Below are 72,089 nucleotides of genomic sequence, written 5' to 3' on the forward strand. Positions count from 1 at the left end.
GCTCAGTTATTGAGCTCAGGACGGCTTAAGCATAAGCCGGTATAGCATTGCTTATATATATGTTATGCATATCTTACTGAGTCTGTTGACTCATCAGTTTGCTACCTTGTGTAGGTAAGGGAAAAGCTAAGCTGGAGGAGCAGTGAGTTGGAGCTTGACAGTGATTGTACATATCGCGGCAGTGCAGCCTAGAAGGTTTCAGTCTTTCAACATTGTGAGTTGTATTTTATAGTTGCCTGTCGTTTGTAAAAAAAAAAAAAAATACTACGAGATTTTGTATTAGTAAATGTAATTTCAACTCTGTTTTAAAGCTCGGGATCCCGACCCATAAGACTATATAAATATAATATAATAAGATTAATTTTTGGTTTAGCAAGTTTTTCAAATACGGGCGTTACATAATTAGACCTTACAAAGTCTCTTAATTAATAAATAAATCCTAAAATTTCTTTTCTTCACAATTAAGCCCTTACTTAGTGAAAATTCATAAATAAGACAGTCTAATTTTAGAATTATAATTGATCTTCTTAAGCTCCACCAGCTTTGATACCATTTATTGTAGATTAAACTTATCAAGAATACCATAACAAAGAACTCAAGCAATCAATAGCATCGTGACAACAATTCAACAATAATCAATAAACAAAAAAGAAAATGAAAGAATGAATCTTTATTTCATAACAGTTTGGTAAGAAATTTAGGAGTATAATATACAAGTGGGATCACCAATACACTAGTTACTAGATTACAAATCACAGCTCACAATGAGAGAAGTCACTTCTAGAGTGAACAATCTATATTTACAGCCCTCAACGCTCACAAACACAAGCTGAAACCATAAACTTCAACAATGGTGATCCCTCTTTTCTCTCTTTTCTTTCTCCTCTGTAGAACTCTTTCCCATTTAGACTTTTTCTAATAATGCAAAGAGAGAAAAAGGCAAAATGAAAATTGTATTATTGAATGAATGGAAAAGAACTATTTTACAGGCTATATATACAGGGCAGATCAGGGGTGACACATCAACCCAGTTTAACATGTGCAAAACACTAGGACAAGAACCAACCGACTCAACAAAATAACTAACCTATCTGACATATCTAAACTGAAATAACGATTGAGGATAAATAGGAGAAGCAGTTAGGATTAGTAAAAAACAGCTGACTTAGTAATTCTGATAGCCCCCCCTCAAGAGGGACGGTAAATGTCATGGACGAACATCTTGGCAATGTGAGAAGAGAGTGTAGTAGAAGGCAGCGGTTTTGTAAAAGCATCAGCAAGTTGGAGGAAACTGTTGACAGGATGAGTCGTATGGAGGAATTCTTGATTTTGTCACGGATGAAGTGGCAATCAAGTTCTATGTGTTTGGTGCGTTCATGGAACGTTGGGTTGTTGGCGATGTGAATGGCGGAGCGGTTGTCGCAGTAGATAAAAGCAGGACCATTGTGTAGGATGTGAAAGTCTCGAAGTAGATATTGAAACCATGTAATCTCACTACCAGTTGCAGGGAGAGCACGATATTCAGCTTCGGTGGAGCTTTTGGATATAGTAGGTTGCTTCTTGGTGCGCCAAGAGATTAGGCAATCACCTAAGAAGACACAAAAACTCGTTGTAGAGCGTTTAGTAGTTGGGCAAGAGGCCTAGTCTGAATCTGAAAAAGCTCTGAGATGCAAGGTGGAGTTTGTGCTATATAGGAGTCCCTGGCCTGGATTGCCTTTTAGATACCGAATTAAATGATGGACAGCTTGTAGATGTGGTTTGCGCGTCTTGGACATGAATTGGCTACTACAAGAAAAATATCTTTTAGCTACCATGCTTTTAGCTACCAAATTTTATTGGTAGCAAAATGTAGCTTATTGCTACCAAATTTTAGTAGTAAAATTTCTTAGTAGCCAATACCAAACAAATAAGACCAAATATTTCTACTGCCAAATTATTTAGTAGGCAATTGTGATTTTTAGCTACCAATAAATTTTGGTAGCAAAATTTTTGTGTTTAGCTACCAATTTAACTACCATATTTCTTAATAGCAAAAGATCTTTGTATTTTTTGCTACCAATTTTACTACCAATTGTGTTTAGTAGCAAAATAATATTTTCAGCTACTAATTTTTGCTACCATATGCATTTTTTAGTAGAAACATATTTCTTCTCGCAATCAATACTCAGCAATTATTTTTTCTTGTATAAAAATATTATTTACCACTTTTGTATTTTATATTTAATAAAATATAATATTTTGTACCTACTAATTCATTTATTAGAGTAAAAATATAATTATTATTTATAAAATTGTTATACTAAATATTAGAAAATACAGTAAATAATTGATTTTTTTACGAAAATATAAATATTATTTTTAATGTTTCTCCAAACGTAAATTATTTATGTAATTTTTTTTATTAATTTTAGTGAAATTATTTTATTTTTTTTATCCTTTATTGCATTTATTACCTAAATTATTAATTTGGTAAATATATACAATTTGCATGTATTTTTTAAAAAAATTAAAATTAATTATAATTAGGTTCGCACCTAATACAAACAGTATTACTAAATATTATTTTAAAAATAAAAAATTTTAAAGAGTAGAATTATAATTTTCTCACAAAATAAAAACTTATATCGTTGCTTTATTGAAACTTCTAAAGAGTGTTGAAAAATAGAAGAGAAAAAAGATAAACTAAAATATTAATAAAAACAAATAAAATAAAATGATAATATAGTATGATTCATTTGTTCAATAAAAATGAATAAAAACATAATAAAATATTAAATCAATTCTATGAATGCATCGGCCCACTCTATTCGAATTTCATCAATTTCTTCATTTGTGTAATAATTCTCCATTCTATTGTTGCACTGAAAAAAAAAATATTAATAAATATTAGTGAACTTAAATATTATTTATATATATATATATTGAAAAAGATGTATATTTCATATACATTAGTATTTAACCAATTGAGAGGTCTTGAATCCATGCATAAATCCCGCATGTATTTCATAACATAATATCCACATTCAAAGTGTTTGGGTTGTCGAGGACACTGCACATTTATATAGATGTGTAAGAATCTCTTAAAATAAATAATTAAAAGTAATATTTTGTTGTAAAATCATTAAATATTTGTGAAATACAAAATTTTTTTATATATTTTGAGAGATAAAGACTACTCACTTTTATAATTTTCCATATAATACCAGCTGGTCTTGGAGTTTTCTTTTTTGAAGCATTGTAATAGTCAAAAATCCTAAATAATAAACAAATTAACATCAACACTATTACATATAAATTTTAATTTGATGCTTATTATACTAATGATAAATATTATTCACTTACATTGCGATAAAATTCTTAATGGTATCACTTGGTAGTTCTCCAGTTGGATTGAGCCAGAAACACATCTCACGTGATGGATCAATTATTATTAGCACCCAATGATAACTAGTGATGGAAGAAAAAATTTTAATATATAAATATATTACTATATAGCTAAAATAATAATTTAAGTTAATCTTACCCTAAATTAATAGGGATCAATGAAAGTTGCATCTCCCCCGCGCTTGCTAATCGATCTGCTATTGATTCTACATTTTGCTGCAAATAGGATCCCACTATAGAAGCCCAACTTGGATGAATAAAACGAAAATACTTCTCTCTTTTTGAATTTTTTAACCTTTCATGTAAGATCCTAAACATTATAACAATACCAAATTAAATAATGTTATTAAGTGTGCGATTAAAAAATATGATAAAAAAATCTCTTACCTTATATAAAATGCGATACACTCAGCTCCAATCTCAACATTTGTGCCAAGATGAACTATATCTTTAGGTTCAATATACAAATCTTGATCGTACCCAAAAATATTTGGATCCATTTCAATACGATACTCTTCTCTACTTTTGCGATATTGAACACTTAACAATATAGCTTTGACGCTCCTTGGGATGATTTTGGGCATAACAAATGGAACAGGAGAGTCTTTCACATTCATCGAACTTGTTGAAGCTTTCTGAGTTGGCATGTGTGGAGATAAATGTTCATTTTTCTCCATAGTTTTTAATGCCTAAAATATTATTAAACAATAAATAATTATAATAGAAAGGCTAAATACAAATCAAACTATTTTCTTTTACCTCAGAATCACCAAAGATGATTAAGTGTTCCGGCCATGCAACAAAGCTTTGGACTGCATCTTTTACGAAGATTAAATCATCACGAACATGGACAGGAAGACGAGCATTTTCATTCAAACATTCAATTATGCGTACTCGTACATTGCCTTTTTCCAAATCTTTCCCATGAACTTGTTTTCCCGGAAAAATTTCACCAATAGCAACTACATCACCGTCTCCCAAAGTTAATCTATAAGTTTTATCCTACAAACAACATAGAAGAATTAGTTATAATAGTAGTAAAATCAATATTATTTTAAATAAAAAAAAAAAAGGAAAAACCATTGTTGGTGGAGTTGGGCACTGTTGTGGTGGATTTGTCTCTTTATTTGATGATGATTGAAATTTATGTCCTTCCAAGAATTTTCTTTCCAATGATTCAACCCGCTTGTCCACTTTTTCTTGAAGATATTTTTCAAAAACACCATCTTTTTCACTGGTAAAATCTTTGATGATTTTTTCTAATTTTTCAATGCGTTGTTCTTGAAGCTCCTTGGATTTAGATGATAACTCTATTGATAATTTTTTTCCTATTACAGGTCCAGTCCCTCTTAGCCACCCATACTTAGCATCACCTAAAACTTGTCTATAGATAGCAGCATCGTCTACCATTATTAATGTACCAGCTTCGAGTTGATTAAGTTGATCTTCACGTAACTCAATCATCTCTTTCTACAAAGATAAAAAAAATTGTGTAATATATTTATATAAAATGTAAATAGTGGAGAAAATGTTATTAACTTATAGTGAATGTGTTGCATACATATTTTTCCTCAGCAATTTGGTTGATCCATCCATTTTTTCTCGTGTAGTGAGTTTTTTGAATGTTTCAATCTCTCCAGCTTTAATAGACTTTGATTGTCCTTCATCTACATCCATTACCGGTGTAGACTTCTGAAATAATTAAGTGAAATTTTTTTTAAAACTTATACATAGTAATTTAAAATTAATTATTAATAATAAATTATTTTTACCGTCTCATGTAAGTGTTGAGTAAATGATTTACTTCCACCCCTATGCATAAATTTTACTTTTGATCTATTTTTTGAGCTACCTACGGTACTTTTTCTGCAAAAAACAAGTAATTGACATTAATAATTTTTTAAGAAAATTAAAAATTTATATGATGAAATAGACATTATGATACCTTCCACTCTTCGCTGGAGAAACATGCAGTGCACATCCATTTCCAGTCAGCTTCTTTTATCACCAAACTCGTAGGTCGATGCTCTAATGGATTTTTTCCTTCCTCGATCATTTTTTTATAATGTCGGTGACAATTATGACGATGATTGCTGTATGCATTTTTGCAATATTCATCACAAATTACCTCAAGATATGGATCTTTTGCAAAGTCCAATTTGAATACATCCTGCATAAGTTTTGAATAAATAAATATAAAATTACCTAATTAAAAAAAATATTGAAAAATGAATATATTAACAAATGTACCTGTATACGAGCATATACGGCTTTTTTTTCATGGGTGGAACTTTGCTCCAACCACTATATTGCAATGGAGCATGATGGCGTACATTTACGCCAACATTAGTTGTAAAATCAGAAGCATTATCACCATAAACTCGAAGCTCGCCCTTATTATAGGTAATAGTTAGATTAGTTATTTTGTCATTCTTCAGTTCACGGCTTAAGCGATCTCCACGAGTAGGACCACGTACATTCTTTTGTATTTCTATTTTTTGTAAGAAAAATATATAATTAATAAGTATTTATAAATGTATTTTTTTCCAAAATAAGAGTGATGATAAAATTTTGTACCTTTTGAAGATTGACGTTGTTCATCATGTAATGGAACTGTTGAAGGGTCATCAGTAGAAGGTGTCAAGGATTGCGGTGAATCTGATGGTGATTGAGTATCATTGTGTGCCCGTTTAGAGCTAAATCTTCTCGTACTACTCAAGGGTTGATCTGAAGTATCAGTGCGTCCCCGTTTTGAACTACCTTTTCTCGTACTACTTGACATAATAAAATCTGAAATGATAAATTATTAGTAGCTAATATTAAATTATCACATTAACAAAATAAATTTATTTACACACCCTTTATATTAATCACTTTCATCACAAATCGGTTTCGGAATCCGAACCACTAAGTAGTGCTTCTTCATCAATATCATCAATGTTTAATTCGTGTTGAACTTGATTATTTTGATCTTTTGGGAGTCAATCAATAACTCATCGGTTTCAACTTCATCAATATCTTTTCGAATTAGAACGTCGTCCATGTTGTTTGAAGAATCCAATGTGAGATTAATGTTGTTTGAGGAATCTTCTTGATATGCTTCACGATTCTGGACAACTCGTTCTCCATCATCAACTTCAGGCTCTGATGGTATTTCCCAAATATGACGATGGTTTACCTTTTGCACCACTTTCCAATTTTCTCCTTTTTTAATGTCATCTAAATAGAATACTGGATTAACTTGATTTGCAAGAAGAAACGGGTCGTCTTCAAACCAATATGAGCTAATATTTATACTAGTCATATGATATTCCGTATAGATTCTACGTGGACTCTCACTGGTGTTATACCAAGAACATTTGAACAATATCACCTTATTGAAATAGATGTAATGTACTTCCCATATTTCATCGATGACACCATAAAAATCACAAAGGTTCCCATTATATTCGCCTCAACTCGAATTCCATAATTTTGAGTGACTCGTTTTTCATCTCGAGTTTTTGTGTGATATCTAACACCATTAACCATACAACCAAGATACTTGCAAATTAAAAAATTAGGCTGAATTGCAATGGCATATAAATCATCTTGGGCCGTAGAATATGAGCATTCATTCATTCTTTTAACCTGAGATAATAATTTGTATAGTTAAAATGAGAATAAATATGCATATTCCATTTGAAAGATATACAAATTTACGAACTTACTTTATTTTCAAACCAAGATGGAAATTTTTTTTTCTGCGATTCGTCAATATCCAAAACACCTTTAGATTGTAAAAACAATCGTGTTCTCTCGATTCAAAGTAAGTAACTCTCGTATAAGAATTATTTTATTTACGACAACATAAATTTTTTAGGATATATTTAAGATGAATTAAAGAAAACTTACTCCAAATATGGCTCCAATTCAGACAATTATTCGTAATGTACCAATGAACCATATTTCGTTCATCTTCACTTATTCTGATTGATGATTGTTTCCCAAATGGTCTAGTTGGTAAGTTGAATATGGATAATGTTGATTCTCTTCTTACTCCGACATCATCTGGATTTCGATCTGGACGATTGAAACGAGTTTCTATCCCATGAAGATACATAGAACAAAAATTTAATGCCTCACTAATTATATATCCTTTAGCAATGGAACCTTCAAGCCGAGCTTTGTTCTTTACATATTTTTTCAAATGACCCATTTCCCTATAAAAGGTTATATAATTAATATATACATTAGTGCACATTTTTAAAATTCATTATTTGTTAAGGTAACAAAAATTTTGTTACCTTTCAATTGAATACATCCATCGCATTTGGACAGGACCACCTAACTTGGCTTCCTTTGGCAAGTGGACCGCTAGATGAATCATCACATCGAAAAAGGCAGGGGGGAAAATACTTTCCATCTTACAAAGTGTGAACACGATGCCTTCTTCCAAATCATTTAAGTCTTTCACATACAATGTCTTCGCACATAGTTTTTGAAAAAATAAGGATAATTCAGCAATTACACTCATCACTTTTTTTTTCAAGTATGGCCTTACACAAATAGGTAGCAATATCTGTAATAATATATGACAATCGTGACTTTTTAAACCAGTAATCTTCCCATCTTTCATAATTATATTTCGAGACAAGTTTGCTGCATATCCATCTGGAAATTTAACAGACTCCAAGAACTTACAAATAGTTTGTCGTTCCTTCATCGATAATGTATAACAAGCCGTAGGTTTCACCCACTTGTTCCCCCGTTTCTTCATTTGCAATTGCTTACGAATTTTCAAATCTTGTAAGTCAAGTCGTGCCTTATCGGTATCCTTACACTTGCCGTCGATGCTAAACATTGTTCCAACCACACTATCACATATATTTTTCTCAATATGCATCACATCCAAATTATGCCTTAGTTTAAGTTTGGGCCAGTATGCTAACTCCCACAAAATACTTTTACGCCTCCAATTTGTTTTATTTTGATAGCTCGCATTCTTCATCTCGATTCGATCATCTTTTACAATATCAACATTTTTACGCGGCCTACATTTCCACATACCATCTAATTTAGTTAAAATTTCATCACTTGTTAACTCTTGAGGGGGATTTCGTGTTTCAATTGTACCATCGTATTCCTTATCATTGCGCCACTGATGTTCAGCACACAAATATCGACGATGTCCCATGTAAGAGATCTTACCCCTAACTCGAAATGAAGATGTGTCATCCTCACAAACTGGACATGCCTTATACCCTTGAGTGCTATAGCCGATTACGTACCATATGCGGGGAAATCATTAATTGTCCATAACACAAAGACGCATTGTAAAATATGTTTTATCAACAACATCAAAAGTTCTTACTCCTTTCTCCCATAATTCTTTTAGTTCTTCAATTAAGGGTTGTAAATAGACATCTATGTCCTTACCGGAGCACGACGTCCAGAATAAGTACCGCCATCATTAAAGATTCTCGTTTCATGCATATCCATGGTGGCATATTATATGGCATTAGTATTACTGGCCACATGCTGTATGAGTTTGATAAATCACCAAACGGATTAAACCCATCTGTTGCAAATCCCAACCTAATGTTTCGAGGCTCTTTGGCAAAATCAGGATATTGCTTATCGAAATCTTTCCAAGCCTCTCGCATCCGCCGGATGTCTAAGTACACCTTCGGCATCCACCCGTTTTTCTTTGTGCCACCTCATATCCGTCGCGGTGTGTCTTGACATAAAAAGTCGTTGTAAACGGGGAGTTATTGGAAAATAATGCATCTTTTTATGTGGTATTTTTTTTCCTTTAGTTCCTTGGTACTCATATCTTTCATGACCACATATAGGACAATTTGTAGCATCTTTATTATTTTTCCAGTACAAACAACAATCATCCTTACATACATCTATTGTTTCGCACTCTAAACCAAGACCACTCAATATTTTCTTAACCTCATAATAAGAATTTGGGATTTTGTTATCATCAGGAAATGCATCCTTAAGAAGCTCAAGAATCATGTCGAAGCCTTTAATACTCAAGCTAGTCAATACTTTTATATGCATTAGCTTAACCATGAAAGTCAAACTTGAAAACTTTGTACATCCAGGATACAATTCTTTTTCTACTTCATCAAATAAGTTATGGAAGTTTTTCCATTTCTCCTTATGACTTGAATCCTCAAAATTCTCAGAAGCATTATGTGTAGGAACTTCTTGAGCCAAGTCTTCAATTGCTGGGATCATATCATCATTGTCATCATGGTCAATGTCATTATTATTATCGCCAATATCACTGAAATCTTCGACATCAGTAGCATCATTATTATCATGATCACTTTCTTCTAAAATATCTTCCCCGTGATGTACCCAGTTAACATATCGAGTATAAAACCCTTTTACGTAGATATGACGCTCAATTGTCTGTAAGTCATGAAAGTATAAATTCATACACATAACACATGGGCACCGAATCTTATTCTCCTCATTCAGATGACTACTTGATAATCTAATGAATTTTTGCAATCCCTTATTGTACTTGCGTACAATCTATTGTTATTAGAAATCCAACTCTTATCCATAGCTTGTTTATTCCTTTTCAGAGGTGTGAGGATGATGTGTTACACTAGAAAAAAAAATCCAAAGAAACAATATGACCAAATTTAAAAAAAACAATAAAAAAATAATATTAATGAATATTTTTTAAAAGTAATTATATTATAAAAAAAATTATATTTTTTTTATTCAAATATTAACTACTAACACTTTTTAATTTTTAATTAAAATTAAAAAAAAAAGAATTTTCACTAGAATTATTTTTCAAAAATATATAAATAAATATTTTAAAAATATAAATTGGAAAAAAAAAATTAAAAAAACTTAAGTCTTTTTAAAAATATAAATTGAGAAAAAAAATTAAAAAAATTTAATACAATTAAATAAATAAATTTTATATAAAATAAAATATTAATAAAATTTTATTATTAAACACTATTTATTTTTTTTTAATTTTTTTTCAGTACCAATATAGGCAAAAACAATGTAATTTGGGTAAAAAAACCCTAATTTCATCACTCCCAGCTAAGCTTCTTCAACCGCAGCTTTGTGCGAATCTGATGATCAGTCGCTCTCTCTCTCGTTTCCTCTCCTTCTCGCACTCTCTCTCGTTTCCGATCTCCTGATCTCGCACTCTCTCTCGTTTCCTCTCCTGATCTCGCACTCTCTCTCAGGGATCAATAGAACAACCCCAGGTCCGACACTTACCACAATCAACTCTTTCTGCCTAAACAACAAAATCTCTCAGAAAAGAGTACTTTTTAGTCTCTTTAAGCTTCTTCTTCTTCTTCCCTGAAAACTCAAACAATTTATTCTTTTTCATTTTTTGTTTGGTTTTCAATCTCAACTCAAAATTTCAAACCCTTACTTTTCCCATCGGCAGTACTATTAAAGCTTTTTCTTTTTTAATCCTAACATAGGTTGTTTTCACGCCAACGCAAAACCCAGTTAGTATCATGAAACGAGGGTACACAGAATCGCCATCTACCTCTCTTGGGCCACCTCAATCCAGAATCAAACACAACCCAGATGGTAAATTTAATTGCTTTTTGAGGTTTTTTCTTGATGGCAGTGATATATTTGGTGCTATATGGATTGTGATGTTTTCTTTCTTTCACTTGGATTGGTACTCTCAAAGAAAAAAGATTGGTAGTTTCTGTCAAAGGAGCAAAGGAAGCTATTTGCTTAATTGAGAATTTCTAAGAAAGGTATTTTATTCACTTTCATAATTTGATTAATATCTAAATCTTAATTTGTATATAAATTAATTTGTTGATGCTGTCTGTTTTTTATTTTTCTGCTTGGGATTTTCTGGGTTAGAATCGGTTTAGAAAGGGGTGCTGCTGGGTTTTATTTTCTGGGTTTGTAAGAGGGTTGTTCTTCGTGTTCTTCAAAGAAGAACAACGAAGAAGGAGGCTCTGTTTGGGGTATTTCGAATTGGGCAGCAAGGATTAATTTCTGGGTTGATTTTGTTGATGTCTCTGTGTTCTTCAGAGAAGAACAAAGAAGGAGAACGGCTAGGGTTAATCTTTAGTGGCTGTGTTTATGTGTTTATAATACGACTTGTAGCTCTTTAATAAAAGGGCTGTCGTCTGAATTAAAGGCTGAGAGTAAAAAAAAAAAACAGTATCCATTTATCAAAACATTTAAATAAACAAACAATATACCTTATTGTGATCAAGTCCTCCAATTGCCTCGAATTGGAAATTTTCCTTCAAAAATGGCCTCACACACCTATTATAAAGAAATTTATGTTATTCATCATAAATTTCAATCAGTATCCACACATATCATACATACATTACTATATCTAATCTAGACATATAAATATACATTATACCTTTTTGTCTTTCAGTCCTTGTTTTTCAAAGCTCTTCAATCCAAAAATCTTTACTTTTCATAATAATATATAGATATAGATATTGAGGTTTTCGGATGAGTTCTATTTTTTTTGGCAGAAATATATTGACAGAAGGAAGAATAGATCGACAGAACTATATATGGGGAGATATTTAGGTTTTATTTAGGGTTTTATTATTTTTAAATATAAATATTTTAAATATTTTAATGATATATAATCTCTTTTTTATTCTTATTTTTTTTTCATCTGGCAATTTTATTGTTATTCAAATTCAAATTCATCCTAATATCTAGCTTTAAAATAGGTTAATTAGTTAGTTAGAAAATTAATCCTAATCGGAATCAGGTGGCACGTAATACTGGGAAGGGCATGTGTGCTATGATGTGCTTTTGGGTTCTGTACAGAGCCAAGCAAGATGGTCCTGTACTCTTGGGTTGGAGACATCCTTGGGAGGGCCATGGCCATGGACATGATGAGCATTAGGTAATATTGAATGAAGTGGGTGTGAAGTGAGATCTCTAAGGGCTCTGTTCATAGATGTCGTTTTGGCACTTCTTTGTTATATTCTGTTCAATAAAATGAATTTGTTTGTAAAGGCCTATGTACTCCTTTGAGATCGTCTGCTTGTTATGCCTTTTCTGAAATACTCTTGGTTGGACTTGAATTCGCAATGAAATCATTAACGCAACATGTGGCAATGCAACAGAGTTAATAATAGCATTATTTGCTCTTCAACAAAAGAAAATAGATGTAGTGAAGTACTCCCTTCTGGGTTCCATCATTTCAAACCTCCTCCTAGTTCTTGGTACCTCTCTTCTATGCGGAGGCTTGGCTAACCTGAAAAAGGAACAAAGATATGATAGAGTAATAAGACGTTATTATTATTATTGATTTCATTTTATAATATATATATATTTAATGATAATAAATATAATGGTTGGAACTGAGAGTAAGCATGATGCTTCCGTGGTTACTTCATCTTCACAGCCTTTAGGCCGGCTACAAATAAATCGCTCTACAGTTAATATGGAGAGTAATAAGCAGCAGCCAATGTCAGATTTTGGGAGGCCTATGGGAAGCCAAGGTCAATTAATTTCAGATTCTGGAAAGTTTCAGGGACATGCGGCAAGTCTGGGTTCTAGCACTTCAAGAATTCCCAAATCCCCTTGGATGCCTATCCCCATGCTGTTTACTGCTATCTCAAAAGAAGTTCTTCCAAAAGATATGAATCTCATAAATAAGCATTATGAACTTTTTAGGGCAAAGAAGATAGACCGTGATGAATTTGTTAAAAAGCTGAGATTGATAGTTGGAGATAATTTGTTGAGGTCCACCATAACGAAGCTTCAATGCAAGATTCCAGTGCAACCGAAGACCGAATTAGAAGCATTCGGGACAAAAGCTGAAGGTTGAGGATGCCTTTAATTGGTTGTTGGAGGAGTCGTACTGGTATGCTGCCTGCTCTGTTTGCGCTAGCTTGCTAGAAATGTGTCGACATAATCTTTTGTTATGGCTATCATGTATCTGGTTTGGATAACTTGGTAGGTTTTAGGTAATAAGAAACCTGTTCAATGTTCTATTTTCATGCTAGTTATTAATTACTTTGTTGAGTATGGTTTTATTATATGCTTAAAATACATATATATGTTTTAGTAGTTTAGAAGGAACATTCATTTGCTTTTAACTTTTGTATGGTACATTAAGCCAGGTTGAGTAGTGTTTTTTCAAATATTATAATTACTTCTTATCTTTTGCACATGATAATAAATATAATAATAAGTGCAGAAACAGGCAGATGTGAACTCACTTCTTCTGCTACTGGGATTGCTATGCCACATACTGCCATTGATGTTCAAATATGCAGCAGCGCCGGGGATTTATGTTGGAAACTATACGCTTCAGTTGTCTAGAGCAAGTAGCATTTTTATGCTTTTGGCCTATATAATATTGTGCTGTTTTTTTTTTCAAAAAAAAAAAAGAAAATAACGTATCAGTTTGTTTAAGTATTCGAATCGTATTGTTTAAGTGAACTCGTCCATTTGCTGTTCCTCAATTTTGTTATCTCATTTGCTTATTGTTTGGTACCCTAATATCGCTTCTTCAAAAAAAAAAAGAAAAAAGAGTAAAGTTAATCCGTGAACCCTGCACCCAATTTTGTTCTATAGAGTGACAGAGGAGTTTGGTTTATTATTGTACTTTTTTAAAGGAATACATCTCTTTTCTTGTGAATGCTTGTAGAGAGGTACAAAAATTTTGGTCATTCAGTGGATTTTTCTTAAAAATTGTCAATTTTGCCAATGTGAACTTTATCAAATTTAAACCAAACTGCAAGTTTTTCTGCTGCAATTTTTCTGAAGGATTAAGCTCTTTTGCAGGGAAAATTATATCTGTTGCTTCTTGGAACGACAGCTCTCAGTCTGGTAACAACGCCACTGCTCTTCAAGTTGATTCCTGCCGTTGTTCATCTTGGGGTCTTATTGCGGTGGTTTTCTCCAGATAGCCCGAGTGAGGTAACAATCTTGTCTTGTATACATATACATATATTATGCATGCATGAAACTGCCTCCACAGCAAATTACAAATTCGAGTTATCTAATCATTGAGTAAAGTAAGAGTTTTGAGGTACTTAGGAAGTTGTTTGTCCTACCAGATTGGATATATATAAAGGGGATAATCTTTGGTCAGACAGTGCTAAGCGTATTGCTATCTTGGTCCACGGCTCTCATGATTCATGATATTAAACATAAAAATATGAAATGGTATGTGAGAACAACTAAGCCATTCAAAACAGCTAATTTTTGCTTCCATTGTATGCTGCGTTTGATGACCAAATGTGTTTTGCTCTGTAGGTCAAGGAACGGACTGCGAATGCCAACGATTTCGTCAACGGTGGATCTCATGTGATGGAATATGGGAGTAGAAGTATAAGAGCAGAGAAGCTCTATCTCTACCAAAAGGTTTTGATCCTGCCACTGTTAACTACCCACCCAACAATAACAAACTACACATGGCTATGGAAGTTGTGAACCAAAGAGATGCAACTATACTTCTAGATTTTCTCATGTGTGCACTTAAAAATGTGACTCAATATTTATGAATTGATGCATGTACAAATTTAATAACTTTAACCATTTGTTGTTTTTTTTTAAAAAATAGTTTGTTGTACGTACTTAAAGATTGTACTATAATATATATTTCATTATATAAAGAAAAAAGAAATTATTACCATTATTAATTATATCATTATTAATTATATAATTATTTTATATAATTTACTACCAAAAACTGGTAATAAATAGTTGGACATTATAATTTATTAGTTTTGCTACTAATTTTTGGTAGCAAAATAATTATATTGAATATTAAAAGCTAATAATTTTGCTACTAGAATAAATATTATTTGCTACCAAAAAATTAGAAGCCAAAAAAATAGTATCAACTACCAAACATTTGGTAGCAAAATACTTTCAGCGACCGAGATACAACTACCAATTTGCTACCAAAAAATTTGGTAGCAAAAAAAGTATTAGCTACCAAATATAGATTATTTGCTACCAACTTTGTAGTAGCTAAAACTTATATTTCTTGTAGTAGGTAATGTCGGGTCTTGAGAGAGTTAAGTAGAGCAGCCTACCAATTAGTTGTCTATAAGGAGAGGGATCGACAAGGGGTTCTCCTTGTTCATCATCAAGTTTGAGGTGTGGATCCATGGGAGTCTTGGTGGGCTTGCTGCCTATATACCCAGTGTCTTCAAGTAGTTGGATAGTATATTTTCTTTGAGACAAGAAGAGGCCTTCTGTAGAGCGTGCTATTTCAAAACCAAGGAAGTATTTCAGAGGACCGAGAGCTTTGAGGCTGAATCTATTGTTGAGAGACTCTTGTAATTGATGAAGAAGAGAAAAGTTAGGTCCGGTTATGACAATGTCATCGATGTAGACAAGGAGGGCAATAAAAGTCTCATGTGACCCTTTTGTGAAGAGGGTAATCAGCAAGGGATTGTTGAAAGCCTTCTTCGAGAAGAGCATCTGAAAGTTTTCGATACCATTGTCTTGAAGACTGTTTAAGACCATATATTGACTTATGAAACTTGCAAACAAGAGGGGTGTTGGGTGGAGTGGCAGTGGACAAGTTAAGACCTTGTGGCAATGTCATATATACTTCTTCTTGTAAATCTCCATTGAGGAAGGCGTTGTTGATGTCAAGTTGAAGGATAGGCCATTGTTTGATGGTGGAGATGGCTAAGAGTAACTTGAAGGTGACCATTTTGGCAACTGGAGAGAAGGTGTCAAAAAAATCAAGCCCTTCTTGTTGTGTGTAGCCTTGTGCAACAAGGCGTGCTTTACATCTTTTGATGGATCCATCACTATTATATTTGATCTTGTAGACCCAACAACAACCTATGGCACGTTTGTTTGGAGGCAATGGAACCACAGTCCATGTCTTGTTTTTAATGAGGGCAAAGAGCTCAGTTTGCATAGCGTCGTTCCATATCTTACTATGCACGACTTGGTTGTATGATGTGGGTTCAAAGAGTGCCGTAACTGCAAGAATAAAAGCCCTGTAAGAATCAGAAAGTTTATGGTAAGATAAGAATTTATCAAGTGAGTGAGGTGTAGAGGATCTGTCATGAAGGACAGAATGACACTCGTAATCTCGAAGGTATCCAGGAGGCTTTGACACTCTGCTGGTGCGTCTCAGATGCTTAGGAGAAGTAGCAGCAGTAGTGATGTCAATGGCTGTTGGTGAAGTGTTTGATGGAACATTCTCGGGGCATTGATCCACATTTATTGGAGTAAAAAGACTTGAATCAGGTGCGCTGATGGTGATTGAAGGAATTGTTGCTGGTGTGTCTGAATTGACAACATCAGGAATGTGTGTTTGCATTGTTGCTGGTGCGGATTGTTGTATTGTTGCTGGTGTGTTGGGACAGTTTTCCTGCATTGTTTTATTAGTACTTGAAATGCTATTACCTGCTGTAGGGAAATCTTGGACAGGTGTTAGAGTAACACTAGATGAAGGTAAAACCATATGAGAAAAAGGATCTATGGTGTTAGTGTCAGAATTTAATTTGTGAAAAGGATAAACACTTTCATGGTAAATAACATTTCGTGAAACAAATATTTGTTTTGAGTTTATGTCATATAGTTTATACCCTTTAATTCCTTGGGGATAACCTATGAACACGCATGGTCTAGCCCTTGGTTCAAACTTGGTTCTATGAGCTGTAATAGTAGAAGCAAATACAAGACAACCGAAACTTCTCAAGTTAGTGTAATCAGGCATTTCATTAAAGAGCAATTCATAAGGAGTTTTATTTCCAAGATTTGGTGTGGGAGTTCGGTTAATGAGAAAAATCGAAGTTAACAAACAATCTGTCCAAAAGATTATAGGTAATTTACATTGAAAATATAGAGCACGAGCAACATTTAAGAGATGTTGATGTTTTCTTTCAGCAACAGTGTTTTGTTCGGGGGTTTCAACACAACTGAAATCGTGCATTATACCATGTACGAAGAGTTCTTTAAACACCAACTCCTGGGCATTGTCGGACCTGAATTTCTTAAAAACACAATTAAATTGAGTTTGAACATAAGTAAGAAACTGAGGGATAATATTAATAACATCAGATTTATTTTTGAGTAAATATATCCAAGTGAATCTAGAATGATCATCGACAAGACTAAGAAAATATTTATGATTTGAATGAGAAGGAATGTGATATGGACCCCAAATGTCACAATGAATCAAGTCAAATTTATTAGTAGAAAAATTGTTATTATTTGAGAAAGGTAATTTCTTTTGTTTGGCTAAGGGGCAAATATAACATGGCTGTTTTTTGTGCAAGGAATCAAAATTACAATTCAAAGTATTGCTAAGTAAAGAAAGGCAATTTTTAGAAGGGTGTCCCATCCTCGAATGCCATATGTCAGTAGTAACCGTGCATACACAGACATCTTTAGGTGTAGGATCCAACATGTAAAGGCCATTCTTAACTCTACCTTTGCCAATCATTCTCTTGTTGAGGGTTTCCTGGACATGAAAACCATTAGTATTGAAAATAACAATAGCATAGTTATCATTAATAAGACAACTCACAGATATTATATTGAACTTAAAATTAGGGACATAAACAACATTCTTAAGAGTTAAGGACTCATCAACCTTGACAGAACCACTTCGATTGACAACAATAGTTTCATTGTTGGGTAATATCAAGTTAGTATTACTCATGGGACATATGTATTGGAATAATTTGGCATTGTTGCAGATATGTCGCGTTGCACCAGAATCCAATATTTAATTTTGTTTAGAAACAGAAATATTATTGCAAGTTAAAACAATACCTGAGTTACCTGATGAGGAACTCGGATCGGGGGCTGTCACAGTTGGTTGTTGACTTGCTAATAGGTTGAGAAGTTGCTGATATTGAGCAGCATTTAGTTGAGGAAGAAGGGTGCTGCTATCATCAACTGTAGTGTTATTTTCATTGCTGGTTTGCACTTGATTGGCAGCAGCTTCTTTGCCTTTATTTTTGTTAAAACCAGGTGGATATCCATGAATCTTGTAACATTTTTTAATGGTGTGTCCAAGGATGTTACAATGTGTGCAAAAAGGTCTGTTTCTTTTAGGTGGATGAGTCTTGGTTCCTTGACTTTCTGATCTGCTAGCACCGCCTCTGTTGTTCTGAAAAGCAAATGCCATGTTCGAGTTGGAATCGGTCGCACCAGTAGCATTGTTTTTCTGGTTTTCTTCTTGTGTGACAAGGTGAAACACACGGCTGACTTCAGGGAGAGGGTCCATTAGGAGGATACTGCCACGGACATGGGAAAATTGATCAGACAATCCCATTAGGAAAGAGATGACATAATCCATGTGGTAGTGTTCCTGCAATTTTTTTTATTCCTCCACAGGTACAACAGTTACATGTACAAGTGGGTCTATAATTGGACAGCTCTTCCCAAATAGTTTTGAGCTTAGTAAATTACATACTAATATTTTGATTTTCTTGCCTTAGATTCATGAGAGCTTTTCTAAGGTTGTATATATGAGGTCCATTTCTTTGATGAAATCGAACCTTTAAATCTGCCCAAATAGCAGCAGCAGATTCATCGGAAAGAATGCAGAAGAACTGTCTTTAGAAACCGAATTTAGAATCCATGAAATCATTATGTTATTGTTTCTAACCCAGGCATTATAAAGGACATAATCGGAAGGAGGAGGTTTGGGAATACTACCATCAAGAAAACCCAATTTATTCTTGACAGAAATAGAGAGTTGCATAGCTCTACTCCAAGAAACGTAATTGTCTTGGCCAGTTAGTAATTGAGATACAAGAATGTTACCTGGATTATCTCCATAGTGAAGATAATATGGGTTTGTTGGATCCTCAAGGGGGTTCTTCACGCATCCAATTTGTAGAACTGGATTGGTCTGTAAGCTGGGATTTTGTGTTGCAGAGGGAGTGGAATCTCCGATTTCAGATCTGGTTGAGGTCTGGTCTTCATTCGACATAGTGAAACATCAACAGGGAAGAATTTCAGGATAGCAAGATTAGTTGCGCCGAGGGGACAACTCGGGGAAGAAGAGCAGAGTAGAGACAGCAACAATGGCGTCGCCGGAGGTTGCGGAAGGATAGGCTCAATCAAGGGAAAGCATTCCTTTCCCGCTTGGATACCATAATGCGAAAAGAGAAAAAGGCAGAATGAAAATTGTATTATTGAATGAATGGAAAAGAACTATTTTACAGGCTATATATACAGGGCAGATCAGGGGTGACACATCAACCCAATTTAACATGTGCAAAACACCAGGACAAGAACCAACCGACTCAACAAAATAACTAACCTATTTGACATATCTAAACTGAAATAACCGATTGAGGATAAATAGGAGAAGCAGTTAGGATTAGTAAAAAACAGCTGACTTAGTAATTCTGATATCTAACTTAATTTTGTTTGAATGGTTGTTCTCCAAGCCATGTGCGAGTCGAGTTATAGGTGTGTGTATATATAGGATGTTATGACAATTAAGAGATACACACTTAACCAACTTGTTGAACTGTTAAAACAGTTAGTTGGTTTCTTGAAAGTGGTCAAAACACCAACAAATTTGTTGAGTGGTAACCTATTTTTTCTTGAGTCAAATAAATTTAGATCTTAATCAGTCCTTATTCTCCTTAACAAAGAAAATTGACAAATTTAATAATGTATATAACATTCACTAAATGTTTTTTTATTTAAAATTGTAATAATAATAATTTTATTGTAATATTTAGCAATTACACGCGTTACAACAACATATAAGGTCGGCTCTAGGCATAGGTGGACTAGGGCCTGGGCCTAGGACCCACTCATTTTAGGGGTCTAAATAAAAAAATACCTTTTAAAAATTATACATATATTTTTTAATAATTTTTAAAAATATCATTTATCTTTATATTAAGGGCCAAAAAAAATTATTTTGTTACACTATATGAATTTAAAAGTTAAATTGATTTTGTAAAATAATAAAAGATTAAAATTGATTGATTTTTTCATATTATTCAAACAATATGTGCGTCTGTCCTTTATTTTTCAACACATATGTTCAATAAATCATATTTTAATTTAAATCATCTAAAAAAATCATGTGTCATTAATATAGAAAAACAGAAAACCATGGTCATTAATATAGAAAAACATAAAAAAAAAAAAAAAATGACTCATGATCTTCAAAGCATACAAAAGTTGGTGCATGATAGTTTTGGACTCATGATCTTCTATATGTATTTATCTGTTATTAAATTAAGGCTAATTAGGATTTTTGCTCCCTAAATTTTGACATGTATCAAATCATACACCCTGAACTTTTAAGGTCGTTAAAAATGCTCCATGAACTATTGAGATTGTTGGATTTAAGGACTACTTTTGTCTAATTTCATTTAATTTTACTATTTCAGTAATTGTTTATATACTAAATCATGCTCCCCGAACTTTGATATCTATCGAATCATGTCCCTCAAACTTTGACATGTACTAAATCATGGTTCCTGAACTTTCATCCATGTAAGACTTTTTTACAAAAATTAAAAAAGTCCATAATCTAGTTTCAAAAAAAAAAAGGTCCATAATCTCAATAGTTTAGGGGGTATTTTTAACGACCTTAAAAGTTCAGGGAGCATGATTTGGTACATGTTAAAGTTCATGAGGGAAAAAATCCTAATTAGCCTTAAATTAATAATTGATTGATTTATATTAAGGGTAAATACTACTATTTTGGACCTTGTGTTTTGTAAAAATTATAAATTAGACCATCTGTTTTGTTAGATGACAAAACAGACTCTGTATTTTTTAAAATTTTACAAATAGGACCCTGAACTGACTTTTTGTCAAAATAAAACTTAATAATAATCTGATCTAGAGATATTATATATGATAAAGCTAGTTACATTTTCTGTATCTGTTCGTATTAGAAATTATCTTAAAGTTGGTTATATTAAAAAATAAAATTGTGAAAAATTAAGTTTAGGGTCCTATTTTTACCATTTTAGAAAATATAGGATCCATTTTGTCATTCAACAAAACTGAGGGTCTAATTAGTAACTTTTGTAAAATACAGGATCTAAAATAATATTTACCCTTATATTAATTACTTATGTTATTATTATTTTATTAAATTGTTGAGTGGTTCCAAAAGGTTATTTCATTTTATATTGAATCATAAACAATAAAATGAGAATCAATAAAAAAATTCTTACATGAAATAGTAAATTTTTAAGCTGCCATATAGATTTTACTACAACTGTTTGTACGTTTCAATGATAACATTTCATATATTTCTTTAAGCGTTTATTTAGTAATTTATTTTAAATTTAAAGGTTGTTAAAACATGAAAAATTGCTAGTTATTTACTACGATTATGAAATTGCTCAACACATTGCATTCTACAAAAGAATAAAGTATTAGAATATTTCTAATTAAGGAAATAAAATAATATTATTGATTCTGATAAATGAATATTTTATATTCATTGAATTTGGACGAAATCAATTACGTAATATTCTATATATGGTCAGATTTCTATATTCATTACCTGATTTGATTTCCTGAATTAATTGTCAAAATATTCTGACAATTAATGTGGCACGTACATCGATGGAGTATCTCACCTATAAATATAGGGTCTCGGTCCCGAGCTCCTCACTCATTCCGTTCATAACAAAGAAATTCCATCTAAAGAGAGTTGAGAGAGCGAGGAAGCCCGATTACCCACATCAACCAGTTTCCTTTGCAGATCAAAGCTTATGTGGGTTTAAAGCTCAAGAATCAATGGCTGGAGGTATTTCGATCCTTAATTATAGTGCATATATGTTTTTATTAATTTCGCACTTTATACATAATCATATATGTTTCAGTTTATACATATAAATTGTCTAACAGTTGGTATCAGAGCGGATTATATATCTCTGCCTTGATTTTTTTTTTTTTTTGAGTTTCATATATATATATATATTTACGGGGTTCTTCATTTATAATATAAATTATATATATTTTATATATACTTTTATATTATATAATCCCGATTATATATATATTCATACTCAATTTATTTTTTATATATACATATATATATATATTCATCTTCATATTTACGTTTATATATATATTATATACATTCATTTATACCGTATAATATATATATATATTTCTGGGTATACTTTCATATTATTATTCATTTATTCATTGATTTCTTTCCATATAATTAATTATCATATTCTATTATATATTTGTATGATATTTATATGGTTTAATATGTATATACAAGTATATATGTATATATATGTATACAGTATTGGTTTTTGTTTATATATATATTTTATATATATATACACATTTTCTTTTCATTTAAGTATATATATTCATATTTATATATATACACTTTTATATTCATATTTCATAATCTATATGTTCATATGTATACACACATTCATATTTATATTCATATACTGTGTATATACATATAATTTTTCATGTATATATGTTTATATATAATACTCAATGCTTTCATATTTTTATTGCATAAAATTGTATGTAATATTATCTTCCATACATTAATGATGATTTTATGCAGTATATACATTGTATACGAGTATATATATACATGAAGGTTTTATTTTTCGGTCTGTAATTTTTTCGTTTTCATTTTTTGGTATTTATTTCGAATCCTCTACTTATTACTATATTCATATAATATTTTAGATCGATTTTATGAATGAAAAGGATTTGAAAACCATCTGAAAACTGAAAAATTCTCTTAAGAACACGATCGGACCCGAAAGAATATTTATGAAATTAAAGTCTACATTTTACGTATTTTTTGATGCTTGAAATCAATATGGATCTTTTAATTTATTCATTTAGATCATTTTTTAATTGATTTCATGAATTTTAGTCGTCGGTGTTGTTTTTCAGGGCAGTTTTTTTCAAAAAAAAAAAAAGGAAAATTAAGAAAAATTTAAGAAAATTCCAAATTTTTTATTATTTTGATTTATTTTTGGAATTTTATTTTATTTCCTTATTTTTGTTTATTTAGTCAATTAAATTACATTTATTTAAACTTTCCATTCTTATTTAACATATATCTTCATATATTATATGTTATTTAGTAATAAATTATTATGGAAAGTTTTTAATTTGGTAAATTAATTATATGTTTTATTTTTTACATGTAATTACAATAATTGTGATATTTTAAAAATGTGAATATTTAATTATTCTACAATTAAGTGCGCAATTATTATATTTATTTACCAATTAAGTAATTTATTGATTAAATTAATTGATAATCTGCCATTAAGTATATTCTTTAATTTTGCATTTAATTCATTTCATATAATTAATTGTACTAATTTGTATATTTACCTTATTTATACAAATTAATTATTAGTGCAAATATTTAAGATATTATATGGTCATAAATGCATAATTAATTATATATTATGGAATTAAGCATTTAATTTATTATCATACAGTAATTGTATTAATTTGTATTTATTTGGCAAATTTATTTTTAATACAATTAATTTTGATTTGTATGATTTAAATGCTATACATAAATTCCTTTTATAGTGCTAAATATATTTAGAAATATTCAAACATTAAGATAGGTTGAATATTTTTATAGCACATTAAGTTTCATAAAACTTCATAAAATTATTCATAAAATATTCATAAAACTTCCTAAAATGAATAAAATATGAATAAAATGTAAGTAATTTTGTGGTTTGACATAAGAAAACATGAATTTGGGACAAATGCTCATATCTAGAACGGTTTTTAATGATCTTCGGACGACCACACTAGGAGCATTAATCTCAGTGATTGTCTACTATGTTAATAACGAAATTACTTTTAGGTAGAGCCCAATTCCTAATGTCAAAGTGAAAATATAATTTTATATAATTAGGGAGTAGCCACAGCATCCTTATTTGTATAAAATTATATATTAATTAAAATTCACCTTAATGGACATAACTTGTAATTAATTATATAGGTATAATAATTTTACCCCACAGGGATTTTATTATATTTGTATAATTAATTAGGATAATATGTTAAATTAAGTTCTCTTAATTTACCCCACAGGGAGTTATGGGGATTTAATTTAATAGTGTTATCACAAATTTAATTAAAGATAGATAATAAACCTTCATTTTCCAAAACTAATTGTTTAATTAAATCTATCATAAAGTTCATCTAATTTTATTATATTTAAAATTTAGCCCATAGGCAATTTTGGATTTAGTAAAATTTTAATCTTCAGTTTATACTTTGGTGTCTAGTGAACCACATAATTTTAAATAATTAGGGAGTAGCCACAGCATCCTTAATTATATAAAATTATATATATTAAGTGGATTAAGATCACATAATAGACATGAATTATGTGAACATAATAATCTTACCTTACAGGGATTTTATTATATTTACATAATTAATATATTAAATTAAATTCTCTTAATTTATCCCACAGGAAATTATGTAGATTTAATTTAATAATTTTATAATAAAGTATAAAATTTAGAAACATTTATAAATAATTAAGTGTTTCATACCTTTCATTGAGATAGAAATATTAAACTTTAAGTTTTTCATAAATTGTGTAAATCTATCATAATCTACATCTAAATCTAATCTTATTGAATTAAAAATTTAGCCCACAGGCAATTTTTGTTTAATAAGATTTCATATTTAAGCATGTTTATTCATTGGTAAAAACATGATTCATTTAAACCTCAAAACTATATATGTAATTTTACTATATCACTATTCATAAATTTCTTCCATACTAGTAGAAAATTTCTTCCATAACAGTAGAAATTTTCAAAATTTATTCTGATAACTTCATCTAGCATATACAGTTTTTACTGTATAATTAAGAAAAATAAATCACACTCTATTATCACCAATAAATTTTAATTTATTGTGTATGAATTCATTCTAATTTAGTTAATGTGATTATTAACACATAGTGGATTATTTTAGATTGTTATTCCACATTCATAATTTCTTGCAAGGTTTACAAATAAACCTAAGAAAGTCAGTAACTGTGAGCAAATCTTATCGACAGACAAGATAAGTTCTCACATTTAGAAGTTTAAGGAACAAGCAATATAGTAGTGGCTTTGTTTTAAAATTAGCAAAGACCTTTATGTTCCAAGATTCTATTGAAACTTGATTTAGACACATTTAGAGGTTTTTACTACAAATGATGTCACTCATAAGGATATGCAAGTTCAATCTGACAATAAGAAATGTGTTATTAATAAGAATTCTTCTACATTATAGCACCAAAAATTATGGAACATATCTCCATAAATAGAATAAATGTTAGTAAATGGTGGGGATCTTCATTACACTAGATTTTACTAACTTTATTTAGAACTTGTGTGAATTTCATTAAGAATATGTATTCCAACAAGTCAAAATCGGTGCATACTAGAATTCTATCATATTAGAAATCATACAAGTCAATTAATTTTGAAGACATGGACTCAAATTTTGCATCTCTTTTTTAACGATTACTCACATAAATAATTTTTCTACAAAAGTATAGATTTATATGTTTCAAAGACATTTAATTCTTAAGTAGAGAAATGGTGCATTTTGCATATTAAGATAGTGAGATCAAATATAAAATGGAGAATACTACATTAAAATTCGTGAGTATGGATAAACTCCCAGTCTACAGTATATTTTTTGGACATGGGGTGGAGCCTACATAGCAAACTCCAATCTTTCCTAAATCTTTGTCTATTGATACTCTTCAATGGGGTGTACATATCGAATCGTGTTCTAACCAAAGTTGTTTCTCAAACATATTTTGAGTTGTGATAAGGTTGAAAACCGACTTGATGACATGTACACATTTTATAAATATACCCATATATAGTTAGAGTACGATTGTCAAAGGAAAGATCTGGGTCCTAAACCATAAATGAGCATATTTCATTTGAAAAGCTATAAGGTTTAAGGGTTACATATTTTATTATCCATCTCACAACACTAGAACTGTGGAATTAAGAATTGACTTGATCAGTGGGAGTGATCAATCTAGGAACCTAGTTTCTGAGAAAAATCATTCATATTTTCTCAAACTTCCACCTCAAGTATTAGATTAATTATGATTTAGTACAACAACCCTTAAGGTTAATGGTTATTGAGAATTCATAACTAATCATTAATAGTCTACAAGTCATTGATAAAATTCTAATAAGTTATGTTATTTAGTAATTGCTTATAATTTCTAAAATAACATGCATATTGAACCATTTGCTCTTTTAAGAGTTTGTTGGTCCATCCTTAAGATGACTTATTAGAACAATAAGATCAATGTTTTCTAGTGATTACATTTTGTACAATAAGAGTTCAACTACAATATTAATTTGAGACACAAATTAAATTATAGAATGATAAAGAATTGAAATTGTAGTACAACATGCCATGAATGAAGAAATGAATATCTTAAAGAGCAATAAAGTTTATCTTTAGTAAAGTTGCCTAATGGGGTGGAGAACATTAATTAAGCACAAGTTTTTTCACCAATAATATTCATTAGGCAACATTGAGAAACATAAAGATATAAAAGAATATTCATTGCTAAGAAGTTCATTTTGAAATAAGAATCAATAATAAATGAGATTTACATTCTCACTTGTTTTTATAAAAGATTCTATTATAGACCTTGGCATTTGTTGCTTGTTTTAATTTATTAATCAATTCCAAACAGTGAACTAGAGGAGAAGGTATACAGACTGCCATAAAGATTTTCCTCTAATAAGTGGTGAACAAATGCAAGCTTAAAGTGTCTACTTATAGATTAAAATAAACATCTCACAAATTGGTATTATATCATCTTTTCCTTTAGGTTTGAAAAGAGAATTATGGAAATAATTATATACCAGAAGGTTAGTGGGAGTAATATTTGTTTTATACGTAGACAATATGTTACTTGCAAATGATGATAAAAGTTTTCTATATAAGTTAAAATAATTCATATCTCAAATTATTATTTTGAGATAAGGAATATAAATAATATATATAATTTTAATTAATTAGAGAGTAGCCACAGCATCTCTGATTAAATAAAATTATGTATTATTCATCTGATATAACTTTTATCTTTAAGTGTGATAAATTCAACTCGAACCAGCATCTGAAAAATGGTCTGGAATGAGAATAAATTAAGAACATTCATTTGCTTCTATTTTAGAAGCCTAATGTATGCCTAAGAGTCTGAATAAGACTTTGCATTACATTTGTTTCAGGATCGTTAAGTAGTATCAGAATAACTAAAGTTAAGACCACTTTATTTTTCATACAAAGTGATGAGGTATCTTTAAGATACTAAAAATTATATTCATACATATTTTAAGATGAATTGACCATCTGGAAATATAGTTAACCAATTAGATTCTAACATACTTCACTGGTTGTATTTATTCACGTAAATCAATATTTTATTACGTTCTTAAGATTACCAGTAAGTTATATTGTGGCGAATCTCAATGTTATTTCCACTATTTAAGTCACATTCATTTATTGTTTTGAGGATACATCTCGTATGATGTATTATAGAGTTTCATAGTAGGCCTAGAGTTCAGAATTACAGTTTCATTAGGCCATTAAGAAAATTTTGCGATAAATTCAGCTACAATATTTATGGCTAATAACTCTAAGAGTACTGGTCGAAGCTAGCATATCGACATTAAGTATTTAGCCATAAAAAGGCGTGATAAGTGGTCATTAATCACGCAAACTAAATTGGGTGATCGCATAGATCCTTGACTAAAGGCATGCCGCAACACAAATTCAAGGATCATAAAGTAAATATGGGATTCAGTTAACCCATATGCAGTTTTTTTATTTGTACAACCAAAAATTATTTAATGAAACTCTAATTTCGATATTTTCTCATATTTACGTGCACCTTAATTTCATCTGAGAAAATTATCGTAAGAGGACCTGAATAAACATAAGGGTTAGGGTTTATTCACTTAAGTACATTGCCACATAAAGTACATTGTTATATAATAAATATATCGTAATACATGGAAGATAATACTCGACTTATAATGAGGACATGTCGCTATGATTCGTATGTTTATTATATAATGAGGAACGTTTGGGTTTGAATGTTTTAGTTTAAATGCTGACCAAGTGGGAGAATATTAGAATATTTCTAATTAAGGAAATAAAATAATATTATTGATTCTGATAAATGAATATTTTATATTCATTGAATCTGGACGAAATCAATTACGTAATATTCTATATATGGTCAGATTTCTATATTCATTACCTGATTTGATTTCCTGAATTAATTGTCAAAATATTCTGACAATTAATGTGGCACAGATACTGATGGAGTATCTCACCTATAAATATAGGGTCTCGGTCCCCGAGCTCCTCACTCATTCTGTTCATAACAGCAAATTCCATCTAAAGAGAGTTGAGAGAGCGAGGAAGCCCGATTACCCACATCAACCAGTTTCCTTTGCAGATCAAAGCTTATGTGGGTTTAAAGCTCAAGAATCAATGGCTGGAGGTATTTCGATCCTTAATTATAGTGCATATATGTTTTTATTAATTTCGCACTTTATACATAATCATATATGTTTCAGTTTATACATATAAATTGTCTAACATAAAGCCCATAGAACTAGTTGCCACTTGGCAAATACCATCACTACAGGTCATGTTACAAAAGCTTTGTTATACTTTGTTATTTTCTGTTTTAGTCTGTCAATTTATATAAATACTAATGTACATCATTCATAAAAAATTATTAAAAATGTTATGACTGATGAGTACATTTTTTTTTATATTAGATCAAAACTGCATGGATTTTATTGGGAAGGATATATTAAAAAATAAAAAATAAATTGACAAAATAATAATAAAAAAACATGAAGCATAAAAAGATTCTCTTATTTCTTGTCGGATAATAAATTACATTATGAAATGGAAAACAACACTTGTATTTATTTGTCCACATATATAAGAAGCAAACAACAAAATATAAATATCATATAACAAACAATTAAACACGTGCATTATGAAAGTTGAACATTTTGAAAAAAGCAATATTAAATTTGAGTTTTCTTTTTATTTTTGAAAGGGTGTTAAATTTTTGGTTTGAAATTATAATACTTGATACTACTCAAGTTCCCATAGCTTGAAAGATCCAGCTACAAAATCATAGTATCCACCTCTAAGTGTTATCTTTTTCTCTTCAACTCCCCTTTGAACAAATGGGTAGGAATGTAGATTCTTTAGAGACACATTTACTGCTTCCTGCATATCCAATTAATTATTTAATAAGTGTACTATTACTAAGAATATTTATGTATCATTACTATATATAAGCTAATTAATTAGATATAATTATTACCTCAGCACATATTTCACATTGTTCTTCAAATGACAAATTCTTGTGTTCAACTATGACTTTATCCTTGGCAGCTTGAGCTATGCTAACCCAATCATCAATGAAGTTGCTATAATTTAATAATCAAACCAATTAGTTAAATCACTATGATAAGTATAGACATGACTATAAATATATAATAATAAACCATTAACAGTAAAAATAATTATAAAAGTTTCATTCTTACAAGGGAGCTGAACCATCTTCAGGATGAGACATAAGCCTCTTTACACCACCACAATGACTATGCCCAATCACTAAAATATTCTCTACCTTAAGCTCTTCTACTGCATATTCAATAATTGATCCAACTCCAGAGCCTTTCAACTAGGAAATCATAATAATAATAACAAAGATTAATTAATAATTAACCAATTAAGATTAGATAATTCAAAATATGAATAACTAATAATAATTAATTATTAAATAAATTACTTTGTTAAAACTTGGAATTAAGTTGCCAATATTGCGGGCCATGAAAGCTTCTCCTGGTTGAAAATTTAAAATATGGGAAGGACTAACTCGAGAATCCGAGCATGCAAACACCAAAAACTGTTCATTTGATCAAAAATTTATAAGATCAATCAAATATAGATCACAAATATTAACACAAAAAAATAATTAATTAGGGGTATATTTACATACCTTTGGATGTTGAGTTTCTTTAAGTTCATTAAACATGCATGGATACTTGCTGTAAATTCATCCCATAAAATAAAGTAATTAGGCACATATTTTTATTTTAATATATTATTATTATTGAAACGTTTAATGATCTTAATATTAATTATACATATATAATCAATTTAATATGTTGTATATATTTATTAATCCTTACTGAAATTTATTAGAGAGAAAGTGCTTAAATCCATGGACAATTTTCTGAACGGGATCAAAGCAATCATTGAGATCTTGGCCAGGACACACTTTTCCAAAGGTTTCATCTTCTTCACTTTCACTTTCGCTTTCACTTTCCCTTTTGGCCTTCTCACTATTCAATTAATAAATTTATAATTATACAATAATTGTTATATTACTATATAATGTATTGTTCAAAAGAAAACAAAACCTATATCATAGGAAAAGTTTTAAGTACTAGAGGTAATATGTGGGAGTATCTTCTATTAATAGAAAAGTTATAACTCAATTTTTTATGTGACAATATTTATAAATTATAGTAGCAATCTTGTACATTGGAGACATACGAAATAATTTGTAGGTTCAAAAATAAAATTTAAACAGTAAATTGTGCAATAAAATATATCTTTAGGGGTGTTAAAAATAGAAAACAGTATCCCTATTATAAGAGCAAGTGATCCATATAATTAAGAAGTTACCTATATTTACATATATAAGAATTAATTATTACCTGGTGATCACTAGATTCTCTTTAACGCTGCATTCATAGTTGGCCGATTCAGAAAACTGTTCTTCTGCCATTATATTTGTTTCTCGCGTACAATTTATATATATATAATTGTTATCTGCAAATTCAAGCGATTATTGTTGTTATTATTATTATTATTATTATTATAGATTACTGGGTAAAGATGAGTTTATATATACGCATGCAAGAATTTATTTAGAACTAATTATAAAATGTAACAACATATATATATATATAATAAACACATGCAAATGTATATAATGAACCGCATATATAAATATATATTGTACGTATATATATATAATAAGGTGTCTATTATCGTCCCATGATACAAACCAAAAAAAAAATAGAAAGAAAACTTACTCCTATTGAAGAAGTAGACAAATAATGAGAATAATAATAAACGAAATTAATAGAAATATTATAGCAAAGAAGAGATATATTTGAGTGCATGTAATGTCTCCTATTTATAAGCCAAACATACTTTGGATGCCATATATCCATATGGGCCAGCCGGCATTAAAATATTCATACATATATAATATATATACACGTTTTTTTTCTTTTCATTGTTTATAAAAAAGGAATTGCTATATATAGATAAGTTGTTTATATTACTGAAAAATATGCATTATTGATGTCCAACTATCACACTATAGCTAATTAACTTTTCTTTTTAGTCCCTACTCCCTAGCCAGCTCAACATTCATATTAATTACGTAAAAGTAATATATGTGGATATATTTATATTATTGGTGGACGACCATGGTCAAGAGTCGACTCCTTATGGTTTGGTCCTCCATATTACTATAGTATTAAGAGAAATATTGAACATCTATAAAGATATCATATTATTTATTGCATTAGGCTTGGCGTACAGGTTGGGAGATTCGTGGAAAGATCATTCAAGTTTAATTATTCTCTACTTAAGCTGTAAGAAAATCATGCTCGTTTAAACTATATATAATAAGAAAGTGAAATACTAATGGGACCTTAGCCTTAGTATGCTAAACATTATTATAAGAGCTGTTATGAGTACAATTTAATATTAGGTTTTACTTATTTTGATTTAATACATGACATAAGAAACTATTAATTATAAACACTTATAACGCTCCATATCTCTGTATGGTGTTTGGATACCTTAATCCTTAATAGCTATACCCAATAATAAAAATGAATAATTCTTATAAATTCTATATATATTATCCTGAGATAGAGAGTTTTTTAATAACTATTATTCGTTCCCACCTAACTAAAGCTCTAACTGATATTATATATTGATGGATCAAACACGTAATAAGTTAAATTCCTCCAAATTTATAATATACCCTTATGCCTTTACAGACAATTAATCATGAAGATTGGCTTGTTTATATATATTTATATTCATTAGTTAGTGCTAGCTTATTATATGAATATTGCTATTTCAATAAGGTGGCCAAATTAGTAACAATGAGATGAGGAAAAGAGCTTCTAGAGAGTTCGGAGTTTCAACTTAAAACTTAACAAAAGTTAATTGGAGTATAAATATCCTTCCCTAACGTTGTCTTTCCTACACGTTTAACTTTTACTAATGTGGGATGTAATGAATGATCTTAGATAGGATCAAAATGAAAGTTTTAGATTTATCTATGGAGTTGACAAGAGTGCAGAATTCTTCTGTTGAAGAAGCTTTGATCATGATATACTATATATCCGCGGACACAAATTTTTTTGTTAACTGTAAAATCGTGTTTTTGCAAATGTCAGTTGTATATAAGAAAATATAAAAACTGTAAGCGTTTGCAGCAGCAGAAAGTAATTCTGCTACAGCAAAACGAAACAGGCAGAATATAAAATATTTGCAAAAAAATAAATAACTTGACACAAGAGATTTATACGTGGTATCAGTGTTCTCACGAACACTCCTAGTCCACGGGGCCACGCCCAGAGAATAAAATCAATTAATAAAGTATCAAAATTACAAAGACAATTGACTTAAACAAGTTTAGACTCCCTCTAAAGTATTGCCGCAATCCTTTGTAATCCACCTTATGAATCTGACTTCTTGAAACACCTTCAAGCCCGAACTCCCTTCGTCTTTGAAGTGTGAGTGCTTACTTCCTCCCGAAGTAAGGCTTCAACAAGTCTTCTCCCGAAGACCAAGTGCTTACTTCCTCCCGAAGTAAGGCTTCAACAAGTCTTCTCCCGAAGACCAAGTGCTTACTTCCTCCCGAAGTAAGGCTTTATCAAGTCTTCTCCCGAAGACCAATCTCTTGTTCAGTCAGGTAGTTCTTCACAACCTCTAGGATAGAGTAAGAACAGAAATAGAACAACTAGAACCTAGATGAACAACTAGGCTCTCACAAAACAAAGAAAGACTCTCTTCTCTCAAAAGATAAATGTAGAAAATGAATAATGGAAGAGGTAATTCGAATGGTTGCTCTCTAGGCTCTATTTATAGACCATAGAAACCAAAGAGGCAACCACAAGTTCGAATTAGCAGCTGTACAAAAACTTTCCAAAAGAAACACGATCTGCTACATCAGATTCGGATGCTGACGAAGCGTATACGCCTTAAACGGGAAACTTACTAAAATCGGGTCCGATCTTCTTTCAATGCTTGATTCCTGCCAAAAACAGATTAGATATTCTGATTGTATCAAGATACAATCGAAATTAATAAGGAAAAGGCAATAAACAAAGTTTCCCTAAAAAAGACAACTTTCCAAAAGAGAATTCCTTCTCTTTTGAGAAGTTTTCAACAAAGGAAAGTTCAGCTGAAAGTGCAACTTTCCAAACAAGGAAAAGGGCAACTACAATCCGAATTTATAAGGTAAGAAATCGAATATGAATGCACACCAATCTTACCATAAATGGGAAAATTATTTTGTCAACTAACTTGCCAAAAAAAGACTTTACAATCTCCCCCTTTGGCACTTTAGATGAACAAAATAATTTTTAACACAAAGTACCTGCAAGTTAAAGTTAGCCATAACAAATAACTACTCCCCCTGAGTAACACAATCGAAAACCAACAATAACTAAAGAAACATGCTAACTTTTAAACCAAATAAGTTCACAGGTACCAAACACAACTTCCCCTGAAAAAAAGGTCTAGAGTTGATAAAAACAAATTGAATGCTCAATAAAATGCACATTAATTAAGAAATATTTTTGACAACTAAATTGCCAAAAAAAGGACCTAACAATCTCCCCCTTTGGCACTTTAGATAATCAAAATATTATTAATTAACAAACACCTACAAAACAAAGTTAGCAAAATAAACATAAAAACTCCCCCTGAGAAGCACAACATTAAACCAAAATAAACAGCTAACTTTGACCAAAGATGAACACAAACACAAACCTCAACTCCCCCTAGACAGTTGAGTATACAATTACTCCCCCTTTTTGTTTATCTATAAGGGCCAAAGACAAAAAGAAATGAAAAGATAGAAATATGTCCAACAAAAACAAAAAGAAAGAAAACTTATGCCCCATAAAGCTTGATCAATGAGGACAACTGCTTGGACATCTCTTGCTGAACCTCCTCCATGGCAGCAAGACGATTGGAGCAGCAAGAAGAGCATTTGAGGGGGCTTGTTTAGATTCCACCATTTTCCTTTTTGGGATGCCCTAGGTTCTTTGTTCTCACTATTTTGATCTGAAAGAGACAATGAACAGCAAACAAGCAAGAGAGACAACGAAATAGAATCGGGTAGGAGGTGAGAGTGAATGACATAAATTGGTTGAAATAAACATGGGAGAGTTTAGCAAAAAGGAAACCATTTTCAACATATTTGAGAAACCACCAGCCCACGATTACAAAAGGAAACTGCCCACTCCTTGCAACTTCTTTCCCCTTTTTTTTTAAAAAAAATAAAAGGAAACTAGAATTACCAACAATATTTCCAAAAATAAGTCAATCTTTCAAGATTAAAGACACATTACATATAAAAGATCAATCTTTAAATGGAAACATATCAAAAATAAATCAAAGAAGAATGAATGTTGATACTTACCATTTATGCACAAGATTTTCTTGACCCATGAAGCAAGTCACACGCCTCCCTCTTTTTTTAATTTTTTATTTGTTTTAATTAAAACCGAAAATAAAATACAATGTGTACAATAAATATATGTGATTCGAATCAAGTAAAGAAATCAAATATCATTGACAATTGACAAAATAAAATACATGTTATGCTTTTAAGGAAAATAACTAATTAGTATCTCATGAAATAATCATACTAATTGATGTTAAGGAAAAAGATATGCATGTTACTGAAAATTGTGTACCAGGATTATCAATTTAATTTTAATAGAGGAGACTTACAGAATTGAACACACTTGTCAGACATAAGTGTGTGCAGTGAAAATAGGATCATTGTCCTTGGCAAGATTTTTCATTTTCGCCTTTTTCAATTTGATCCCGCAACTGGATGCTTTCACACCATACTGAAGGTAGCCCTTTTCTATGGTAGTGCATCCTCATCATAGTTGCTAATTACAATGTTCCAGCTTACTCATCAGATGGCTTTCACACCTCAGTATGGGTAGCTCTATTCCAGCAAGGGGTCTGACAAGTCTGAAACAAAAATTGCTCAACTCTGTATAAGAACATTATTTAATCCTAGACACAAATAAAGAGTAACATGAACCTTTTAACACAACATCACAAAGTATGATCAGACAGAGATCCTAACTAATTATATTCCAAAAGCATAAACATGATTTGTCAAAATACAATGATAGAAGATTAAGAGCTAGAGATGAATCACATAACACTATTGTACAAGAATTATGAACAAATAAAATTAAACAATGCAAACTCCCAAAGACTTTCGAGGGAGTCAAAGCGACTTGCATCTAGGGCCTTTGTGAAAATATCAGCTAATTGTTTTTCAGTATCAACATATTCTAATTGCAATGATTTATTTTCAACAAGTTCCCTGATAAAGTGGTGTCTTATGTCAATGTGCTTTGTTCTAGAATGTTGAACAGGATTTTTGGAAATATTTATGGCACTAGTATTGTCACAAAAAATTGTCAAAACACCCAATTCAAACCCATAATCAATCAACATTTGTTTCAACCACAATAGTTGAGTACAACAACCGCCAAATAGCCGATGTACTCGGCTTCGGCGATGGATAAGGAGATGGAATTCTCGTTTCTTGCTATGCCAAGATACTAGATTATTCCCAAGAAAGAAACACCCTCCACTTGTGCTCTTTCGATCATCGGCATTTCCCCGCCCAATCCGCATCACTAAAACAAGCAAGATTTGAATTGGTATCTTTCGAGTACCAAATTCCATAATCAGAGTGCTATTAACATATCTAATAATCCTTTTCACAAACTCGATACATGAGATTCCATAGGATTACTTTGATATCTAGCACACACTCCCACACCGTAACAATATCGGGACGACTAGCAAATACAAAAGACTTCCAATCATGCTACGATAGAGTGTAGTGTCTACCTTTACTCCATTCTCATCTTTTGTTAATTTCAGTGTGGTGCTCATAGGAGTACTTACCTGCTTAGCCGATTCAAGGCCAAATTTCTTGACAAGGTTCTTAGCATACTTGCTTTGAGATACAAATGTACCTCCTTCCATTTGTCTCACTTGAAGACCCAGAAAGAAATTAAGCTCACCAACCATGCTCATTTCAAATTCACTTTTCATTTGATCAACAAATACCTGCACTTCATGGTTAGAACCAAAAACTATATCATCAACATAAATTTGAGCAATGATAAAATCAGATTTTATATGTTTGATGAAAAGAGTTTTATCCACACTACCTCTGTGATAGCCATGAGAAAGTAAAAATTGAGTCAACCTTTCATACCAAGCTCGAGGAGCTTGTTTCAGACCATACAAAGCTTTTTCAAGTTTGTATACATGGTCTGAAAATTGAGGATCTTCAAATCCTTTTGGTTGCTCAACATAAACTTCCTCATTCAAAATACCATTTAGGAAGGCAGATTTCACATCCATTTGAAACAATTTAATATTCAGAATACAAGCAATACACAGAAGTAAACGAATTGATTCTAATCTTGCAACAGGAGCAAAAGTTTCATCAAAATCAATACCTTCTACCTGTGTGTACCCTTGAGCCACCAAACGAGCCTTGTTTCTCACAATTGTACCGAACTCATCACTTTTATTTTTAAACAACCACTTTGTTCCAATAACATTTATACCTTTTGGTCTTCGGACCAAAATCCATACCTTATTGCGAACAAATTGGTTGAGTTCCTCTTGCATTGCATTGAGCCATTCCTCAAAGGTCATGGCTTCCTTCACATTTTTCGGTTCATATTGAGAAACAAAGCAAAGAAAGCTGATTAAATTAATATACCTTCTGCGAGTTACCATGCTTTCTTCAGATTTCCAAGGATGAGATCTTTTGGATGATTCGGTTTGACTCGGTGCTTGGTTCTTTCGAATAGAGTCGGTGATGATGTTTGGATGAGTCAAGATAGACGGTTACGGTTCTCCGAGTTTCGGTTGCGACGGCAGATTCGTCCTTTGCGGCATCGGCAATGGGTTCTGCCGCATCGGGATCTCGTTACAACTTCCGGAGGAGTATCCATGAGACTATCTATCTTGGCTTCGTGGAAAACTCTGAAAAATCTCTAAAATCATCAACAACCACATTAGCTGATTCCAAAACAGTTTGAGTTCTCATGTTATAAACATGATAAGCTCTACTGTTTAAGGAATATCCAATAAACACACCAACATCACTTTTAGCATCAAATTTACCAATATGCTCACGATCTCTATAGACATAACACACACATCCAAAAACATGAAAATGACTTACATTGGGGCGCTTACCTTTCCATTTCATAAGATGTTTTTGAGGTACCGGACGAATAAACACTCGTTTATTATGTAGCAAGTCAGTGTTAATAGCTTCAGCCCATAAGCGCTTTGTCAACTTCTTGCTATTTAACATCACTCTTGCCATTTCCCGCAATGTTCGATTCTTCCTCTCAACAACTCCATTTTGTTGAGGAGTTTTGGGAGCCGAAAATTCATGAGTTATACCGTAGACTTGCAAAAATCATCATACACGAATTTTCAAACTCCTTACCATGATCACTTCGAATTCGGACAATTTTCCCAATATTACAACCTTTCTCAACTCTTAATCTCGTACAAAGAGTTTTAAAGGCATCAAAAGTGTCGATTTTTCTCTTAAGAAATCTACCCAAGTAAAACGAGAGAAATCATCAACACACACAAAGATATATCGTTTACCATTCAAACTTTCAACTTGTATTGGACCCATAAGATCCATGTGAAGCAATTCCAATACCTTTGAGGTATTGATATCAGACACAGGCTTGTGAGTGATTTTTAATTGCTTCCCAAGTTGACACGGTTCACACTTACCTTCACTTTCCTTACCAAGCTTGGGAAGACCTCGAACAATACCTGCATTTGACAATTTTTTCAGGTTTTTGAAATTAATATGCCCAAGCTTGGCATGCCACGTATCCGTGGTGTTGTTGATAGCCGAATGACAAGTAAACACGGGGGTTAGAGTGTAACGGTTATCATTGGATCGAAATCCTTGCAAGATACATTCATTGACATCATTCGTAATATAACAATGATCACTATCAAAAGAAACAAGAAACCCTTGATCACGCATTTGATCGATGCTAAGTAAATTAGCCCTCGATCCTTCAACTAACATCACATTTTTCGCCTAGGTAACCCTTCAAAATTTAGAGTTCCCATACCAACAACTTTTCCAGATAGGCCATTACCAAAAGTGACTTCTCCACATTGCATAGGCCGAATGTTAGTCAAAAAGTCCTTGTCACCTGTCATCCTTGTCACCTGTCATATGTCTAGAGCAACCACTGTCAAAATACCACATTTGAGATGCAGCAGTTTTATCAGAGAAACCAGCTAGACACTTCTTTTTCACCCATATTTGTTTCAAACCTTTATGTTTCTTTTGAGATTTTTTCAAATTATCAAAATAATTTGTTTTAAACAGATTGTTCAACGTGAAACATTTAGCTCTGATATGTCCTTTTCTACCACAAAAATGACAAATGGGAACAAATCTTTTTACCTGAGATCTTACCCTTTTCGAAAATCCTGGAGATTTTGCAGCATCGAAGAGTCGTTCGCCGCAACAGTCGTGAAAGTTACGGCAGAGTTTGTAGCCTCAAGGTGATTCGTTGGAACACTAGATTTTACAAACTTCGTGACTCCAGAACTTTCCATTCCATTAGAACCAAGGCCTGCGAAACCTCTCTGACCTGCATTCTGAGCTTTTTCAAAAATAGAAGATCCAGGATTAAGCATTTGAACATTTTTCTTAAAGTTTTCAAGTTCCTTCTTTAATAGAGAGATTTTTTCATCTTTATCACAAAAACTTGTCTCATATTCTTTTATTTTCAAATTACACATTTCAATCTGATGAGACAATTTTTTATTCAATTTATTCAACTCTCTATTTTCAGAAGCAACCTGAATCCATTTTTCATACATGACTTTGTATGATTCAGCAAGAGATTCTTCACAGATTTCAGACTCATCTGAATCTGATTCTTCTTGTTTGGTGGTATTATTCAGACATACCAATTTAGCTTTCACCTGTGAATCACACAACACATTAGTCATAACAGAGGTTAGGGCAACATTTTCAGCAATATCTTCATCACTTTCGGTTTCATCATCACTCCAAGTGACATTGAAACTTTTCTTATTCTTTTTCAAAGTGTTTGCACACTCAGCTTGAATATGCCCAAAACCTTCACATTCCCTGCACTGAATTCCTTTTTTGTTAGAGACAGATGGTTTAATGAAAGTATTACCTTTTGAACCTTTCGAAATATTCTTTTTATTTCCCATCTTTTTCATATATTTTTGAAAATTCTTAGTTAATAAAGCAATCTCATCATCACATTCACTATCAGAATTTTCATTATCAGCAACTTTCAAAGCAATACTTTTACCTTTATCAGCAATGGATTTGGGTTTGTCCTTTTGTTTAATCTGTTGATTTAATTCAAAAGTACGTAAGGAACCCATCAATTCTTCCACTTTCATAGTGCTAAAATCTTTGGCTTCCTCCATTGCCAGAAGTTTAGTATCAAACCTTTTTGGAAGAACTCTAACAATTTTTCTCACAAGAACAGAATCATCAAGCTTTTCTCCAAGAGCAAAATATTCATTAGCAATGTCAGATAATTTTTCATAGAATTCAGTTAAAGTTTCATTATCAGACATTCTAAGCTCATCAAATTTAGTTTGAAGCGTGATAAATCTAGATCTTTTCACATCAGAAGTTCCTTCAAACTGAGTTTGAAGAATCTCCCAAGCTTCCTTAGCAGAAACACAAGATGATATAAGTTTAATGTAACCCTCACCTACACCATTAAAGATAGCATGCAAGGCTTTGCTATTGTAGGCAGATAGTTTATCATCTTCAATAGACCATTCCAGTTCAGATTTTATAGTAGTATTACCTGAAGAATCTGTCTCAACTGGAGGAGACCAACCTGATAGAACCATTCTCCACGCCTTCTCATCTTGAGATTTGATGAAGGCCCTCATTCTAACTTTCCAATAAGGATAGTTAGAGTCATTAAGCAATGGTGGTCTAGAGATAGAACTTCCTTCTGCAAAAAATGACATTCTAACAAAAACGTTATAGGACCACACTAAGAGTTTAGTGTCCCGCTCTGATACCAATTGTAAAATCGTGTTTTTGCAAACGTCAGTTGTATATAAGAAAATATAAAAACTGTAAGCGTTTGCAGCAGCAGAAAGTAATTCTGCTACAGCAAAACGAAACAGGCAGAATATAAAATATTTGCAAAAAAATAAATAACTTGACACAAGAGATTTATACGTGGTATCAGTGTTCTCACGAACACTCCTAGTCCACGGGGCCACGCCCAGAGAATGAAATCAATTAATAAAGTATCAAAATTACAAAGACAATTGACTTAAACAAGTTTAGACTCCCTCTAAAGTATTGCCGCAATCCTTTGTAATCCACCTTATGAATCTGACTTCTTGAAACACCTTCAAGCCCGAACTCCCTTCGTCTTTGAAGTGTGAGTGCTTACTTCCTCCCGAAGTAAGGCTTCAACAAGTCTTCTCCCGAAGACCAAGTGCTTACTTCCTCCCGAAGTAAGGCTTTATCAAGTCTTCTCCCGAAGACCAATCTCTTGTTCAGTCAAGTAGTTCTTCACAACCTCTAGGATAGAGTAAGAACAGAAATAGAACAACTAGAACCTAGATGAACAACTAGGCTCTCACAAAACAAAGAAAGACTCTCTTCTCTCAAAAGATAAATGTAGAAAATGAATAATGGAAGAGGTAATTCGAATGGTTGCTCTCTAGGCTCTATTTATAGACCATAGAAACCAAAGAGGCAACCACAAGTTCGAATTAGCAGCTGTACAAAAACTTTCCAAAAGAAACACGATCTGCTACATCAGATTCGGATGCTGACGAAGCGTATCCGCCTAAACGGGAAACTTACTAAAATCGGGTCCGATCTTCTTTCAATGCTTGATTCCTGCCAAAAACAGATTAGATATTCTGATTGTATCAAGATACAATCGAAATTAATAAGGAAAAGGCAATAAACAAAGTTTCCCTAAAAAAGACAACTTTCCAAAAGAGAATTCCTTCTCTTTTGAGAAGTTTTCAACAAAGGAAAGTTCAGCTGAAAGTGCAACTTTCCAAACAAGGAAAAGGGCAACTACAATCCGAATTTATAAGGTAAGAAATCGAATATGAATGCACACCAATCTTACCATAAATGGGAAAATTATTTTGTCAACTAACTTGCCAAAAAAAGACTTTACATTAACTTTAAATGCAAACTTTTAATTTAATATTTTAGATGTTAATTATATATAGTAGGAGAGTTCTTGTCTCTTTAGTTACAAGGTTCAGTGTTTGAACCATTATCAATACAAAGGAAATTTAAATAAGGTTAATTAGTAATTTTTTTTCTCCAGAACTTTGACATGTACCGTTGCCCCTGAACTTTTTTTGCCTTCCCCCGAACTATTGAGATTGTTAAATTTAAGGATTTTTGTCTAATTTCATTCAATTTTACTGTTTCAGTGATTGTTTATGTACTAAACCATGCTCACTAGACTTTGATATCTACCAAATCATGCCTCTCAAATTTTGATATGTACTAAATCATGCCCCTTAAACTTTCATCCATGTTAGAATTTTTTACTAAAATTAGACAAAAGTCCTTAAATTTAACAATCTCAATAGTTCGGGGGAAATTTTTAATAGCTAAAAAAGTTCAGGGGGCACGATTTAGTACATGTCAAAGTTCAGTGAAAAAAATTACTAATTAGCCTTTAAATAAATATGTGAATGATAAGAATAATTGAATCCTTAACATTTTAAAGACAAAAAACAATATAAGGTTTACCATTATACCAAATTTTTATATGAGGGTTATGATGCAGCAAGCCCCAAAATTCCCACAATTTAAGCATTTTAGTCCTTACTTAATTTTCAATGATTGTCTTAAATAATTTATTGTTGTTATATAGTATATTAACTATTTAAAAATTTTCAAAAACTTATAAAAAGTTCACTATAAGTACAATAAAACTCACCAGGAAGAAAAAATTAGATTAAAATGTCCCAAGTGTGTCCATTTAAGCAAGCTCTACCAATATACACTACAAAATATAAATGTAATGTATTATAGCATTTTATATACTATATATATAGCCATTGGACATAATTTAATGGCTAATTAGGATTTTTATCCCCCAAACTTTAACGTGTACCAAATCATGTCCCTTGAATTTTTAAGGTCGTTAAAAATGTCTCTTGAACTATAGAGATTGTTAGATTTAAGAACTTTTGTCTAATTTTAGTAAAAAAAAAGTCTAACATGGATGAAAGTTCAGGAAGTATGATATTTAGTATATGTAAAAATTCGAGGAGCATAGTTTGATTTTAGGATCAATATGGAAAATGTTTTCTCAGCCCATTTTAACCATGAGCCAGAGACTTATATTTATACTAAATGGAAGTTGTTACAAAAGGGATGAGCAGAACAACAGCTCTATACAGGTGACAATACCAATTCCCAAGAAAGATTACATAGGGGGGAATATTCTAACAGAATTGAAAAAAGATGTAATCATTATTCCAACAATCTTGGACCACAACAGGGGATGACATCTGTCAATAGAGAGTGATGTAATCGGCAGAGTGAAGGTGCATAATACATCACCAAAGGCCTACACCAGATGCAGGAATTTCTATTTCTCAACACCTCCCCTCAAACGAAAGGGTGAGGTCTTCACTCCAAGTTTGTCCACAAGAAATGAAAATCTGGAATTTGGTAGTCCTTTGGTGAATAAATCAGCAATCTGATCGTGTGATGGTATATATCTGACTTCCAATTGTTATTGCAGCACTTTGTCCCGAACGTAGTGAGCATCTATTCCAATGTGCTTTGTCCTAGCAGGAAAAAATCGGATTAGATGCCAAAGCGCTTGCACTAATGTTATCACACCAAGTGATAGAAGGCAGTAACAGTGGGACTTTGAGTTCTTTCAGCAATGATTCTACCCAGGATATCTCAGCAGCAACACACGCTAACGCCCTGTACTCCGACTCCGTGCTTGATCTGGACACTACAGCTTTCTTTTTAGAGGACCAAGAGATTAAAGTTTCACCCAAATATACACAGTACCCTGCAACCGAGCGTCTGTCATCTAGGCATGATGCCCGATCTGCATCAGAGAATCCAATTATACTCAGTTTATTGCTGAAACTGATATGTAGACCAAGAGTCTTAGTTCCCTGCAGATATCTCAGCACCCTTTTTACAGCATTCCAGTGAACAACAGTGGGACTTTGTAAGAACTGACTTAGCCTATTGACAGTTTAGGCTATGTCAGGTCTTGTATGGCAGAGATACTGAAGGGATCCGATTATGCTTCTGTAGATTGAGGGGTCCTGCATGAGTTATCCATCATTTATCGATAGAGTTTTGCCAGCAGTGATAGGTGTAGGACATGATTTGAGGTTGCTCATGTTGACTTTCTTCAATATATCTTCAATATATTTTGTCTGTGTCAAGTATAACCCAGTGATGTCTCTGAAGACTTTAATTCCTAGGAAGAAATGCAAGGGTCCAAGATCCTTTAATGCAAACAACTTGTTCAGTTTGCACATCAAGTTAGACACGAGTTTAGGATCACTCCCAGTCACCACTATGTCATCGACATAGATAAGTACAAGAATAACAGTTTTCTCATCTTTGTAAAAGAACAATGAGATGTCAGCCTTGGAATTCTGGAATTTCCATTGAATGAGTGTGTTCTTGAGCTTGTCAAACCAAGCTCTAGGGGCTTGCTTTAAGCCATAGAGAGATTTGTTGAGTTTGCACACCCAATTTTCTTTCCCTTTTTCCTTAAACCCTTGTGGTTGAACCATGAAAACTTCCTCTTCCAAGGTGCCATTTAAAAAGGCATTGTTAATGTCCAATTGTCTGATATCCCAGCCTCTTGAAACAGCAATTGTGAGAACAATTCTCACAGTTGAGGCTTTTATCACTGGGCTGAAAGTCCCACCATAATCAATTCTTGGTTTTTGATGAAATCCCTTTGCAACCAGTCTCGCTTTTAGTCTTTCAATGGTGCCATCAGCTCTCAGTTTGATTTTAAATATCCACTTGTTTCCAATCAAGTTTTGGTAGGCAGCAGGGGGTCCCAGGTACGATTTTTCTTCAGGGCAATAACTTCTGTATCCATAGCACCTTTCCAACCAGGGTGTTTGAGAGCTTGTTCAACAGTATCTGGTTCAGTGAGTGTAGAGGGTAAATTTTTGGATGTGGTGAGATAAGTTCTAGGCTTAAATATACCAGCTGTTACACGAGTCACCATAGGATGAGTAGGCTGTAAAGCTGTTGCCAGGGTTGGTTGAGGCTCCAAATCGGGTTCAGGGTCTGTAAGAGTAGGATCAGTGGCTGGTGTATGGGAAGGAGTAGGAGCAGGTTCGATGATAAATTCATTTGTTGGACTAGAACCAAAGTGATCATCAAATTCAGCACCATAATTACCGGAATCCTCCCCTGCATGATCAGAAACTAGACTATTTTCAGTGAAATGAATGTCTAGTGAAGGAGAATGCACCTGAGGTGAAGTTGGTGATGCATCAGAGGAGGCTGCAGCAGTAGGATTGACAGAACCAGAGTTTGGTACATAGATATTTTCAAATATAGGAACTGGGAGACTAGGCCAGGAAGAACTATGCACAATGACAGGTTGTGGTGTGTGGTAATTGTTGAGAAATCCCTTTTTAAAGGGAAACTCAAGTTCGTTGAACATGACATTTCTAGAAATGTAAATGCGACCAGTGGGAGTGAGGCATTTGTAGCCTTTGTCAGCTTGCTATAACCTAAATTCACACATTTCAGAGAATGAAACTGGAATTTGTGTGCATGGTATGGACGTATGCATGGAAAACATGCTGTGCCAAAGGTCTTGAGAAATGCATAATCGGGTTTATGGCTAAAGAGGACTTCATAGGGTGATTTGTGGCCAAGGATAGGAGTGGGAAGTCGGTTTATCAAATAAACAGCAGTGTCAAATGCATCACTCCAATATTTGAGTGGCATTTGTGCTTGAGCAAGCAAAGTAAGGCCCATTTCAACAATGTGCCTATGTTTGCGCTCAGCATGGCCATTTTGAGCTGAATCGTGGGGACATGGATGTTGGAATTCAATGCCATGTTGATGCACTAAAGCAGTAAAAGGTTGGTATTCACCTCCCCAGTCTGTTCTTAAGCTTCTAATTTTCTTATCAAACTTGTTTTCCACAAGATTTTTGAACTTTATGAAGGCATTTAATGCTTCGGATTTGGATTTAAGTGGATACCACCAAGCAAATCTGCTATGGTCATCAAGGAAATGTATGTAGTATCTATGATTTATATTGGATGCAATGGGAGCTGGCCCCCACAGGTCAGTATGCACAAGTTCTAAAACAGATTTTGCTCGATTAGATGATAACTTATGTGGAAGAGCATGAGACTTACCATATTGGAAGGCATCACAGAAAGTTGGCATTTCATTTCTTAATTTTCTTACATTAGTGGACTCTAGAACAAGATTTAAAATCCTGGGTGATGGATGGCCTAAACGTCTGTGCCAAACATCTATTCTAGACACACGATTCTCATCAGTTTCACACTGATTTACACTAGATTCAGCAGAAAAACAAGTAGGAAAACAAGCTGACACAGACTGGTTTTTATTTGTGGACCGTGGATGAGTTTAACCTGTGGTAGAGTGATGATGAAGGGGTGTTTCCAGTCTGTACAATCCATCTCTAAGCACTCCTCAAAGCACCACCTTCTGTGTTGTTTTGTCCTTCACCAAACAAACATTAGAATGAAACTCAATCAGGACATTGTTATCATTGGTGAGTTTAGAAACACTAATCAAATTTTTAGCTATTTGAGGAACAAGTAACATCTCTTTTAACAATAGGTGTTTCCCATCATTTGTGTCCAAGACACCACTACCAATGTGAGATATATTGAGTTTAGATCCGTCACCTACAACAACGGTTTCCTTACCACCATAAGGTTGCTTCTGGTTTAGAGAGGAACCATCCGAGGTGATGTGGTTACTGGCTCCACTGTCAGCAAACCAAACATCGCTCTCCAAAAACTTCAGGACTTGCAACGAAAGCATTGTGGTTATTCTGTGATGATTTGTTCCCTCCATTTGATTGATTAGGATCAGTTCCCATGAAGTTTTCATCGAACCGATTGTAGCAAATTGCTGCAGAATGGCCATACTTGCCACAAACTTGGCAAGTTGGTCGAGTTGTATTGGTACGTCCTCTTCCACGAAACCTTCCAGGGCTGCCACGATTTCCAGAGAATCGACCTCCACTGCTAGAAAATTGGTTATGATTGTTGTGATTGTTTGAACCACGCCCTCAACCAGTGGTACTGGATCCAGGGTTGTTCTTAGCAGCAACATTGGCCTGAGGATTTGTGGAATTGTCAGTTTTGCCATTGATGGTGAGAGTTTGTAACCTCTCAATTTTGCTATCAAAGCTCAGGAGTATATCCTGGAGTTCTTGCCACGATGTGCTTGACCTTCCCTCGATTTGAACCACGATAGAGAGATACTCAGCATCAAGTCTAGACAGAACGTTAGCAACCAAATGCACTTCAGGGTACGGGTCACCTGCAAGAGCAAGGATGTCAGACCAGTTTTTCTTTTGTCGAAGGTACTCACCCATTGGCGTAGATCCTTTGCGTACTGTCTGGATTATGGTCCTGGTGTCATCCATTTTCGACTTGAAATAGGCACCATATAGGCTTTCCAAAGCTCTCCAGAGATCAGCTGCAGAAGTAGAACCCATAACTTCTGTAGCAATTCCTTCAGTCATCGAACTATACAACCAACCCATGAGGAGTTGATCATTGATTATCCATTGTTCATACTCTGGATTCGTTTCGAGCTCGCCTTCATACTTAGCTTCACCAACGACTGGTACAAATTCTAGTGGACACAGTTTAGTGCCATTAAGGTATTCATGGAGTCTGTGCCCTCGGACAATAGTGGAAACCATAGTTTTCCACAAGGTAAAATTGTTTCTGTCAAGTTTTAACGAGAAGGGCTGGTTAAGTGTTGTAGGTGGCTGAGAGAAGGTGTTGGGAAGCTAAGATGGAGCTGCACCATTTCTGTTGGTGCTTACAGCAGAGGGAGTCTGTGACCCTCCTTCGTTGTTCTGCTGTTCTTGAGGAGTAGCCATTGACAGAGATCAAAGAATGGCTCTGATACCAAGTTTGATTTTAGAATCAATATGGAAAATGTTTTCTCAGCCCATTTCAACCATGAGCCAGAGACTTGAAGTTGTTACAAAAGGGATGAGCAGAACAACGGCTCTATACAGGTGGCAATACCAATTCCCAAGAAAGATTACATAGGGGGAATATTCTAACAGAATTGAAAAAAGATGTAATCATTATTCCAACAATCTTGGACCACAACAGGGGATGATACCTGTCCATAGAGAGGGCTGTAATCGGCAGAGTGAAGGTGCATAATACATCACCAAAGGCCTACACCAGATGCAGGAATTTCTATTTCTCAACAAGCATGATTTGGTAGATATCAAAGTCTGGGGAGCATGGTTTAGTATATAAATCATCATTGAAATAGTAAAATTGAATAAAATTAAACAAAAGTCTTTAAATCTAACAATAATGTCAATAGTTCAGGGGGAATTTTAATGGCTAAAAAAATTCAGGTGTCATAATTTAATACATATTAAAATTTAAAGGTAAAAATTCTAATCAGACTAGTTTAATAGACTACATGGTCAATATTGTTGCCGAGTACACTAAAACATATATGGATGTACTAAAATATGTATATAAAACTTAGCTATTTTGCCCCTTGCCCCTTCAGGTCTTGTGATACTTTCTAAGACTTATTAAAATTTATGTCATGATAATCGATTCATGATATAACTAATAAGTAACATTGTTTATCTTAGTTTGTAGAATAATATAATTAAACTTTAATTTTAATTTAATGATCTATATTCCAGGAACCTACCTGTACGCCAACGCTAGCTTTTTGTAAAAACCTAATCCAATAACATATTATATATATACATACCACATGGACTTAAATGTTTACTATTAATTATTATTTTAATTATAAGGAGTCGACTCTTGACTCTTATGGTCATAAATATATAATTATATACAATAACCATCCACACTACCTTTATGTAATTAATTTGAATGTTGAGCTGGCCTAAGGGAGTAAAAGCAAACTTTATGTGAGTTGGACATGAATAATGCATATATTAATATCATCTATATATATATAGTAATTATATATACTTTTTAATCAAGAAATAAAAGATTAAAAAACAAAACGTGGTTGCATATTTAATTAAAATATGTATATAGACATCTAAGCTTATAAATAGAAGAGATTATGCGTCCTCGAATATATATCTCACCTAATTCTATTTGGCTTCAAAACTATATATATCGTCTATTGTTGTTGCTTCAATTCCATCATTTTTTTTTTCTATACTCTACAAATCTATATTTTAGAGCAGAAGAATATTATCAATTCTCGAAAAGGGTTAGTTTATAAATATATGTAACTATAACTGCATAAGTCTAATCTACTTACTTTGCTAGTATATCTATTTTTATTTATATTACCAAGAATTATATTTTCTTAAACTTTCTATAATTAATTTGTTTCAAATTTCAATTGATCCTCTTTTATGCCTAACTCAGAAAGATAAATAATTTATTTTTAGAAAAGTTATATAATTTTTTTATATATAAAATGTGGTTATTAATTTAACTATTTTTGTTGGTTTAACAGAATATAATTTAATTAAGAAAAATGAATATAATTTAAAAATATAAAAATATTTCATTAAATTTAACGAATGTTGATAATACTATTTATTTTATTAATATGTAAATATTAATCTTATTTTATTTAAGTTTTTTGAATTACCTTTACGATATATATGAATTATATAACATTAATATTTTAATTCGATTTTATTATACATAACTAAATAAATATAGTTTGGAGTTCTTGTTCTTTAATAAATTTATTATTTTTTACCATTAAAAGGTAAATTGATTTGTGTCCACATAATAATAATATTTATAAAGTGATGTTAGTATTTTATAAATCTTAATATATTGTATTTTATTTTAATTATTGTAATATTTGAAAAAAATATATATATAACTTATATAATATAAAACTAAACATGTCGTTGTATGGCACACGAAACATTATTTAGTATTTACATATGTGGGAAATCATCATGACAATACTTAATAATAATAATAATAATAATAATAATAATAGTTTCTTCTTTTGTATTTTTTATTTGCTGAAAATAATAATAGTTAGTTGATATTAATTTACTTAAATTTGCAGAAAGGAAAACTAGCTAGCAAACTGAATATAATGGCCGAAGAACAATTTTCCGAGTTGGCCAACTATGAATGCGGCATTAAGAAAAATCTAGTGATTATCAGGTAATTTATTGATATTTACTAGATCATATATTATATATGTTTGTTTATAATATGTATACATTATATACCTAATCATAATATTATATATATATATCTATTCTATATAAAGTGTGCCTATATAACTAAATTTCTTGGTTTATGAGAAATTCATGGGTGACTTTTTATTTATATTTAATAAAATAATAAAATATTATTTATATATAATAAAATAAAAATAAAAAAAATCTTATTAATATTTGAACTGATGTTTGTAATTTGTTTCTGATTTAATTTATATCTATTCTATATAAAGTGTGCCTATATAACTGAATTCTTGCGTTTATGAGAAATTCATGGATAACTTTTTTTTTAAAATAATTTTCTATTCAAAAATAATATATTTTTTTTTATTAAGATGTATTTTAATATTAATTTTTAAATAAATTAATATTACTTTTAAATTTTAATCGGGTTTATGAGAAATTTATACGTAACTTTTTTTTAAAATAATTTTCTATTCAAAAATAATAATTTTTTTTTTTATGAAGATGTATTTTAATATTAATTTTTAAATACATTAATATTACTTTTAAATTTTAATCGTATAAACCTAACCGGAAACACAATCTCTGAAAATTCTCAATAAAATAACTAACCCCAAAAGGATGAGCAACCAATCATGATTATTTAGGATAATCATTTATAATTTTTTTTTCTAAATCTCAAACCCTCAAACCCTATATTTCTATTGAATTATTGCCTCATCTTCTATGTTGTGATTCATGGCCTCTCTGCTGCGATTCCTCACTTTTTGTTTATTTGGGTGTAATATTCAGTGTTCTATTAGCGAGTTATCCTTTGTTGCTCAAGTAATTATTTATTTGAGTAAGTCTTCTATTCCCTTGCTATATTGTTTTACTTTTAAACAGCTTTGGGATATGCGAAATATAATGTCATCCGTTAGAGAGTTTGTTGGACACACCAAAAGTAACAAGATATCCTTTTCAATTTATAATCCTTGAATTTTTGATGATGCTCATTTTGAAAGGCTAGGTGTAATTGTAATGTCGGAGTAGCTAGATTTTTTCCAGAAGATAAAACTCACATCAGCACCGCCATTGCTGGCACCCATTCTAACGAATACTATTCTTCTAAGCTCATATCTAACACACAATCCTATGGGAACAACATAAAATTGGGTTGAACCAAGATGAGATAAACATTTTTAAGTGTATTACCCTTAAATATAATAAAAAATACCTAGCATAAAATTTAGTGTACGTGCCTCGCACGTAACTTTTTACAAGTAAAATAGATATATATATATATATATATATATATATATCTAATATTCTAAAATTGATTGAATAGTGAGAAGGCTGAAAGTGGAAGTGAAAGTGATGAAGATGAAACCTTTGATAAAGTGCAGCCAGGGCATGATTCTGTTGAATCCTGCTTCAATCCTGTTCAGAAAATTGTTCATGGATTTAAGCACTTTCTTTCTAATAAATTCCAGTAAGAGAATATATATATATTTATATTTATATATATATATATTATTTATTATAAATAATTAATTTTATAATGTTAGAAGTTTTAAATTTAAAAACTATATATATGTATGCCTAGCTAATTATTAATAATCTTGTTTGATGGAATTATTTTGCAGTAAGTATCCATGCTTGTTTAATGAACTTAAGGAAACCCAACATCCCAAGGTACATATATTTTTGTGAGAAAATAAACAAACAAATACAATAGTACATTATCTTCCCTCAACTAATTCTTTTTTAAAAGTTGAACTATGTATATTAAATTATTCTTAATAAATTAAATGAACAGTTTCTAGTATTTGCATGCTCCGATTCCCGAGTGAGCCCTTCCCATATCTTAAATTTACAACCAGGGGAAGCTTTCATGGCCCGCAATATTGGCAACTTAATTCCAATATTTGACAAGGTATATATTAAACAATTACCTAATTATTAATCAAAATTTAAAATATTTATTATTATTATTAATTCTACATGTTAATCGTTGTTAATCTCTAATTATTTAACAGCTGAAACACTCAGAAGTTGGATCAATCATTGAATATGCAGTACAAGAGCTTAAGGTAAAATTCATCATTTTGATTTCTATTTATTTTATTAATTATCATGTTACTAATTATTCATTCATCTTAAAATGTTTTAATTTTCATATCATGACAAAAAATATTTACAGGTGGAAAATATTTTAGTCATTGGACATAGTCGTTGTGGTGGAGTAAAGAGACTTATGTCTCACCCTGAAGATGGTTCGGCCACCTTGTAAGATAAAATTTCATTTTTAATCGGGTTGTATATGAATAATCATATACAGTTAGATTATATGTGTATATATTTAGTGTTTATGAAATTCATATTCTAGTTTTTGATTCATTACCTAACATGTTGTTGAAATCTACAGTGATTTTATAGATAATTGGGTCAACATTGCTCAAGCTGCTAAGATCAAAGTCAAAACTGAGCATAGTGATTTGACATTTGAAGAACAATGTGAAATATGTGCTGAGGTAATAAATATGTATATATATGTCATCTTATTAGATTAAGTATGAAATATATATATATATATATATATATATGACATTGAATTTGAATATGATAATCTTAAAAATTAATACTCTAATACAATTTGTTGAATATCATTGAATTTGCAGGAAGCAGTGAATGTGTCTCTGAAAAATCTACATTCTTATCCATTTGTTAAAAGTGGAGTTGATGAGAAAAAGATAGCACTTAGAGGTGGATATTACAACTTTGTGGATGGTTCATTTAAACTATGGGATCTTGAGTAGTCAATATATTTTTAAACCCCATATTTAATGTTGACTTCTACACCAGCTATGTATCTTTTCATAATTAATAATTTGTGTGTTTAATTATTTGTAGTGTGTTAACTATTTAAGCATCATTTTTCTTATTTTTGGTTCTTGGAACTAATAAATAATTAAAAAAAAAAGTAGTTATTCATTGCTTTTTCTTTATAAGTTTGTTTCTTCTCGTATTGTAATATCTATCCGTTGATTTGTAAGAAATAATAAATTCTTTCCCGTAGCTAATAGTTATTGGGTTTTTTTAGAATTACTTCACATATTATTTTTATTTCATTTTTTTTAAAAAAAATTACGGTTTGTGTTGTTCCGGTAGCTTTTCCAGTAATTTCTAAATGAGTTGTTATATGAATTTTGGTTGTGATTAGGTTGCTCCATTATTTTCTAAAAGAGTTTCTGTGTGGAATTCCGTAAAAATACAAAAAAATATATGTATTTTAAAAAGTGAAAATAAAAAGATCCTTTTTTTTATAATGAATAGTTATTCATTTTGTTTTCAAATGTACATGTAATAAATTATTTAAGGGGAATTACCTTATATACTATTTTTTTTAACTTTTTTTAAATTTACGGTTTGAGTTTCTAAAGTGGTTGCAGCGCGCGCTAGTTGCAGCAATAAGGGTTTCTATACGATTTTTTGTTGTAATTTAGGTTGCAGCGCTAGTTGCAATAGGAATTTCTATGTAGAAATCCGTAAAAATACAAATAATAATAATAATAAAAAAAAAAACTGTTTTGAAGTGTAAAAATAAAAAAGTCTCATTATTTAAATTTATGATTTTTGCATCGTATTCATATTAAAAAAAAGTTAATAATATACATATAAAGCTCGAGTATAAAACGATGACATGGTAGTTTGAAATCGTTTAAAATACTACTTATTATTGTGGTATAAGACAATACATATTAGCTTGAAATCACTTAAAATCCTTCTATTTATTCTTTCCTTAATTTTTATTTTTTTAAATTTTTATTAAGTTTACAAATATTAATTAATTAATTGATTAAAATATTCATATACAATTAAAAAATAATTGGTATTTGTTTCCAAAAAAAAATAAATAATAATAATTGGTATTAAATTAAGCCCTGAATATCTACCGTACAAAAAAACTCCTAAATATCTATAAACTATACATAAGAGTTTAAAACTTTTTATAGCTTAAGTACGAACATTAGTGGTGTTTGCCAATCAAGGGCTCGATTTTAGTTTCTATTGCCTAAGTATAGTAGTATGTATGATATATATGTGCCCTATGAAATTTGGGGTGGCTTGGACAGGTTCCGGTAGAGTTTCAAGGAGTGCATAAACTTAAAAAATCACATTTTCTTACCCCTAAAAAATCGGTCAACAAGTTTCGTCCAACTAGTTTACCATTTTGGGCAGCCTGAGGAACTCGAGAATCATATTTTTGCTATAACTTTTTACTTGAGTGTCCGTTTTGGACATTCTATATACAGTTTCGAAGCTTGCAACAAGCTCTGCCATATGGTATATGTTTTGGAGCCAAAATGTAAGTTTCATTTTAGTGTATTTGAACTACGGAGTTTGGTAGGAAATCTTAAGTTGTCCTTTGCAACTATTAAGCAGTGTATTAGGATAAAACACTTATTGGTTTATTGTTGTTATTCTTGGGTTTTATGCCCTAAATAAAACTCATTACAATCTGATTAGTTATCAATTTAGAAGTGAAGTATGTTTACATGTATGTTACATGTTTATGGTTTAATACATATACTTGATATATGCACAAAATTAGTTAAATCCAGAACATATAGTTATTCACAATTACAGTATCGTCAATACAGTGGAATGTGATTGTGATTATATGATTCAAAAGATTTGGTCCATGTTCATCAGTGTTTTGGATTTACACTGATGTGATAATCAGCGACGAAGTATACTTATACTTGGAGTAAGTGTTATGTTCTTTCCAGAACATTGGCAAAGTATACTGGTTTCGAATGCATGGAGTATGCATTGGACTGGACCGATATTGAACTTGGTTAAAGATATTGTAAACTTACGGTTGTATCTTTCCAAGTCAATGTCAGAAGTTGATCTTAGATTAAGAGAATCTAAATCCTGATATGCTTAGGCTCAATCTCAGGAGTGCTATTCTTGTTCTTTGATTTATTAGTTAAAGCCTGCTTTGAATCAGGATAATACATATATTTTGGGAACATGATAGCATAACTGAATGGGAGTGCTAAACATAAATATGGAAATCTATAGCTTCTACTGGTGTATAGAAGTAAAGTGATGATTCCTTTTGAGCTTAGTTAAATAGAAGTAAATGGATGAGCTCTTGTTTCAGTGACTATATATTAGATCACTAAAACATCATTTACAGGTAACTAAGTGTTCAAATGGGCAAAATACATTGAGGGGTGTAAACGGTAAATTGGTCCCGTCTCGATGTAAATCATCTATATAGAGGATCTCTAAATCACATTAAGATTATAACAATGGTTAAATGAGATAGCATATTGATATCGTGAAACATATGATATGCTCTATATAAGTCTGAGAGTGCAATTCCAAGTTCTAAGAGTGGATTCAACGAGGAATTAATAAGTTAGGGATTTACTTGGTAAATCGGTTCAACTTATTGGAAGCTCAGAATACAGATCCATGGTCCCCATTCTAGTTGAGACTATACTGTTTGTAAGACTCTATAATTGATTTATGATTAATCAATTATAATTCTTAAAGTTAGACTATGTCTAATTTGTGAATTCTCACAGTTTAGGGATGAAATTGTAAATAAGAGGGTTTCTAGGTTTAATTATTAATTATGAGACTTTGCATGTCTGAATTAATAATTAATTTTAAATGGCAATATTATTTAATAATCTATTTTAGTTATTAAATAATTAGTTTTGGCATTTAAATGATTAGAATTGGAAAAATGGCATTTTTGGAGAAATAGAAATAAAATTGAGGAAACTGCAAAATCCATGTGAGGCCCATTCACACCATGGCCGGCCACATCATTGTTTTTTTCCCAATTATTATTTTCAATTTAATTTGTCATTTAATTGCTAATCAAAGCCTAGCCTAAATAGGAAAGTGGTGAATCACACTAAATAAGGCAGTTATTCAATTACACAGTAAAAGAGGAAACTGTTTATTTGGAAAGTTGTGATCTTCCCTTTTCCTATTTATAGCAGCCCCTCTCCTCTCTTTGTATGCATGTGTTTGCTTGAGAAAACTTTGCTTTGCAAAGTGTGTCACACGAAATCAAGAGAGAAAAACAAGAGAGAATTTCGAAATCCCTAGTGAGAGAGAAGTGCCCACTCACATCATTCAGTATCTCATCATAGTTTGGAAGACTGTGAAGGATCACATCCAACTGAAGAACTTTCGGGCTCAGATCTTGATTATACTGCTACGAGACCGGAATCAAGGGTTAGAGATCTGAGTGGAAGGAGACATTAATTCCGCTGCAATCACTGTAAGTTATTCTTAACTTTTATGTGTTTAGTTCATCGTTTTAGAAGTTCAATATTAGGTTGTTAAATCAACATACTTGCAAATAGATCTAAGATCCTGGATAAATATAATACCAACAACTGGCACCAGAGCCATGGTAATTGATTTGCTTGCTAGAAATTTGGACTTAAAACGATTTGCTTGTGATTTGGATGGTTTCATGATGTGTCATATTGATGTTTGATTGATGTTTGTGAATTCTGGGGAAAATAATTGATTGTCTGTATCTGGAATTATTTTTATTGGATAGTTTGGAAAATTCTAAGCAATTTACTTTTTTACAGAACTCGATTTCGATTTAATTTGAATTAGTTATGAATTTTTAAAAATCGGGAAAAACCTATGTGGTGAGCACCTTCCCTACGCGCGCGGAAATCATGCGCAGGGGTGCTTGCGCCCAGATTTCTGGGCTGTGTCTCCCCTCCCACGCGCGCGGACAGCATGCTTTGCATGCTGTCCGTACCACCTGCTATTTTCATCATTTTCTTCGATTTTTCATGCTATTTCATGGAATTAAATTCCGATTTTTTGTGTAGTTTTGTATGTTGATTTTGGTTTTTCAAATTTCAAATCTAATTATCAGAAATAAATTAATTTTATTTTTTAAAATTAATTTTAGATATTAGTGTAATTTGATTTTGAAAATAGGAAAAAATCAAGTTTTGCTTACCTTTTTCTTATTTCCTTTAAAATTTGATTATTTTATTTTTTTTTAAGGTCGGATATTAATTTTTTTTGGTAACTTGACCTTAATTAAAATAAGATCATAATAATCATGATAATTTTAAAAGAGGAAATAAGGTATTTTTGTTAACTTTTAAATTTTGTTATTTTTCAATTAAATTAAATTGTAAAATAAGAAAAGGGTATGTATTTACCATTTTCTATTTTAAATTTAATTTATTAAATAACATGAAATTTAAAAGGAAAGTTAGAAATTTAATTTTGAAATGCATTTAGGTTACCCAAAACCTAATTTTTCAAAATGGTAGGTTTAATTTTTATATTATTTTTCGAAATATAGATTTAAAATTAAATAAATCCTACATCCAACTATCCAGATCTAACCTTTTTGCAGGAGTATGTGTTTTAGATTGTTTGTAAGTTTTTCTAAAACCTATTATTACTTGATCTAAATTGCCAGGGTTAACTTGTTGACAGATCAAATGATCTGATTTTAACCCATGGTTCAATTGATGATAGATCAAGTAGATAATTTGTAACAGGTAATTTTTCCAAACTTCTTTCATATGTGTATGACCTAGTAACATGATAGGATCCATCCAAATTTGTGTGCCTGTGTGAGCCTATATGTTTAATTTCTATTATAGATACATATAGGTTGTTGTTGCTAAATAAAATGTCATAACCTGATAGATTTTATTTAGGCTCATTTAGTTAATGGGCCTATTCAATTAATAACAGTTGTTCATTTTAAGGTTAAATTCCTCTCTTTTGGGCCTTGTGTGAGAGATGGGAGCCTTAGAAGTGGGTGCGACATACTGGACCCAGCCCCCCCTCACATGAACAACCCCAATTGTGAAGGCCCATTTGCTTGATTTGGATAACTGTGCTAGGTTAATTATATTAGTTTGACCTAATAAAATTGAATAGCAACATAATTAATTTCTTCGAAATTAATTTAAGAAAAACATAGTTTAATGAATTTCATTTCTAGATAAACTATTTGTATTTTTCTTGTATTTAATTAAATAAAGAATTTTAACTAACTAGATTCTTTCTGAAACTTACTTTTATTATTTCATTAAATATTCTTATTTAAGTTATGAATTAGTAATTACTAATTTTTCATAATAACTTAAATCTGAATATATTTTGATAATAATATTAAGCTGAGGAATTCTAGGAATTAGTTATTGAAGATTCTTAAAAGATATTATTTTAAGTTAGTTTTAAACTTAAAAGGGGAATATCTTTAAATTAGGTAGTTACCACCTAATTTTGATATTTAATTAAATGATGTTTGGAAAATTTTAAGTTTGTAATTATAGATTCTTTCTATAATAACTTAAATTAGATATTTTCCAAATCTTGAAAAGATACTTAGTGGAATTGAGATATTTTCTAGATAGTTATTTCCATACTAATTATTATTTCTAATATAGGAAAATATCATTGATTGTGAAATTAATTGGTTAATAATTAATTTTGGTACAATTCAATTAAGGATATTTTTCCTTGTATTAAAATGGAAATTAATGATTAAGCCTTCTCTATACTTAATTATTTGTTTCCTGAATTTAATACATTTAATTAAATTGAAAATTAAATGTCTAAGTTGATTTTCATAATGATACTTAGATATTGTTATTTTCATGATATTTAATTAAATAAGAAAATTATTTTAAGTTGGGTATTTCCATAACAACTTAAATTTGAATAATTTTCATAATATATTCTATTTATTTTATTAATCATTTTTCAAAATAGCATTTAATTATGCAAGATGATTTTGAATTTATCTTGAAAGATAGATTGAAGTTGTAAATTAATTATTTTAATTAATTTTGAATCAGCTTAAATCAATGATCTTTTCATTTAATGATTAATTTAAAATAAAGGAACTGAAATATATTATTAGAAATTGGATTAATTAGTCAAGAAAATCTAGATAGATAATATTTTTGCTTGAGGTATTTTTTCTAAGTAAAGTTTGATTTATTTTAAATGTATTTCAAAAATTGTGTATATTTTGGAAATACAATATATATATTTGTAGAAAATTTTAATTTGAGTTGCAAATTAATTTAAATTAATACAACTTAAATTAAGTAATTTTCTTAATATTTGTTGGAAAATTAACACTAAGATGGAAATAATTCATTTTATTTTCTTAACCATCTAAGTTTAATTTTACAAATATTAAATTAAATTTTATTTAGATTCTATTCTAGATTTAAAATTTAATAAATATATATATAGATTTAAAATAAATAAATAATAGAAGAAAATACAATTTAAATAATGAGCTTTATTATTTTGAGATATTCGATCTCCATTGTTGGTTTTACATAGCTATTGTTTTAGTGAGTAATCCTCCCTAATGGAGGAACGTTCATTAGCAAGTTAGCGCCGTTTAATCTCGAAAGATAAATATGTTTGTAAGTGTTTTATATTGGTATTAATCACCCTAATGGTGGGTACTGTATAAGACTTACAAACATATGAAACAATGGTAGAAGCTCATGAAATAAGAATGACCTTGACTCTCGCCTAAACGGGACAACGTCGGATTCTCTTTTCGATCGAATAAAAGGTTGCTAGAATGTTTGCTATTCTAGATGAGCTGACAACTCTATTCAATGAATGATAGCTTTGACTCTCGCCTAAACGGGACACTGATATCAGTTTGTTGAAAACCTTGGAAATTATTTAGGTTTGAATTTTTTTGTATTTTCTCTAGTCATTCCTACTTGCTGTATGCTGATAATTTCTAAATGAGATTTTGTGATAAACCATAACTGATATCTATGTATTATCTTGTAGTATCCTGAATTGAAATGTCAAATCCCAAGTTGTCACTCTTAACTGAAAATAAGCTAAATGGGTCTAACTTCCCAAAGTGGAGAGAGAACATTCATATTGCTCTCATAGGTGAAAGTGTCTCGTTTGTGTTGACTGAGTCGTCCCCTGAGCAGCCAAGTGACAATGCAACCAAAGCTGTAAAAGAGAAGTTCGAGCGTTGGCATAATGCTAACAATAAAGCTCGTTACTTCATGCTTTCCAGCATGGTTGACACCTTGAAAACAAGGTTTGTAAACACTGTCACGGCTGCAGAAATCATGACGCAGTTAACTGAGCTATTCGATATGGCATCTGTTCAGTCTCGTTTCGACGCGACTAAGAAATTCATCAACGCACGGATGGAACCCCATCAGAATGTGCGTGATCACCTTCTCCAGATGGCTAGTTATTTCTAGGAAGCCCAGAATCATGGTGCTGAAATGGATCAGACTACTCAAGTGAGTCTCATCTTGAATAGCCTGACCTCCATTTTCTGCCCTACACATCAAATTATGTCATGAATAAGAAGGAACAAGACTTTCATACTTTAGTCAATAACCTTCAGACATATGAAAATTTGATTGGAGGTCCCAAGAAAAGAGGGAATAAACCTCAGAATTCTGGAAATGGTAATAAGACAAGTAATCCTGAAGCACTTGTTGCTTCTACTTCCAAATCCCATCATAAGAAGAAGTGGAAAAATGCCAAGAAGCGAACTCAAGCTGCGAATGCAGCTAGGAACAAAAATGATGGAGCTTCTGGCAATACACAAAAAGGAAAATGTTTCTACTGCAATGAGAAAGGCCATTGGAAATCCCAATGTCCTAAGTATCTCGCAAAGAAACAAGGTATTTTCTTTATAAACTGATGTGTTTTTAGTGAATTATTATCCTTTTGGATTAATAATTCTGGACTACTAACCTTGTTTATTATTCTTCTTATAGCTAAAGCTTCTTAAACTCGGGTGCTGTCTTAACGAGTTGGATTAGAAAGCTGGATGGTGGATGGAGATTGTCTACAATAAAGAAGAAGCTCTTTCATTTGAATTAATTGTTTAGTTTTTCAAACAATTTGGATTTCAAGTTTGGGATCTTAATTCCCTGTTTGGTTCTCATAAATATTGCAAACAATTTTTTGGTTTATAATAAAATATCTTTTTCAATTATATTGCAATTTATGAGTTGAGCTTCAGTTCTTTATTTTATCTATTACCGATTATTATATTTATTATGTTTGAATGTGTATGTGTTTTTATTATTGATGCAAATTCAAAAAGTATTTAAACTCTTTACAGAGTTATTACTACATAAACACTAGAAGTATTTTCTATGTTTATGAATAATTGTTAGTTCAAAAAACAATTATTTGAGAATTTGTTTAATAAAAAGATCTTTTGATCTGATAGGGGTGGAGAAAAGTTAAGAATAATATGCAGTTCAAACGATTTTTTATATCTAATGAACTCTGGATTATATTCAACTCCACAGACTCTCTATCACACTTAGAGATTTACAACCTTTAGGGGTGGACCATAATCTCTATAAACTTAGGGGTGGACTTTATTCTACAGTACCTTTTGTGACACATAATTTTAAACATGGAAATAATATAATAAATTAGCTATTTAAATCCTTGATCTTGATTATATGTTCCAGTTTAGATTTACTGTTGTAATAGTTATTGATACCATTAAAGTTCTTTGATAATGTTTCACATTACCTTGGTTGAGTGGGAGAATATTAAAATTCTTTACCCATCTTCGTTTGGTTGATAATTGTGATAGGAACTTAAGAACACCTCTGATAAAAACAAGTCTAACCATTCACATGGATAGAAATAACTTATCAGAATTATGAGAGTAAGATAGAAGAATTCTTGCATAGTCTATTCGAAAGACTGATTCAAGATGTCTATTTCTCGTAACATTTTATGGTATCTTGATTTGATTGCTTAAATCTCTAGCAAGTATTTTTCACTTCAAATACTAAACTGCTATGTTGTTGAACTAATCTTAAAGAAACTTACAGTTTCAGCTTAAGATAATAAGTCACAATGAGATGTTCCCAGAAACAATAGTAAAAGGTTAAAAGTTTCTAACCAGACATCTGCTATTGAGTGGGAGCCATCTGAGATGTAATCAAATGGGGAACATTAAGGGACAATCAAGAAAGATTTACAAAAGTGACGTATATGTTGTTAAGGAACTATGCATTAGTGATCCTGATATGCACACCAACTCATTGTGAGATGGTGGTTACTCTGGGGGTGGAGGAATCATTATAGAAGAGTGTTAAAACCCATCTATAATAATTCAAGCTTCATCAGAGAAGATATAACTTTGTAAATTCAAAATTACCAGAAAGTTATTTTACTGAAGAAAATTCTACACTGCTTTATCTCAATTCCAAATTTTAAAATTTGAGAGATATGTCTTCTGGTAGTTCAGATGTACTTAATGGGCAGTAAGGATTTCAATATCCCTTGATGAGTAAAGCATAAGTTAGGAAGGTTTCATGTGTCTCATGAACCTGATTCCAGATATATGGGTGGATTCAAAGATACTACACTTGATCAGAGGATCAAGACAAAAGATTGATTGTAATGCACAACTTGTTTTATGTTAGTGCAAGTGGGAGTTTGTTGGGTTTTATGCCCTAAATAAAACTCATTACAATTTGATTAGTTATCAATTTAGAAGTGAAGTATGTTTACATGTATGTTACATGTTTATGGTTTAATACATATACTTGATATATGCACAAAATTAGTTAAATCTAGAACATATAGTTATTCACAATTACAGTATCGTCAATACAGTGGAATGTGATTGTGATTATATGATTCAAAAGATTTGGTCCCTGTTCATTAGTGTTTTAGATTTACACTGATGTGATAATCAGCGATGAAGTATACTTACACTTGGAGTAAGTGTTATGTTCTTTCCAGAACATTGGCAAAGTATACTGGTTTCGAATGCATGGAGTATGCATTGGACTGGACCGATATTGAACTTGGTTAAAGATATTGTAAACTTACGGTTGTATCTTTCCAAGTCAATGTCAGAAGTTGATCTTAGATTAAGAGAATCTAAATCCTGATATGCTTAGGCTCAATCTCAGGAGTGCTATTCTTGTTCTTTGATTTATTAGTTAAAGCCTGCTTTGAATCAGGATAATACATATATTTTGGGAACATGATAGCATAACTGAATGGGAGTGCTAAACATAAATATGGAAATCTATAGCTTCTACTGGTGTATAGAAGTAAAGTGATGATTCCTTTTGAGCTTAGTTAAATAGAAGTAAATGGATGAGCTCTTGTTTCAGTGACTATATATTAGATCACTAAAACATCATTTACAGGTAACTAAGTGTTCAAATGGGCAAAATACATTGAGGGGTGTAAACGGTAAATTGGTCCCGTCTCGATGTAAATCATCTATATAGAGGATCTCTAAATCACATTAAGATTATAACAATGGTTAAATGAGATAGCATATTGATATCGTGAAACATATGATATGCTCTATATAAGTCTGAGAGTGCAATTCCAAGTTCTAAGAGTGGATTCAACGAGGAATTAATAAGTTAGGGATTTACTTGGTAAATCGGTTCAACTTATTGGAAGCTCAGAATACAGATCCATGGTCCCCATTCTAGTTGAGACTATACTGTTTGTAAGACTCTATAATTGATTTATGATTAATCAATTATAATTCTAAAAGTTAGACTATGTCTAATTTGTGAATTCTCACAGTTTAGGGATGAAATTGTAAATAATAGGGTTTCTAGGTTTAATTATTAATTATGAGACTTTGCATGTCTGAATTAATAATTAATTTTAAATGGAAATATTATTTAATAATCTATTTTAGTTATTAAATAATTAGTTTTGGCATTTAAATGATTAGAATTGGAAAAATGGCATTTTTGGAGAAATAGAAATAAAATTGAGGAAACTGCAAAATCCATGTGAGGCCCATTCACACCATGGCCGGCCACATCATTGTTTTTTTCCCAATTATTATTTTCAATTTAATTTGTCATTTAATTGCTAATCAAAGCCTAGCCTAAATAGGAAAGTGGTGAATCACACTAAATAAGGCAGTTATTCAATTACACAGTAAAAGAGGAAACTGTTTATTTGGAAAGTTGTGATCTTCCCTTTTCCTATTTATAGCAGCCCCTCTCCTCTCTTTGTATGCATGTGTTTGCTTGAGAAAACTTTGCTTTGCAAAGTGTGTCACACGAAATCAAGAGAGAAAAACAAGAGAGAATTTCGAAATCCCTAGTGAGAGAGAAGTGCCCACTCACATCATTCAGTATCTCATCATAGTTTGAAAGACTGTGAAGGATCACATCCAACTGAAGAACTTTCGGGCTCAGATCTTGATTATACTCTGCTACAGACAGGAATCAAGGGTTAGAGATCTGAGTGGAAGGAGACATTAATTCCGCTGCAATCACTGTAAGTTATTCTTAACTTTTATGTGTTTAGTTCATCGTTTTAGAAGTTCAATATTAGGTTGTTAAATCAACATACTTGCAAATAGATCTAAGATCCTGGATAAATATAATACCAACAGTTATGACATAGGGCTCGAGATCATTGATCATTCTTCAAGCTGGTCAGCCAACATACCTGAACCGAAACTTGAGGTAAGAAAAGTATATATTGTACTATATGGTACGTTGTATTGTAATACAATTAGTATTGTTGTGAATTGATTAATATTGATATATGATTATTATTGTTATATAATAAAAAGATTGATTGATTAAGCAATGATAATGTGATGATACCATGAATGGGATATGTAGGCTCACCTGATTAGGTGATGCGTTATGCCGAGTGTCGTACCTTATTAGGTACGGGCAACAGTGATATATAAGTACTGAGCGTAGGTACAAGATTGCTTGATTAGGTGATGCAACTTTCCTGGCGACGTATCGAGCGTAGATACGGGTGTCAGTGATATGAAAATGCCTGGTTATGGCATAGATCGAAACTATTGTTGGGTTTCTTCCTGGCGACGTATCGGGCATAGGTAGGCGTCAGTGACATATGATGAGTACCGAGCGTAGGTACAAGCTCACATGATTAGGTGATGCGATTTTTCTGGCAACGTATCGAGCATAGGTACGGGTGTCAGTGATATGAAAATGCCTGATTATGGCATAGATCAAACAGTCTGTTGTACACGATACTTTTATTTTATTCTCGTGTGAAATAGCCTGTTTAAACTCTATTTTTTCAAAAAATTTAAAATTTTACATGATGTTTTAAATAATAACAACGTAAATAATTATGAAAAGAATTTTAAAACAAATAAAGATATATTACTAAAACTTTTTTAAAAGAGTGCATTATAAATTTTTTTCTACATTAATGAATTTGCTTTTCACAACTTGACAACATTCAACATAATTTCGTAAAAGTAGTAAGATATATTGGCTATAATAATGAAAATGTTTCCTTAATTTTGATTGTGTTGAAAGTAACTACATTATTCTAATGACTAATCTTCCAAACATTTATGTACTCCAAAGCTTTTCGTAAACCCATCAGCGGACCCATACAGGCGGCCAGGGGAGCAGTGGCTCCTGAAAAATAATAAAAATATATAAAAATTAGAAAATATATAGGATTTTTTTCATAAATATATAAAAAAAATGAATTATTAAAACATATATTTATAATTAAATATGATATTTATTAATAAAACACTAATTTTTCTGTAATAGTTAAGCTAACTTACACAGGTCAAGATTTAAATTATTGAATAAATATTCATTTTGGTGTGATTAAATTTTTAAAAAGAAAATAAAAAACAAAGAAGTCAAGGTTAAAATAGCTTTTTTATTTTTTAATATTTAAAGTTTATTTTTAAAAAGGATAGTTCTAGAATTTGAATCCTACTAATAAAATTTATATTTAGTACTATAACCATTAAAATCAATTTTTTTGTTGTTGCTTTTTTACTTTAAAATTATATTTTATACTACTATAAAATAGTGTTAGTTTGTATCATTATATCATGTAAGAAAAAAAAAAAACATATGACTTCTCCCTTACAAAAAAAAAAAAAAAAAAAAAAAAAAAAACCTCCCTGGACTTAATCCTAAAACTAATTAAACCTAATTAAAATGAAAAGACTTAAAAGTCACAATCATATATAAATTCCGAAAAATTTTATTTGTATCTTAAAATTTTAAAATGTAGTTTATTTTATATAAAATATGTATTTTTAATTATATTAATTTTTTTCTTTTAATTTATATTCTTAAAAATATACTTATTAAAAAATAAATTAAATTTTAAATACTATAACAAAAAAAATTAAAATTAAAAATTATGTGAAATTTTATTAGAACAAATAAAAAAAAATACATAATTTTTTTTAAAAAAAAAATAAGTATTGAAATTAATATAATTAAATATAAAATAAATGTTGACGAAGATGCTGCTGTGTGTTGGGTGCCTCCATATGATAATAGTGTTAAGATAAATGTTGACGCGGCTATGTTTAACGAAAACCGACAATTTGGAGTTGGTCTAGTTGCTAGAGATACACAAGGACTACTAATCGAAGGCTGCACTAAACTGTTCCAAGGCCAAGCTTCTGCTGCTACAGCCGAAGCCATGGGAATCCGTGAGGCCCTGAGCTGGATCAAGAAGAAACGTTGGACAAATGTGTGCATCGAGACAGACTGTTTACAAGTGATTCAAGCCTTACGAAGCACAATTGAGATGAGATCCATGTTTGGTCAAGTGGTGAATGTTTGTAAGGACATGCTTAAGTTTTTAAATGATGTTAGTATTTACTTTGTAAGACGATCAGCTAATATGGTTGCTCATAGCTTTGCTCGAGCCTCTATATTCTACCCTGATTGCACTTTCAGTTTGGAGTCTGTTCCAACTGATTTGTTACCTACTTTGGTAGCAGAGATGGTTATTTAATAAAATTATTTCCATTCAAAAAAAAAATATAAAATAAAAATGAAAAATATTAAAATAATTTTAAACTTAATATTTTTAAATATTAAAATGTAGTTATTATTTAATTAGAATTACTCTAAAATAGAGGATATAAGTTGTCGATTGTTGACTCTTTTCTCGTTATGGCCCACGATCACCAATGTATACTATAATCTTAGGTTGAATTATTGGTGACCTCGTCAATAATGATCAGTAAAAAGCAAAAACTTGATGTGATGTTCAATATATATATATGATCAATATGTAATATGTTTCACTAATTAATAAATAAATATTCTACTACATATAGTTACCACAAAAAATGAAAAATCTATCACATATAGTAATTATATATTTTATTACGAAATAAAAACAAACACGTGGACGAGGACGAGTCTAACATATTGATCAAATAATTATAAATTTCCTACGTATGTGTGATGATATAATCAATGAAATAGTTAATTAATTTGTCTTATAAATAGAGCAGATTCCGTGCCCTCAAACATATATCGATCTCTCTCTCCTATAATTCTGCAATTGCAAATTAATTATTATTTAATACCCTGTAAGCGACTTTTACTTTGTGTTCTTTATATACACTTTTTCTAAGTATTTATATATATATAAAAGCTACTTTGGTTGGAGAAGGGGGCATTTTTATTTTTATTTTAATTTTTTTCTTAAAAAAATAAGTATATTATACACGTACTCTTACATATATTAATTATTAATGCATGGTTAATTAATATTTTTTTTTATTATTTAGATTTTGTTAAGTAATTAATTGTTGCATGCGTATACAAACTATTGACTGTATCATACATATATTATATATATATAATAATGTCGTAATTACTTAAATTTGCAGAAGGAAATTATATAAATTAGGGAGCAAAATTTAATGGCTGAAGAACAGTATTCGGAGTTAGCTAATTATGAATTCGGCATCAAGAAGAATCTAGTGATCATCAGGTACTTAGCTAATATTTAGTGGACATTTTATTTATACAAATATATATATACAACTAAATATATAATAAGTACTATATATTATAAATTAATTGAATAGGAATGAGAAGGCCGAAAGTGAAACATCTGATGATGAGAAGGTGATCTGTGAAGTTCAAAAAGAGCATGATGATACCAATGATTGTTGCTCTGATCCTGTTCAAAGAATTGTCCATGGATTTAATCACTTTCTCTCTAATAAATTCAAGTAAGCATATAAATATATATATATATATATATCAATTACAAAAAAACACAAACCAATAAATTAATTACCTTATTTGATGAAATGATTTTGCAGTAAGTATCCATGCTTGTTTAATGAACTTGCCAAAACCCAAAATCCAAAGGTATATATGTGTATGTAAAAAATTAATAATTTGTATACGCATACATTTTATTTTATTGTTTATATATGGAAAAGTCAAAACTAATTTACCGAAATTATGCAAATTATCATTACATATTTTTGTTGATGTATATTTAATTAATATTCTTAATTAAATTATAACAGTTTCTGGTGTTCTCATGCTCGGATTCCCGAGTGAGCCCTTCTCATTTCTTAAATTTTCAACCTGGAGAAGCTTTCATGGCTCGTAATATTGGCAACTTGATTCCAATTTATAATACGGTATAATTAACTATTATTCAAATCAAATTTTGAAAAAAATGTGTATATATAAATATTTAATCTTTTCTTATACTATAAATTAATTATTACATTTTTTTATATTATTTAATTAATTTCATACAGTTAAAATACTCTGGAGTTGGTGCAATCATTGAATATGCAGTAACACATCTTGAGGTAAATCTTAAATTTTTTTTTATTATTTTTTTGGTAGAATTAATCATACATCAAAGTTATGCATCATCTATTGATATGACCATCTTAATTATTTTTAATATCATGTTTTGTGAGTATAGTTATGGTTAAATTATTTATAAATAAAAAATTTTAAATTGCATAGGTTGAGAATATACTGGTCATTGGGCATAGTAGTTGTGGTGGAATTGAAGCACTTATGTCTGATCCTGTTGGCTCGTAAGTTTTTTCTTAAAAAAAAAGTAGAAACATTATTAGAACTATATATATAATGTATTTTTTTTTTATTAATTTTGACTCATAGTCTAACATTTTGATATATAATTTGCAGTGACTTCATTGATGATTGGGTCAACATTGCTCAAATCGTCAAGAATAAAGTCAAAGCTGAATACAGTAACTTGTCACCTGAGGAACAACGCAAAATATGTACTGAGGTTAAAATTAATTATTTTATTTTATTTATTTATTTATTTATTTATTTTATAATGGTTGAGGTAAATAATAGCAAATTAATCTCTTATCATAACATAAAATTAAGACCCATTTTTATTATATATGCATACAAAATATGTAAAAAAATAATAAACATATATGTTCTTGCTAATGTTTCAATACATGCATCATTAATGTGAATACGTGTTTAATATTTTAATTATATAAATAAATACATATACAATTCTAATACTATTATTAAATAATTAAATATGCAGGAAGCGGTGAATTTATCTCTAAAGAATCTTAATTCTTATCCATTTGTTCTTAAAAGAGTTGAAGAGAAAAAAATAACACTTAGAGGTGGATACTACGACTTTGTGGATGGATCTCTTAAGTTATGGGAACTTGAGTAGTAAAATATTATAATTTCAAAAGCTATATATTTATTATTGATTTTCGTACAATAATTAATGTTTTTCAAAATTAGTAATACACGTGTGTTTATGAAATTTTGTGTGATGTATTGCTTAATTATTTTAGGGCTCGTTTGGTACGCTGTATTGTAATGTATTGTATTGTGTTGGATTGTGTTGTATTGTATTGTATTGTATTAGTATTAATATTATTTAATACAATACAATATTTGGTACTGAGTGGTATTAATTGATTGTGTAAAGTTATAATATATTTTTAATACACTCGATCCCAACACCAACTACGAGTCCGGGTCCCAGGTACCGAGTTCGGGTACGGGTCTAGGGTCCGGGTCAAGGTCCAGGGTTCGGGCCAGGGGCCGGGGTCCGGGTCGGGGTCCCGCGTCTGAGTCCGGGTCCGGGGTCCGAGTTCGAGTTCGGATCCGAGGTCCAGGCCGAGGTTCGGGCTGGGGTCCTAGGTCCAGGTTGGAGATTGGTGTTCACCCCAAATTCTTTGTAAATATTATAATACAAGCTAATATGGACTATTTATTATGTATTAAATAATACAACATACATTGTATTAAAAAAAATTTGGTCGTGATAATTAATATAATACATTGCTTAATCCAAACATAATGTTATTTATTATTTAATACAATACGACTCTTATACGGCGTACTAAACGAGCTGTATATATAATTTTCCTTATTGTTATTATTGAAACCAATAAAGAACTATGAAAAGTAGTTATTTGATTTTCTATAGTTTGTTTCTGCCTTCTATATATTGTAACTTTTAGTCCAATAAGAGTAATAATAAAACAAATCTCAGGGTACTATTCAATAATTATATTTTTATTGTAACCATCATGGTTACATTTTTGTTCGACCTGTAATAGCAAGTTACCAATAGATAAACATTCTATTTTTAGAATTAATTAATTATAATTAATTATTTTCTTAAAATAATTAATTAAATATTTTACAACACCTCTTTTAGCAATTAATATTTATAAATAATTTTTTTATTTATATTTAAATCCTTACTCTAATTATTTTAACAATCAAGCTGTTTAATTATAATATTTACAATAAAATTTATTTTTTTTACAAAAATTAAACTTCTTCTTACGCAAATTAAAATTATCTTCTTATAATAAATTTTTAAACAATTAATTATTTTTAAATGATATTTAATTATTTTGTCACAATTAGATGAACTAAATATGAGGTCTCAAGCTAGTCAATTGATAACAAGTGTAGCCATTTTTTTTTTCTAAAAAATTCTTCAACTTATTTCACATTTTGCTTTTTAAATATTTAAATAAAAAATTAAATAATTAAGTGTAATAATTTAAAATTAAGATTACACGTATAATAAAATTTAAATTATGAAATTATATGTGTGTAATTTTAAATTATAAAAAGTTTTGCTATAAAATTTTAAATAATTTAAGTGCAAAAAAATAAATTGCTAAAAGATCCTTCTTTAGTAATAAATTACAAAAAATTAATTAATAATTATAATTAATTGAATTTTAAAATATAATTAATCTTAATTAAATTTTTATAAGAAAATAAATTATTAGGTTATTTTTAGGTTACAAGTTATTTATTATTTATTTTTATTTAATTTCGAAATTAATCACAACAATTTAATAGTAATCCAATAGCTTAAATAAATGTAACCATCATGGTTATGTAACCATTGAAACCTCTTCCATATATAATTATGTATAGATATTAGGGGAATTTTTTTTTTTTTTTTTATAGTTTTTTTGGGGGGGGCTAAGTTTAAAAATATATGGAATTTTTAAGATAAAACTATTTTATTGGAAAAATTGAAAAAAAAAGTTCAAAAATATGGGGAAACAATTTAGGATAACCCAAGGGTAATTGGTTGCCTCATTAAGTAAAATAATTTTTTTTTTTTTTTTGGAAAAATAATCATATTTTTGCATACATTGTAAAAAAGACATAAAATATGTAAATTCTACTTTATGTTATTGTGCATTTGTTTAAAGGCTAATTAGTAATTTTCCCCCCTGAACTTTTACATGTAGTAAATTGTGCCCCCTAAACTGTTTTGGCTGTTAAAAATTCCCCCCGAACTATTGAGATTGTTTTCTAATTTTTCAATCACAAAATGAAAGTAAAATTTTTGTTTTTAAAAATTTTTTTTTTGAAAAACAAAAGTACGTTTTGTAACCACTTTATTTTTCAATTTTAAAAACAGAAAGCAAAAGTGTGTTCTGTAAAGTTTATTTTTATTTTTATTTTTTGATTTTATTTAAGTCGGGTCTAAGTTCGG

The 72,089-nt window shown here is 30.8% G+C and overlaps 3 protein-coding genes across 3 annotated transcripts; 2 read left to right on the top strand and 1 right to left on the bottom strand.

The window, feature by feature from the left end:
* Nucleotides 1-29,234: 29,234 nt before the first annotated feature.
* Nucleotides 29,235-31,614, bottom strand: LOC115708904 (carbonic anhydrase 2). Its single transcript, XM_030636928.2, has 8 exons — nt 31,503-31,614; nt 31,122-31,236; nt 30,591-30,743; nt 30,398-30,446; nt 30,188-30,304; nt 29,940-30,079; nt 29,717-29,822; nt 29,235-29,619 (listed from the first exon to the last, which is right to left on the bottom strand). The coding sequence occupies exons 2-8, from the start codon at nt 31,190-31,192 to the stop codon at nt 29,482-29,484; spliced, it is 774 nt and encodes a 257-aa protein (XP_030492788.2). The 5' UTR covers nt 31,193-31,236; nt 31,503-31,614; the 3' UTR covers nt 29,235-29,481.
* A 17,536-nt stretch (nt 31,615-49,150) lies between these two features.
* On the top strand, nt 49,151-53,245 carry LOC115708710 (carbonic anhydrase 2). The gene is made up of 9 exons (XM_030636704.2): nt 49,151-49,303; nt 50,132-50,232; nt 51,583-51,726; nt 51,881-51,929; nt 52,054-52,170; nt 52,274-52,327; nt 52,438-52,523; nt 52,663-52,768; nt 52,916-53,245. The coding sequence occupies exons 1-9, from the start codon at nt 49,151-49,153 to the stop codon at nt 53,051-53,053; spliced, it is 948 nt and encodes a 315-aa protein (XP_030492564.2). The 3' UTR covers nt 53,054-53,245.
* Nucleotides 53,246-67,541: 14,296 nt separating this feature from the next.
* Nucleotides 67,542-70,356, top strand: LOC115710308 (carbonic anhydrase 2). The gene is made up of 9 exons (XM_030638676.2): nt 67,542-67,656; nt 67,960-68,063; nt 68,161-68,307; nt 68,401-68,449; nt 68,614-68,730; nt 68,854-68,907; nt 69,071-69,144; nt 69,257-69,362; nt 69,639-70,356. The coding sequence occupies exons 2-9, from the start codon at nt 67,993-67,995 to the stop codon at nt 69,774-69,776; spliced, it is 756 nt and encodes a 251-aa protein (XP_030494536.2). The 5' UTR covers nt 67,542-67,656; nt 67,960-67,992; the 3' UTR covers nt 69,777-70,356.
* Nucleotides 70,357-72,089: the final 1,733 nt, after the last annotated feature.

The sequence above is a fragment of the Cannabis sativa genome, chromosome 3 (genome assembly GCF_029168945.1).
Source record: "Cannabis sativa cultivar Pink pepper isolate KNU-18-1 chromosome 3, ASM2916894v1, whole genome shotgun sequence".
NCBI lineage: Eukaryota > Viridiplantae > Streptophyta > Magnoliopsida > Rosales > Cannabaceae > Cannabis > Cannabis sativa.

What these genes read in the sequence shown, in the direction of transcription:
- LOC115710308 (XM_030638676.2), top strand. Translation starts at nt 67,993, where the DNA reads ATGGCTGAAGAACAGTATTCGGAGTTAGCTAATTATGAATTCGGCATC. An exon ending in AAGAATCTAGTGATCATCAG is followed by an intron (nt 68,064 to 68,160) that starts GTACTTAGCTAA and finishes TTAATTGAATAG; the next exon opens with GAATGAGAAGGCCGAAAGTG. An exon ending in TTTCTCTCTAATAAATTCAA is followed by an intron (nt 68,308 to 68,400) that starts GTAAGCATATAA and finishes ATGATTTTGCAG; the next exon opens with TAAGTATCCATGCTTGTTTA.
- LOC115708904 (XM_030636928.2), bottom strand. Translation starts at nt 31,192, where the DNA reads ATGGCAGAAGAACAGTTTTCTGAATCGGCCAACTATGAATGCAGCGTT. An exon ending in TAATTCCAAGTTTTAACAAA is followed by an intron (nt 30,080 to 30,187) that starts GTAATTTATTTA and finishes ATGATTTCCTAG; the next exon opens with TTGAAAGGCTCTGGAGTTGG. An exon ending in GAAGATGGTTCAGCTCCCTT is followed by an intron (nt 29,823 to 29,939) that starts GTAAGAATGAAA and finishes ATTAAATTATAG; the next exon opens with CAACTTCATTGATGATTGGG.
- LOC115708710 (XM_030636704.2), top strand. Translation starts at nt 49,151, where the DNA reads ATGCGTCCTCGAATATATATCTCACCTAATTCTATTTGGCTTCAAAAC. An exon ending in TAATTCCAATATTTGACAAG is followed by an intron (nt 52,171 to 52,273) that starts GTATATATTAAA and finishes ATTATTTAACAG; the next exon opens with CTGAAACACTCAGAAGTTGG. An exon ending in ATGCAGTACAAGAGCTTAAG is followed by an intron (nt 52,328 to 52,437) that starts GTAAAATTCATC and finishes AAATATTTACAG; the next exon opens with GTGGAAAATATTTTAGTCAT.